The sequence below is a fragment of the Panicum virgatum genome, chromosome 6N (assembly GCF_016808335.1).
Source record: "Panicum virgatum strain AP13 chromosome 6N, P.virgatum_v5, whole genome shotgun sequence".
In the NCBI taxonomy this organism is placed as follows: Eukaryota; Viridiplantae; Streptophyta; class Magnoliopsida; order Poales; family Poaceae; genus Panicum; species Panicum virgatum.
The window spans coordinates 37,785,705-37,855,007 of NC_053150.1; the positions used below are offsets into that span (position 1 = coordinate 37,785,705).

A 69,303-nucleotide genomic window follows, 5' to 3' on the forward strand; every position below is an offset into this window, starting at 1 on the left:
ACCAGTAGTTGGACTACAAACATGACTTGTACATTTGTAAATATTTCTAAACATGATGCCTTAATGTTTGTATATTTATAAATATATTAGTTCATCTAATTAGCTTAATTATATGCTCGCATTTCACTTTTAGTTAGTTTCAAATATTCTCTGAAAACGAATACGAACGACCAATGAACGTATAGTACTGTAGAGCTCGAGTGCGTTTAACAATTATAAAAGAATAAATAGTAATAAATATAACAAAAAAACTGGATTTGAGAAAAAAAGGAAAAGTTCATTGGTACCGGTTGGAAAGGCCAACCGATACCAAAGGGGCTGCCACACTGCACCTTGCGTCAGCGTGGCAGCCCCTTTGGTACCGGTTGGTCTTTCCAACCGGTACCAATGGAAGCCTAAGGCACCGGTTGAAAAACCCGGTGTAATTAAATGCAGCATGTGTTTCTTGCATAGCGCGGAGCTCATTATTAGGCAGAGGTTCTTTAAGCATGAAATCAACATTCTCAAGAAACTCTAGCCTATCATCATGAAAAGAACAAGGCATAGAATTTAAACTTTCATTCCGACTATTAGTTCTAGCATGAGATTTTTAAAGATTATCAACAAAACCAATAAAAGCTTGAGAATTCAATGTAAACCTTAGCCTCGGAGCTTTCTCATACTCATTGGAGTTGTGGTGCTTTGTGCAAGATGTCATCTTGATGCACTCTTCGTGGTCCGTCGTGGTTTGCTTCTCACATCTCCATGTGTTGAATGTTGCGTTCTTGTAATCCATCGTGGTTTGTTTGCAACATCTTCGTTTGTCGAAGGTCGACCGCTTGTGCCTTCATTTACCAATGTCATTGGGGTTCTTCCTCTGCTCCAAGCCTCTAAATTTTATCATGTACGCTTGATGAAAGCATCGCCCAAGCTCACATTCATTGTTGTCATCGTCATCTTCTCTATCTTGTTCTCATCGTGTTGCTCCTGCCTCTTCTTCATGGAATCTCTCCTTTATACTCAACAGAACATATACAAAAATATAGATCTATTGAAATGTTTATGAAGTTACCTTTCCAATGAGTAGTCATTCATCTTAAACGGAGTCCAAACGAGGGAGTTATGCCCGTTTCACTTTTGGCGCTGCGTGCTGTCCAGAAATTTTCAGAGTGCATAACCTTCAATGTTTTGGTCATACCCGCTTGTAGGAATCTCCGATTGACTTGGTTCTTGATTCATTGGAATGGGAACTTCATGGAGCTTTTGAATATCCAAAAATATGCTGCTATTTGCTTCTGAGGTCGAGCTGGACATTGATGAGAATAATATCTTCTTGTGAATTCATCAGAAGATGTCAATGATCTCGATCATGTGGTCTTTGGAACGTAGTGTCATGCGTCCCTAGGCTTCAAGGTCATCACCATTGATTACCAGCAAATATCACGGCTTCAATGATGTGTCTTCTCCATTGTTCTTGCTCTACCCAAGGTGTCGGGATTGGAAGATGCTCATGTGCTTCATGTTGATGATCCAAACGGTTTCCTTCCTTGATAGCATCACTCGATTAGAAGTATATTGAGCATCCCACTGGAGAAGATAGGTGGTGTTGTGGTTCTTCTAATCTTGTTGCCTCCAGTTTTGTTCAACTTCAAATCATCATCTTTTGCGTACACAGCCTTCCAATCATCCTTTGACATCGTCATCACCTTCTTCGTCGGTTGCTACTGCCTCTGTCCTCGTTGAATTCCCCTTCATCCAGTGTAGAACATGTACCAAACTTCTGCTCCATTGCAAGGTGCATCAAATTATCTTTCCAACAAGTGGTTATTCGCCCCAATTGGACTCCGGATAAAGAAGTTATTCTTGTTTTATTACGGCGCTGCAATCTGTCCAGAGGGATTTCAGAACGCGCAGCATTGAAAGATTTTACCATAACTCTTCACACCGATCTCCAAAGTTGACGGTTCTTGATCTGTTGGAAAGAAGACTTGATGGATCTTCAAAATAATCTATTATTTTCTCATGGTACTTCTCTGATCTTGGATGAAAGATTCATCACAACAGTAACACTTCATAGATGATGATGATCGCACGATTTTCTTCGCGGGCATGCTTCATACCTATTGCTTGAACAAACAATTCTTTCCAAAAACATTAGTCTTTAAAATTAATTGACACGGCGGCGTACCTTATTTATCATCTTTTTCTATGGGAAGTGGGGACTCGATAGTGAATGCTGGGCCACTAACAAAAGTTAGCACCTACCACTAAAGAGCGAATCTTGATGTTGTTGCCGTCATGTGGACGTTGTCGATGTTCTATGTCGAGGCTCCTCGATCATCTTGTTGCGATTGTTGAAATTTGTTGAAGTGGATTATGGACTTCTCAAAGTCCAAGTTTGGTGTCTAGCTTTTTCCACCTGCTTTCAAGGACACAAACAAGAAAACAAGGGTATATGCAATAATAAAAATTAGGGTGAGTCCAAAAAACTAGATAGATCGCCCTAGGGTTCGAGTTGCCGATCCCCGGCAATGGCGCCAGAAAAGCTTGTTGACGCTGCTTAACGCCCCAATTTACGTACCGCAAGCGCACGGATCGTGGTAGCTTTTCCCTTAGAGTATTCCCCCAAGGTTTATCAATCTGTGGATAAGGTTTTCCATCTAATCTAACGGATCTATCCTAACATGAAGCATGAATTGCACATATAGAGTAACCTTTAATAGATATGAGTGTTGTGTAAAGGTTGATCTCATCCATGAACATAGGCGTAACCATAGCAAAACCAAAGACATGACTAGGCCTATTGTCATCTAGTTGTAGTTCAAGCTAACGAGCAAATAAATCATGCATCTCAATCAATGACATCGTTAAACCCAAAATCTCCAATCCGATCCTTCGATACCCCATCTATTTAAAGCAACGCCCTGTCACGACGCCCCCCTTTGGACGAAAGCACCCTGAAGCAAGTCGAACCCCCTTTGGTAGTTCCGCCAAGAACCTCTAGCCACCATGACTACAAGATCATGCTAAGCGATCTATCTCGATAATAGATCTAGGATGAAGCAAATCCAAACAAAAGAACGAAATCGAAAGAGAGAACATGGTCGCTAAAAGATTCGGAAGACATGATTATCATTACTCACACAATAGATTCGTTTGGATCGTCACCACCGAGTACATACCATTGACGACTCCAACTAGCTCATGAACTCCACCATGGCACAACCATGCAGGGAGGCCATGGCGGCTAGGGGCGGCCTAAGCCATTTCCTAGACAACTTCGAAGACTTGCGGCGGCCGTCGTCTCCCTCCAGTCTGGGCCCTAGGTTTTCGTTAAGTTCTGGGTGGATGGATGCCCTAAGTTGAATAAGGTGCGAGCTATTTATAAGCCGAGGAAGCCACCGGTCGAAGGGGAGGCCTAACCGCCTCGGAAACGGGCTAGGCCGGCCGGCTCATGGGCCTAGGCCGGCCGGCCTACCCCCTTTCGGGCCCGCCTCGGTCTCATCTTTCGCGTGTAGACTCCTCGCATCTTCTAGAGTTTATGTCCTTCACGATTGCACCCCTTTGGACGTCGTTATCTTGGAGATATCTTCGAGGAAAGGATAGGATAGAGAATCCTTCCTTAAATCTTCATTTGCTTTGCTTAATCCCGAAGTATCTTGATCTCATCTTCATGGGCTTCGTCCTTTGGGCTCTCTTGGAGGATGGATGTGCATGAATGGGCTTCGAATCAACATGAGCTTTGGTCCTTCCTTTGGGTTTTGGCCTTCGTCTTTCTCCGTGTTAGCGCTCGATCACGGGCCTCGTCATTTCATGCTCCAAAATAGGCCAAAAACCTGCAAAAACGAAGTTCCTCCAAAATATATGTGCAAGTGTGAAAATGACCAATAATTAGGCCGGGGTTAGGACGGTTAGTGCTTTTGATATTAAATTCATGTCATTATCAAGGATAAACAAGGGATAAAAGGAGTAATTAAGGAGCGCCAACAGCCATTTAAGTGCTACTTAACAGATGTGACACTGAGGGGATAATTCGTAGATTTGATGGCACTATGGGGAACTCGAAAATTTCTATGGCATTGAGTGAAGACATCAAAATTTTGATGGCACGGAGGGAATTTACTCTAAATATATACTAAATAACCATGATCTAGGGTACCTCTGAACTCTTTAGATTCGGAGCATTATGTCATACCTTGATCTGCCATTTTCCATTAATTTTCTCCTCTTATTTGGAATCATCGTGTCAAGATGATTCCAAATGAAAAAAAATTGGAACTGCAAATTTTATCTCCATTCGAGTTCATATGAATTAGGTATATTTTTTATAATATGCTACAGTAAGTTGCTACAGTATCGCCATTTGAACTGCAGTAAGATGTTGCAGTGCTGTCGGAAATCGCTACAACACTCCTACCTCCGGATGAACCTACGGTAAAGTTGCTACAGTGCACCTACCGCCGGTTCATCTGGCGGTATATTTATTCCGGATCCGAAAAAAATATATTGAGGTATATATTTTTGAAAAAACAAAAATGAATAATATAAAAATTAAAATGTCTGAAAAGGGCAAAGCCTGCAACTGGGCCGTGAACTCCGAGGCTGGCCTGCGCTTTCACGCGGTTTTTTCTTTTTTATATTTAAAAAAAATTAAAATTTCAAAAATATATGTCGGTTTTGGAAAATTTCAAAAATATACCCCGGTCGCCCTATGGGGGGGCGACAGGGCTCAAATGTAATTTTTTTTCTTCAAATTTGCAACGAAGTCCCTGGAGAAAAAAAAAGAGGGGGGCCTGTCGCCCCCCCAACGGGCGACAGGCCCCTGTCGCCCGTTGGGGGGGGCGACAGGGTCCTGTGTTTGCCTAGCTAACAAAGCCTATTGAATTTTATAAAATTCCTCCAGCGTCCGAAGATTTATTGTGATATATTTGCAGAAGGATTTGGAAATCGAGTTCGAATTATCATGAAATTTACGGAAGGTGTCGGATGTCAATTTTGGTGGGCGATGTGGCCTCTAAAGGATGACACTAGATAAACTACTTTTCATGTGATTTCGAACTATAAACTTTTTTGTCAGCGCGGATGTCTGGTAGATGCAGATTTCACAAACCTATAATGATTAGAAACTAAAAACGAGATCTCGAAGCAATTCGGACGATTTCGATTATCATTTATTTGTACTTATTAGTTACTTCTACCAATAGAGCTTAGAAGTTCGAAGTAATAATTTCTTGGTTGATTTTATCCTTAACCATTTCTCTTTTTTTTTGACACGAGGAACTCAACATGAATCCACTAATTGCTGCTGCTTCCGTTATTGCTTAAACCCTGGCCACCATTCGCCGCCATTCCCTTTGTCATTTGAGACTAAAAATTCAGAAAAAAAAGAGAGGGGTGACGAGAAGTAATAATGTGAACCACCAAATTTTACATCATAATACAACGATAATGAAACACACATCACACATGCAGTGGCATGTCAGAACCCGTTGCAAACTACGGTAAACAGATTCCGAACTAACCTAACATGCCTTAGGTAATTTAAAAAAAACAGAATAAACACAATGATGCAGCATGTCACTAGCACTAGGGTAGTCCTAGTAGCCGTACCCCCACGTAGCAAACTGCGTTGAGCCTTCTCTGCAGTATCCACCCATTGCAGGTGGTGCAGGCGGTGGTGCCGGAGGCGCATGGCCCTTCTTCTTGTGACAAGGGCAGTTGCAGTAAGGAATAGTGCATGGTTCATCCTGTGAACCGGCTGCATTGCTGGTATCATCAACTTCGTCGTCTTTGTTACCCTCGCTCACTTCCTCATAATGGTTCACCTTACATTCCAGATCAAAGATCTTTATCTGGAGGTACTCGATGAACTCCTGAACAGAATCAATTGGTGCAGGATCTACCCACCTAGTAAAACCACAGTTTTCTGGAGCATCGGAAGACTGCAAAACAAATTCCAGGTAAGGTGTCTCATTGAAGATAAAGAAATGAAACAACCAAGTATTACCCATGTGTGTGGACATTTAAAGAAACGCCGACCGCCATCCATCCCGTCGGTGCACATCTGCACTAAGCAGTCGTCACCATGTCTGCATTTTGGCCACGGTTCTCTACGGTTATCGTATTGTCGAAGAGGAGTTTCATTGGTAAATTCACTCTTGTGCTGTGGCGGAAACTCAAACACTGGTTCCGGAAAGGAATCAGGTCCAAGAGGCCCCTCCCATATTATGGGGTCTCCCTTTCTTCCCCCTTTTCCTTTCCCAAAACCATAGTAATTCTTCCCGCTAGACCCACCTCCAGACATTGGGTATACAATAAGCTTTGGTGTTTGAGTGGTGCTGGGAGTTCACAAACTGGTGAGTATTTATAGGCGCACAAAGGTCTGATAACCGGAGTGTGGAGTGTAAATGAACATGAAAAGCCTATAGTATTCGCACGCTCCACAGCGCTCACTCGTACCACTTTAAACACGGACACGACCTCTCGTTGCTCTTGATTTGTACCCTCGCACGCTCAACACCACTCACTCCTCCCACTTTAAACAACGACACGACGTCTCACTGCTCATGACTTCAGCACTTGCACGCTCTACAGCGCTCACTCGTGATTATTGCACTGCCCCGACATATCCCATCGCCCGGAACACTGCAGGGCACCGGCCTAATCGTCATAATTTCACTACTCGATGCATCTCTGTGCATGCAGACTCACAGCACTGCATTACTGCCGCTCGGTCGATCGCGCCTAGATGCCGCCTTCCCCACTACACGCCACAGACCTTCGCTGTAGAATGACAGGTCCGTCGTCCTCGCCAGAGAGAATGCTTTGAAGGTGAGCTGGTGTGGTTGCCGTGTTGTCACATCTTTTTGAAATGTTGGAAGAGCACTGCTATTAGGTTGTCGTCTTTTGTCACGTATGTCTAGGCAAACAATGCGACATTTGGGAAACCTGTGATCGCCGTGCTGAGCTTTTTAGCAGCAGACCCTGATGTATTTCTTAGTTCTTAATTCTTATCGTTATATTAATGTGTGTTTTTTATATTCTAGTGACATGAAAAGCTCCGAAAATATTAAGGAAAAGTTCAAAGATTTCATAGACTCCCGGCTACAACTGCAAATTAATGGTAAAGGCTACAACACACAGAGTTAAGCTCTTAACTTAAAACATAAATAACTAATTGCAGTGGCATGTGCACGCGACAAGATAATTTCTTGATGCATCTAAACCTACCATGCCTTATGGAATGTAAAATGCCGGAATTACATGGTACTACTCTACTGAGTGCACCTAGGATATTTGCCATTCCTAATTGCTTCGGGCCCGGCTTCCTTCGCACGGCGTGCCCTCTCTCGCTTTCTCTCCCTGTCAGCTTCACGTTCGGCCGCCGCCTTACGATCCACCTCCTCCATCCTCTTGCGGATCTCTTCTTGCTCTTTGTTGCGCTTCTCCTCTTGCTGCTCCTCGTGCTTCATTCGGCGCCAACGTTCTGCAGCCCATCTTGCTTTTTGTTCCACAATGTCCTTTGCCTGCTGCAACTGCACGGTGTCGAACCACTGCATAAAATCACAAAGAGGCGGAGGAGACTTTGTCCAACACAAGTTAGAATCATAATTCAATGTTAGGTCATATAGAAAAATAGCGTATGTTATCCTGCTACCTTGGCCCGGTCTTTGCCATATCGCTTAGGTGGATCATATTCGTAGTTCTCACACATAAAGAACCTCATGCCGTAGTCATCTCCTAAAACCTCAGATTGCATGAACTTGCATAACGAACCGCAGAAGCACATTGGCACATTAATTCCTTTGGGTACGGTGGCTTTACACTTGCTCCACGGAATGTAGGTTGATCCTGACGAAGACATTGGCGCTATAGTGTGGTGCGCCAAATAACAAACCATAATTTAAGCAATGCACATATCGTATACCAAATCGATGCGTGAAAATATAGGTACTGTTATAATTCTATTGTCTTATACTGCAATATCAATAAGGTACTATCATAATTCTATTCTAATGTATAATTATTTTATTTGAAAAAGTCTGTAATAGTACTCAAATTGTAATACTAAACCAGTATTCTAAAGCACCAAATCTAATTCAGCTAATCTGCTAATTAAATTAAATTGTTATACAATATCAACGAATTTATACGAAAGTTACCGGTAGATCACAAGTGCAGAATTCGGCAGAGCTTCGCCGCTTCCCTTCTTCTCACCCCTCTCTTTTTTCTGGATTTTTTTGGATTTTTTGAGGTCAAATGAGAGGAGGAAATGAGGGGAGGGAATGAGGGGGGCCTTATATAGGGAGGCTGACCCGGTCGCCCGTGGGGGGGGGGGCGACAGGCCCCCCCTGTCGCCCGCAGGAGGGGCGACCGGCCCCCCTGGCGGGCCCACTGGCCTGTCGCCCCTGGGGTGGGCGACAGGGGCCTGTCGCCCGTTGGGGGGGCGACAGGCCCCCCTCTTTTTTTTCTCCAGGGACTTCGTTGCAAATTTGAAGAAAAAAAATTACATTTGAGCCCTGTCGCCCTCCATAGGGCGACCGGAGTATATTTTTGAAATTTTCCAAAACCGACATATATTTTTGAAATTTTAATTTTTTTAAATATAAAAAAGAAAAAACCGCCGCTTTCACGAGATTGTATGGGCCCGTCTGCCCGTGCCTATTGGGCCGTCGTCCGCGCAACCACCAAACAACCGGCGCTTCCCCAGGCCCATCCCACCTGCCCGCACCGCGGCGCACGCCTGAGCCGCCGCCGACCCCGACCACCGGTCCTCCCCTCCCTTCCCCTCTCCTCTCTCTCCCGAGTCCCGACCACCGCGCCCGCCGGATCTCCCTTCCTCCCCCGGCGACGAACCCCCCGCAGGCCGCAATTGGACCAGCTCGCGTCGCGAGGTCGCCCCATCTCTCCCCGGGCAGCTCCCTCGCCGCCGTGCCTCCCGTCCCTCGCGGGTGATCCCCCCTCCGGCGGCTCGCGGTTCCGGATGGGGCTCTCGGCGGCCGCCGCGGGCGACGGCACGCAGCTCTGCGTCTTCGACCTCCGGAGGGGGCAGCAGGAGGGCCAGGAGCTCGACAAGATCCTCTTCTTCCACCCCGCCGACTGCCCCATCCTGCTCCAGCTCTCCGTCATCGGGCTCTGCGAGGGAATCGTCACTTTCACAAGGTCGCCTTCTCCGCCCTCCCTCGCTGACGCTAGCCGTAGCCGGTTAATGCATTAACTCGAGCGAATCGTCCATTTGGCGACCTTCAACTTGTTTCCTTGTTATACATATGCCTCAAAGTTAGTTTAAGAGAATTTGCACTCACCCTTGTGGAGTAGCATAACATTACCAAGACTTGTATCCTGAGCTCAAGATATGATATCTGTAAAACTTCCATGTTGATGCAAAATCGGCATTGTTTCGTTTCAAAACATTGGCGAGTAATAAATTATGTGGCGTGAGATCCAGCTTAAATTTTCAAGCAATAACAAAATTGGGATCTGTTCTGAGCGTAGTAAGAGCTCAAATGTTTGTCTCCTATGAGATAGTAGTGGTCAAAGGGCTGGCATATGCATATTTTTGCATCTTAGCATATGTAGCGACAATTGTACATTTGTTTGTTTTGTTGAGGTTTTACACATTCTAGTAAAGCTCTAGAGAACTGCACATCTTTTGATGATTTCTCAAAATGACATGAGGGATGAGTTCAGAAGATCAGGATTCTTCATAAGCAACATTTATTTCGTGCTTTACATTATGTCTTCTGTTTAGTCTTTTACTATCCATCCCAACAAGTCATTAAAATATACTTGAGTTCTTCACTTGTGCTATTTCTTTTACTGCCTAATTTCACTGGGAATAGTCATCTTATTTCTCCTGTTTTAGTTATGTGCAGAATATTTTCTCCTGAAGAGGATTGTGAAGTTATAGAATCTGAGAAGCGCTCCCATGTTTTTTATCAAGCGGAACCTGATATTTGGATGGTTCTGGTAATGGATCTCAACTCTATGAATACTTTAATAGTTTGCCTCTGGGTTTAGATGAACTTCAGTTCTCAAGTATTTACATGCATTTCATTTCTGTTTGCTAGTTCTTCTGTTTCACTACTGTTCATGCATAAATGTTTTATTTCCGTGATGTCACTGAGTATGCTTCTTGGCAGCATTGTTCTTTTTACCAACATGTGGAAGTTGGTTACTTGCTAGTTCACTTAAAAAACATAATGAATACCTTGTATCATTGTTATTGAATATTACTGGTCACTAAAGCCTCATAATCTTAATTTTAGAGTTAGGAAAGTATTTCTATGCTGGCATCAAAACCTTCCCCGTCTCTTCATGTTGTACAACAATGCCAATGTAGGGTTAACTTGGCTATGTCTATATTTTCACAGAACCATCTTCCAAAATAGCATGAGGCTTATTGTGGAGATGTGATCTTCTTCTGAGGGAACTAGGACTCCATTTCATTACCTGTGTTCTCTCTTGCAAAATTACTTTTGCACCCACTTTACACCAATATGAGTTGAATGATTGTAACATCTTGTGCTCATGTATAGTTAGCATGAAACTTGATTTGTAGGTTGTGGAAAAAACCAAGGACAATGAATCGAACTGGCGTTGTGGTGCACTGCAAGGGATACTTAAAGAGGCCCATTCGCTTTTCACAATGTTCCATGGACCAATCCGAACTTTACTTGACAGACAACCCAGTGCAGAACTTGCCCGTGGTCACCTCCGCACATTTCTCACAGATTATTTGAGTGGTGAGTCTTGTTTTCCATTTGTTTTGCGGCTGTTATAATTATGTTTGTTGCCATGGTGTCTTGCAATTTGCAAGGGTGCAATAAAATTGTTGCCCTTGAAACTATACTATTTGAAAATATTTGGTAATCTAATCCCACATATATCTGCTGTTTTATGCTCTGGAGCAGATTTTCATGTTGGTAAAAAGATACAGTTCCCAACCTACCGTGACAGCCTAAAGGAGAGGGGAACAATCCAAATGCTCACAGTACCAAGAGAAGTAGCACTTGAAGTTCAGGTAAGCTGTATTTCTACTACTATCAGTTTTTTAATAGAAACATCTTTTTTTCTCTTACTCCCCTGATCAGTGTAAAACCTTTCCACAGTTTTTAATTAGCTTTAACTACTTTTATCTGAAAAGTTTGGCTTCCTTATTGAATGCTCTCAATATAAGGGGTAATTTTGATTCACTCAGTATAAACCAGTTCATATCCTGAAACTGGTTGGGATATAAGATCTATCACAGCTCTTATATCTTGTTTCAACATAAAAAAAAGTGTATACTTGGTTCCATTTCATACACCCACTGTCTACAAATGTAAGGGATCCTGAGTTTGTCCTATGTCGAACTATCCTAAGTTTGACCAAATTTATAGAGAAGAATATTAACATCAACAACGTCATTGAAGTAAACTATGAAAACATATTTCATAATATATCTAACGATGCTCATTTGGTATAGTAACTATTATTTTTCTGCTCTATAAACTTTGTCAAACTTAAAATTGTTTTGACTTAGGACAGACTCAGAGTCGCTTATATTTGAGGACAATCTTTATGGGTTTGGTTTGCACAAAGCCTTCTTGGCTGGTCTATTAATACGTTTTCTGGGAAGGCTTACTGTTGACATTCATTTTCTTTGCCTTATATTTATGTTAGATACGATTGCTTTTTATTGTAGGTAATTGCATAGAGAATTGTTCTAGATAAATAGAAGGTGTTTTTCTGGGAAAATCTTTCAGGAATGATCTGATCAACATTACTCTTTTGATCAGCATTTGTCCTTTTGGACTACCCTCCAGCAGTAGTGCACAAATGTCATAGTTGCAGTATCATCTAGAATCATTCTGTTTGCAAATTGCAGTAGTTGTACATGTTTATTTTTTCATTCCAACCATTGATGTATTAGTGTTTCAGTCACTCACCACAGTTCTTGGATCATGTCTTGGAAATGTCACCTGCCAATCACTCATATTGTTTGAAGACCTATTGGTGTCTACAACACTGCCTCCGGTATGGTCACTGCAATCACTACTTCGCTTGGAATTGTATCTGCTTTGGCTGATTTACGAGCATTTGGTTCTTTTGTCAATTGTCATTAAGGGTTTGAACCTTTTGTTCTACAGGATGATACTTTAAACCTGTATACTTATGCTGTCTTGAGGTTAACTCCCCGTGCCTTATCTTCCAATGCAAGCTCTTGGTCCTATTTGCGGAAAGGAACTTCTGTTAGTGCAGGCCCTACTTCAAGTTCATCAAATGGAACAACTGCAGGAGAAAGGTACCATAGTCGATCTCGTGATACTTCTCCCGATGGACAAAATCAGATGCATCATAATTTCAGGCCTCTCCTGCGTGAGAAATTGTCAAAGGGAAAGGATGGTTTTGTTGCTGCTGATTTCGCAGCTACAGAAGTTCGTGGTGCTGTACCCTTGACTCCAATAATCTGGTTCCAGCAGGCAGAGGAGCGCATGTACCTATGCATTTATCAGCACAAGAGTCTCACTATCCTTTTGCTAATTCCTGCTTCCTCACTAATAAATGGAGAAGAGGGCATCGCTCATGTGAAGAAGCAGATGCTTGAAAATGTGAGTGGCCCATGCATGCTTTCCATCCATTGTGGCGTCTCCTGATGCAGTGCTGAGCTAAAATACACTGTTCAATGCAAAAGTACCCATGCTCTTTTTTTCCTTAATAATATGCCCCTGAATGTATGCCTGGTAACTTGATCAATCTTGCAGGCATCACAGAAGATTGTCACTGTTGAACAGAAACTGACACGCGGATGGGGAGGAGAAAATGCTTATCATGTTAGTGGATATCGTTACTTGCTGGTTGATCCGGACAGAAGGGTATCAAGAGCCTCCCCGCCTGGGAAAGTCACCACCCTGGCAAAGGTATACTATTGTGTATTGAGTAAACTACAATGAGTATGATCTCTCTCTTTTTTGTGTCATCCATTCATCTGAGAAACGTATATCCTTACGATTCTTATACTATAAATCGTAAGGATTATATCTTGTTGTGCATTACTAGGTGTAAGATTTTATATTAGGATCAACAACTTTTTTCTAGCTTGTGTTATCCTTTTCACTTGACTTATACCTGTGACGAAATTATGCAGGATTCGCTACTTGCCCTCAATAGGCTAAGACAAGAAGTAGATTTAGAGAAGTCAAGATACAGGAGAAGTGACCCCAGTCATGATAAGGATTTTGAAGTATGCATCAGAACAAAAAACAATGCATGGGTGATTGCTAAAATTACTCGAGGAAGGGAGCTTTACATGGCTTTAGAGAAGGGTGGTGAAACACTTCTTTATGCATCCACAGCTGTAGAGAAGTTTAGCAACAGGTAATTTCTTCTCTCTTTGTATTGTTTAATTCCAATTTCGTATTTAGGATATCCATTCGTCGTGAATTTGAATAGTATATGCACATTACTTGTGGAGAATGCTGATGAAGGATTCTCAAATAATGTCTAATGAAGAATCATACATATCATGGCTGTCTCCTTTGAATGCTGCAATATAGAATTTCATAGACCTGTTGTTATCATTATACATACAAAGACCTGTGTTACCAAGCTGCTAACTTTTTGTTGAAGTGGCACTTTTGGCGTGGCCATGGCTTGGCTTGTTTGCCTAATATGTTTCTTTATGCTTTACATTTAAAGGCCAAAAAACTCGTTCTTTGACAACATTGTTGCCTTCACTGATAGGCAATTCCTAGTTCCCAGGAGTTCTTTTACACAATGCCCAACACTGAACCTGGCCTCACTAACTTCTGCATCCCTCTCGCAGGTACTGCGAGGGAGCGTTCTCTACGGACTGAAGCACCAGCATGAGATGCCCTCTTTTCACACACACACACTAGCTCCTTTATGCAACTCTCAGTTGTCACCTGGATCGGTGGTTTCGTTGTAGTGAACTCAGATCTTTATTTGCAAGGGGAATAAGGGATTCATGTCCTATTAGTTGTACAGCTGCTCTGTTATCATGTGCTGTGTGCCCCCAAAAATATAGCTTAGTCTGGGAATAATGCAGAGCAGGGTGGAGCCTGTTGTTCTCTTACGGCCTCATGTCCTTACGGTCGCGTTGTGGGCGTTTTTTTTTTTGTAAACATTGGCGATGGACCTGGTGAGTGAAAGAGCTTAGCATAGGATTTGATCTGGTGATTAAATATTTTGGTGCTGTTTCATGCTTTGAGTTCTATCTCCGGGGACAGAGGCTGCTGAAAACGACAAGTGGAAAGAGTTACTCGTACAGTCATTTGAGTAGTTATTATTACAAAAGTTAAACCCACACGGTTGGAAGTCAATGAATCGAATGTTTTACATGCACATTATATTCAAATGGTCATACTGTCTGCCTTATGAAAGTACGCTCAGGCGAAATATGATTGGTTTGGAGTAGCACTAGGCAGCTGGTGTGCTATTCTAACGTGCAGTTCCATGGCTTATCAAACGCTGCCTGCTGATGTATTGAATTGGGTGAAGCAAAATCCAGAAACATTAAAGGTTGCAATACTAGTCTCATCTCATTCATCAGGAAAATGCGACGCCTAATAACGGTTCCGTTTAACAAAAGGAAAAGAATAATCAAAGAATCAAAGAAAAAAAAAGAAACGACTAAAAAATTAAGTTTGCGCATCCGGGGAATCGAACCCCGGTCAGTACCGTGGGAGGGTACTATGATACCACTACACCAGATGCGCTTGATGCCATGATGGACCATCTTTTCTTTAAAGACCAATCAATTTTTTAAATCATCTGGGGAATTCATCTTAGCGGTCAGCCAACACGCGACGCCTGTCAGTATCCTTAGCTTCCCGAGTGCTAACAAACGAACTCATGCTCCAGTTATTCAGTCTAAGGCTATCTGTAATGGTACCCCCTAAATTTCACCCTCCAAAGTAATATATTCAGTACCCTGTATATTTTCCATCCTCTATCTGCTATCTCAATTGCAACGTTGGAATGTAAAGTTTTCATCCCGTCGCCCCCGACGCCGCCGCCGCCCGGCCCTCGCCCTGCACCTGTGCTCGCCCACGTCCTTGGCTCGTCGCCGTGCACCTCCGCTCCCCCTGCACTGCAGCACGCGCCGGCTACCCCGCCGAGCCGGCCGTCATCGAAGCGCCGAGCCGCCGCCGCCGCTGCCTCGCCGAGCGCCGGAAGCCGGTCGGCCCCTCCTCTCCCACGCCGGTGGCCACGCCCCCTCCTCTTCCTCGCCGGCGACCGCACCCTCGCTCCTCCCCACATCGGCGGCAGCTCGATCTGGAGGAGGAGGCGGCGGCCCTGTATTCGCAGAAGATCGTTGAGCGCCCAGTACATCGCCAGGTACCACTTCCAGCCTTCCAAGAACTGGACCTCCCAAACTTGTTGTATTGGCTTATCATGATTCATTAAGTTTAAGCTTGGCCTACTGATTGTTTAAACTAATCAGTTGGCTACAATTTTCATCTTGCTCTTTCTAAATGGAGACAATCAGTAGCATAAATCAATTTTTGTACCACTAATTTAAGCTTGGTTTTAGCTGAAGGTTACATGTGCTGGAGCAGATTAATTGATAAGTATTGTGCCTGGTCAAAATTTTAGCTTATATCACTAGGTCAGCTCAAACAATTCATGGCCTGATGACCACGATACCAGTCATCCTGTTGAATTGATCTTAGAAGTGAATCCCCCTCAGATCCAGACCGAAATCATCCATCGGCACCATCCTATTGTATTTCAAAAGGGGCAGCAAGTACTCACTTTGGAGGCGATTGGGTCGATCCAGTGCTCTCCAGAGATGCCGCCGTGGTGGGTGCCGCGTCGCTGTCGGGGACGGGCACGGCGGGTGGTGCCGACGGGCTGTGGATGGAGCGGCACGGCGCGGCGCGGTGCGGTGCTGGGCCGGCGCGGGTGGAGGACTTGGGGGAGGCAGCGACGGCGAGAGGGAATTGGCAAGGAGGGAGAGGCGGCAACCGAGAGGGAGGTGGCGAGGAGGGGGAGGTGGTGACGGCCAGAGGGAGGCGGCGACGAGGGGGAGGCAGCGACAAGGAGGAGGTAGCGGACGAGAAGGCCCCCCCCCCCCCCGAAATTTGGGGGAGGGGACGGCGCCCCTGGATAATCGAGGGTTGGATAGAGGATGCCGCTGCGGATGATTTTTGGGGAGTAAACCGCTACAGTACCGGTTTAGGGTGGTTTAGGGGCCACTGTTTCAAATAGCCTAAAGCTTATTAGGCTCGACTTGACTAACCCGAGGCCTCAGGTACTGTTACTGCGTGGATCCTGCGATGTGGGTGAGTCGACACCATTCGTCAGCTATAGAACGGCTGTGTTAGGGGATGTTTGGTTCAAGGCTATCGATCGCCACGCCAAGCTGTGGCACCGCCACAGTCTGTGGCGGAGAAATCGGCCACCTCAAGTTTGGCGTGTTTTGTGCTTCAAAAAGCTACGATCACCTCAGTTGAATCACCAACCAAACATGCACTGAGATTCTCGTGGCGAGCCACAGATGTGGCGTGACGGCTTGTGGACCCTAACCAAATACCCCATTAGATCCACACAGCGAGGTACTCGAAACGCCGCTTTGCCTATGTGTCATCTAAGGGTGCCTATTAGTGATCCAATGAGGTGCACCTAAGAGTCACTGATTTACACCCCTAGTGTCGTCCTTCACCGCGCACAGAAATCGATTCGCCAGTTCTCCTCGCCTCCAACCCCACAAAGGCACCAAAGCAGCCTCTAGGTCCTTGCTTCCTTGCCCCTTAACGGCTTAACCTAGTTTGACCCGTTGATCTTACTGCTGGCGCCTCCTCCTCCATCTCCAAATCAGATGCAATGATTCCTGCTCCAATAGCACGCGCCGGCGGCGGCAGCGGAGACGTCAGACTGTCTGACGGACACGAACAAGACACAGCAGCGTCTCGAGCAAATGACGGCCTGTTCATGGTCCGGCTTCACCGGTTCCTGGTTAAAAACTAATCCAAGCATGAGAGAGTGCTATGGCGGGTTAGAAACCACTGGGTTCTATGGTTAAATGGTTTAAACCGGTCATTACAGTTGTGATTCGCTGTCAAGCCTGGCGGCGGCGGCACGATCGAGCTATCCTTGGTAGGCGCCTAGGCGAGTACTAGCCATGCATCTTCTTCGATGGGCTCCCGCAGAGGGATCCATCACATGTGCAGATTTCAAATAACAAAAACAAGAAGCGATGCTTGGTAACTTCAAGGTCTATCGTCTCTTCTTCTTGCCGTGTGTCCCATCACTAACTATCCCTGCTCCTCTGCTCCGTCCTCTCCGGCATGGATGGCGGACAACACCAAGCCACGCGTTGTCGTGGCCGCTTGCCACCAGGATGCACTGCCGCACTAGTAGATTCGCCATGATGATTCGCTCGAGTCTTCGTCCTATAGGTCTTGCTCGAGCAACTACTGCCGGCTGCCGCCCATGTCTGCCATGGCCGCCATTGATGTCGCACCTGGATGAGTGGAGGACTAGGAACAGATTCTTCCCTCCAACAATGACTAAAAAAATAAAGTCCCAAAAACTTAGTTTTGGGAGCTGGCTAAAAACTTTTGGAAGTAAAATACGTTCCCTTCTCCAACAGTTCCTAAAATTTAGATCCAAAATGCTGCCACCTCGCCACCCATGGGTCCACGCCTGACTTTTTTTCTCGGCAACAAACTAACTGATAGGCTTGGAGCGAGGACACCGTGACCTAAAATCAGCTAGTTGGTCTCGCAAGAACTGAAGATCAACAAGGGCTTCTCGCAAGAACTGCACGGGGCTGCAGAAACTTGACGAGGCCGCAGCAGAACAGTTGGAGATGTAGGCAGGGCTCGCGGATCTTGCGCCGGCGTCGCCCCACGGACCTTGCGTCGGGGTAGCCCGCCGGGTACTGCGCCCAACGATGCTGCACGGAGCCAAGAGGGAGGACGGCGGAGGGATTGATGACTGGATGCTAGATAAATTAAGAAGCGGAGAGTGGAGAGCCCATGGCGGGATGGCGCGAAAGAGGACTGGCGCGAGGCGGGAGCCGAAAATTTTCACGATTGGGAGCTTGTCCTCGAGGCGCAAATATAGCTCCGGATGGCTCCGGTTTTGGAACTACGGAGTGATTAGGCATTGGGATAGGCCACTGTTGGAGCCATATTTTTCCGTTTATTTCCAAAACAAAAGTTTTTGGGATGTATTTTGGGTTCTTGGAGATGCTCTACGTCGCAGCCCGCGGGTGCATCCGCGCGTGGACGAGGCATGGTCGCTAGAGTTGACGAGGAGTTCGCGGGTCCGTCCGTGCGTCCTGACGACAAACTCGCGAACGGCGGGTTCGCGGTTCAAACCGGAGTCAAACCAACCCGTTCATAGTTTTCGAAAGCGGTTTGACATGGGCTGGTTACACGGTTTGCCCGGGTTGAAACCAGACCATGTAGAGGGCAAGCGATGACGAACCTCGCAGCTGCGGACTTGGTACTCTTTCCGTTCAAGTTGTCTGCATTCGTCATATTTTAAATTTATTTTTAAAATAAATATTTTATTCTAGTCAGCGAGATGATGTAAGTATAATATGTGTGTAGGGTTAGTGTGAGTTTGTATATGCATAGATTCTGCAGCTGTGCCGTGTAAAAAAAAGAGTGAATGTCACTGGCGGTCCCCGGGATTTCAAGTAGGTCCCGATACTCTCAAAATGCACATCTAGGGACTTAGACGTGCATTTTGAGAGTACCGGGACCGGGATGAGACCTCGGGACAAGTTCAGGTACCTAGATGTGCATTTTGAGAGTACCGGAACTTACTTGAAATCTCGGGACAAATTTGGGGACCGCTTGTGAAATTTACTCTAAAAAAACGAGCAGGCCCCGCAGCGACAGGCAGATACGGCCTTTTCTGTCCGGCCGACAAGTAGCCCGGACCGACGGGCGGGCGGCGTGGCAGCGCCTGCGCCCGTGCGCTTTGCGGCCTGCCCCGCCCCGCAGCGGGAGGCTTCCTCGCATGGACCCTTGGTGACGTTACACCGCCATGCGGGTCCCACGCCCACCCCCGTTGAGCGCGCCCTGCTGCCGCCTCGCGGCGCGCGAAACCCCAACCCATCTCCACTCGCCACCAGCCGCGGCGCCGTCGCGCTCCCCCTCCTCCTCCCTTCTCCGAAACCTAACGGCCGGCGGCCGCGCCGCCCCCTCGCCTCCCCGTCCTCTCGCCGCCTCCTTCTGTCTTCTCTGTTGCTCCCGTCCGAGGATCCCAGCAAGGCGAGGCGACGAGCTCCAATCGCCTGCGAATGCGGCGGACCAGGAGCCAGTCCGCGAGCGGGGCGCGAGCGGAACCCTCGCCCTCTGCCGGTCCGTCACCCCCCGCCTCCGGAGTCCCTCTCTCCGTTCTTCGGTTGCTGCGTGTCTAACCCATTCGAGATGAGTGCTCTGTTGCGCTGCAGGGCCAAGCGCGGAGGCCGCGACCGGCGGGGCGGGTCGCCGGAGGGCTTCGCCGGCAGCGAAAGGGGAATCGCCTGCCGTGGTGAGATTTTTCTTTTGCACACCCATGCGTCTGCGTGCTAGTATTTAGCCCGCATGTCGGTGCTGGTAGAATCCATGGGAAGTTAATTGGGCATTGGGTCCGGGATTCCAGAGGATTAGGAGACCGTGTTCATAGGGATATTATCAAGCTGCTATAATGTGGATTGGGGTTTGTTTCTCTGCTGCTTGAATTGATTGTTTAGGGAGGGGCGCACATTCAGTCCCTTCAGGACAAAATGAAGCATCATACTTTCACTTGTTCAAGTGTGCCGTTTTGTTGTGCTACTAGGTAATACATTGTGGTCCAGACTTCAACTGAATTATCCTAAAGCAAACTATTGTGCTATAGAGCTATTATCGATATCATGTAGATATTAACAAACCTCTGCTACTTTTGTTCGGAATAAATATTCCATGATGGGATTTAGTACTGACATCGCTCTCTTTAGGTGGAAGCGGGATCACCACTTGGCAACACACGTAAAAAGGGCAGAGCCAAGGCAGAGCCACAGGATAATTCCAGCGTTGAGAGGCGTGGTGCAGGGAGCCTCGAAAAGAACAATTTGGAGGAGCAGGCAGAGGCTGTTTTTGACAATGATGCGGCTGGCATGGACTGGGAAGAGGGACATGTGGAACGCAATGAGTATTTCTGTGAGCCCGGAGAGACTGTCACTGTTGAGTTCAATGATGATGTGCCTTCTTCCACTAGCAAGAAGACTGTTCGGAGGGCTACTGCTGAAGAGAAGGTAATTTCTTCATGACTGTTAGAAATTGGTAGTCAAGGTATTCAGAATGGATACACGCATGGACATGTCCTCTAATCTTGAACTAAAACTTTACAGCAATCAAACGCTTATTGTCAACCTGGCCTTATGATATGCATTAAGGATTGCCAGCCACCAGCTTGTGTGATGAGCAAAATTTAATTATATGCAAGCTTGCTGCAGGCAAGCCTTTATCTAGGCATCATTATTTCCCACAGTACCACTGTTTGCAAAGTTAGGCATTCGCACTAGTAATGGCATCTTCTATCACATTGTCTTTAGACATATCGATAGAAAGCCTCTGTAGTGAAAAAGAAGTGGAGATAAAAAAAATTAAAATAATCTATCTATTATTTTCTAGCGGGCTCCCATTTCTTTTCCTAGCAAGCATATATTTGATGTGGCACAGTTAATAGCCTGTTACCTTTATTTTCTGATTTACCCAGGAGTTAGCTGAACTTGTGCACAAGGTCCATTTGCTTTGCCTAATAGCAAGGGGTAGAGTAGTTGACAAGGCTTGCAATGATCCTCTTATTCAGGTGTGTTACAGTGGTATTATCATCTCCATCTCTTTGTAATCTATTTATCATATATCCTCCATTCCATGTTCCAAAGTCCAAACAATGAAACTAAATGTAAATTTAAGGAAGTACATGATCTGTGGCTATCTTTGAAGCTAATAATAGCTGTGTTGTTTCTAACATTATTTGCAGGCCTCGATTCTTTCTCTTGTACCGAACCATTTACTTTGGAGTGTTGCTGATGTTCGAAATCTGAAAGCTATTAACCTACGGAATCTTTTGAGCTGGGTAAGCCACTTCTCTACTTGATTTTTGTTCACCTATACATTTGAAGTTCATGACAAGATTTTTCTTAAAAATGTTAGTATTTTAAGTTGCATGTATTGTACTTGCAGTTCCATCGTACTTTTTGTGTAACCGCACAATCCACTGACAGGGGTTCTTTTGTATCAAATTTGGGTTTCACTATTCAAGATCGTGTAGGCACTGCAGAAGAGGTATTGAATATGATCCGTGTACTTAAGAAATCAAGCTCCCTATCTTATCCATCTTTTTTTTCATATTGTCTCTGAAGCTGCAATAGCCTCTTTCTGTGAAGCTGTCACATAAATGGTCTTGTATGCAGGTTTGTGCACTTTCAGTGGCATTGTTCAGGGCACTTAACTTAACAGCAAGTTATGTATTTTGCTGATTAGATGTGCTTGAGTTTAAGAATATCTTAACTGTTTGCATATGATAGCAGTACATCATTTTGCTTCCTTATAGTTCTTATCTAACGCTGCTTGTTTTGGTGTTCCATTCCATACAGATGCATAATGAAATTAAATGCTATCTGTGGTATTTGGAATTAGTTTTGTTTTTTACAGTAAAAACTGGATTTGCTAATCTATTTGGGGAAAAGGAAAAGGTGGGGCAAGAGTAAATGGATTTAGGTGGCAATCACACAAAGTAGGGTCAACAGTCACCTAAGACATATATGTTTTAATTTCTCTTTGACCCTCATCAAAATAACCATGCAGATCAAGCAATCATCACTTGCCATGCCATTTGTCTTATGACGTAAACTTGGCTATGTCCCTTGGAAAATGGGTTTTTGCTACAGACCTACAGTGTGCTATGTTTCTGTTTGAAGTCATTGAACCATCCCTAAACATGCATTCCCTTGCAGGTTTGTTGCAAATCTGGATGTTGCTGGACTCAAACCTGATACTAAAGTGATGGGAACACTCAATCAAGATGCATCTAGGCTTTGTACAAGGTCACTACCGCATAGTTCTCCAGCTGCTGGTGGTAATGTGGTTAGTTCCCCTGCTCTACTGAAAGATAATGCTCAAGATAGTGTCAGCATGAATCAACAAAGAGGCAGTCTTGGAAAACCGAAACAGACCTCTGCTTGCAAGAGAAGTTTATCTAAAACTTTGTCAAGCATAAAAGCAGGTACTGAAAGTAGTTGCATATCAGCCAGCAGCCAACTTCTATCCACTTCTGGTAATACTGAAGTACCAAAACGGAAAGGGGATGTCGAATTCGAGTTGCAACTGGAAATGGCTCTTTCAGCTACAGCTGCTGAAAACCAAAATAATAATCAAGCTAATCATATGACACAATCGATTGGTAGCTTACAAGATTCTACTCCAATGAAGAAATTGTGTCAAAATACAGAAGTTACATCAAGTTCAAGTGCAGTTTGGTCAAGAAGTGCTGGAGCTCCATTATATTGGGCCGAGGTATACTGCAGTGGGCAGGCATCAACAGGAAGATGGGTGCATGTTGATGTTGTGAATGATCTCCTTGATGCTGAACGCAAAGTAGAAGTTTCTTCAGCTGTTTGCAAGAAGCCTTTAAGATATGTTGTTGCTTTTGCTGGAAATGGAGCCAAGGATGTAACAAGAAGGTTTGCCTTTTGCATGATACCTATGTTTGTGCCATGTGCTTGTGACAGTGACACACTAATGTTACACTATCTTGCGCTGCTTATCAGCCAAATAATGCTGTCATGACTACTGAGTATTTTTTTCTCTAATGCACACTAATTCCAAGTACCAAGTATCATTATTTATAAATTGAATGACCATGACCACTGCATTATTTTATAGAACTTTAAAAGTACCAGGTATCAGTAATTTTATGTTTTACTAAGCGGAATTTATATTTAAGTATCACTATAAAAGTAGGAGGCTTCTCTCTTGATTTGAAACTTCTTGAAAAACTGGTTTCTCTATTGTCTTTCACATGTTTCCAGGTATTGCTTGCAATGGCACAGAATTGCACAGGGGAGAGTGAATCCAGAGTGGTGGGAGAATGTTTTGGCACCACTAAAGCAGATGGAGCTGACAGCAACAAACAATTCTGAAGACATGGAACTTCAAACCAGAGCCCTAACAGAACCTCTTCCTACCAGTCAACAGGTACATCTGTGCAGGATTTAGGATAAATTAGTCTAATTTCTTGTTGTCCCCTTACCCCTTTTGCTTCTGTTAAAATTTCTTGTTGGTTGGCTTTAATGATTTATGCAATTATTCAGGCCTACAAAGACCATCATCTATATGCTCTTGAGAAGTGGCTTCACAAGAACCAAATTCTTCACCCCAAAGGTCCAGTTCTTGGCTTCTGCAAAGGGCATCCTGTTTATCCAAGATCATGTGTTCAAACTCTGCAATCAAGACATGGATGGTTGAGGGAGGGCCTGCAAATCCAAGAAAACGAGTTGCCTGCAAAGGTTCATAGTAGAAGCACTGATTTGTAGTTTTCTTAGTTTTGAACTTTCAATACTGATGTAATGCCTCCATTAGGTTGTCACACGTCCAAAGAGGACTTTCAATGCTCAGTCAGTTCAATCAAGTGCTAATGAGGATGCTCTTAAGCCAACCTTGGAACTATATGGTGAATGGCAACTGGAACCGCTGCAACTTCCTCATGCTGTAGATGGCATTGTGCCAAAGGTATTATTAACTTATTTTTTTGTATGGCTCACCATTCAGAACCTTCGGTTCTTATTTTCTTGTGTTCGATGCTAAAATGTCACCAAGAATGAACGAGGCCAAGTTGATGTGTGGTCGGAGAAGTGCCTTCCACCTGGTACAGTACACTTGAGGTTACCAAGATTATTCCAGGTTGCAAAGAGACTTGGTATCGATTATGCTCCTGCCATGGTTGGATTTGATTATCGAAGTGGCCGGTGCCTTCCAGTTTTCGATGGAATTGTTGTCTGTACTGAATTTAAGGATGCTATCCTGGAGGTATGTTGTGGCATGACGAATATTTTTTTGAATGTTTGAACGTCTAATCCTTTTTTATCATGATTTACCTGATCTATCAAATGATTTAGCGATGCTATCTTGTTAGAAGGTGAAGTAATTTCAGTTAATGACTCTGATAAGTTACTATATGTCTATACATATGAAGCATGGTAATTTAGGAGATCCTTGTGATACTGAGATGCACATTTCTGAAAACAGCCTGTATAAACACATGTACTTTTTTGTCCAAAGCAAACTAAAAGTCTTATCTTTTTCAGCACCATCATATCATACACTGTTAGCTCTAAAATTGATGTGATACTTATGCATTCATACCTCCTCTACTAGGCATATGCAGAAGGAGAGGAGCAGAGACGAGCTGAGGAGAGGAAGCAGGAGGAAGCTCAAGCACTCTCCAGATGGTATCAGTTGCTCTGCTCCATTGTAACAAGGCAGAGGTTGAAGGACTCGTATAAAACACCTTCACACGGGCTTGGCCACGAGGAGCCGCTCGGGAATGATATTATCCAGAAAAACACTCGCAGCAGTCAACGCTCAGAAAGGGTGCCTAGTTCAAGCAAACCGCAGACAGATCATGACCATGAACATGTGCACGAGTACCTGGAGGAAGACCAGACCTTTGACGAGGAGACCTTTGTGCGGACGAAACGTTGCCCATGTGGGTTTTCAATCCAAGTAGAGGAGTTGTAGCATGAGTACCAGGAATGGACCAGGTTTTTGACTGTTTGTAACATATGCCAATTTTCTCTTCAGGAAGATGGAACCCAAAACATCCAGCTAGGTTAACACTTGACAGGAGTTATTCTTGTGTCATTTTGACTTTATTATTGCATTTACCAAGGAAATAAGCAATGCTTAGCCAAATAGAGGAAAAGAATGTCACAAGAAACATTTTGTGCATGAGCTTCTGCCACAGCAGAATCCGCAGCCCAAAAACATGGAACATGAACAAATCAAACTCTGAGCAAAGACGGCTTCGCTAGAAATAGAATGGAAGGAAGTAGCTGGGGACGCAAGGCCGATCACGCCGCCACGCTCCGGCTGCCGTCCGTGCTGCTGAAGTCGTCTTTCCGGCTGGCGTCCTCGACGATGCGCTCGATCGTCGCCTCCACCTGGGCCATGGATGGCCGCCTGTCGGGGTGGTGCTCGGTGCAGTCCATGCCGAGCTGCAGCAGCCGCAGCATCTCCCCCTCGACGCGCGGCTCGTTGGCGATGGCGGCGTCGAACACCTCGGACGTCCACTCCTCCTGCACCACCGACCGCACCCACCGCGGCAGGTCCACGCCGTCGGCGAGCGCGCGCCGGGGGGCGCGCCCGCTCAGCAGCTCCAGCACCACCACGCCGAAGCTGTACACGTCGGCACTCTGCGGCACGGCGCGCGCGTCGGTCACCTCCGGGGCGTGGTACCCGGCGTCCCGCCTCGGCAGCTCGGCGGCGCCGGCGAGCTGCGCGACGCCGTAGTCGGAGACGTAGGCGCCGTCGCGCGTGGCGGTGACGACGATGTTGGACGACTTGATGCTGCCGTGCGACGACCTGGCTCCGCCGCGGTGGATGAACGCCACGCCGCGCGCCGCCGCCAGCGCGATGCGCGCCCGCGCCGTGAAGTCCAGCCGCGCACGGCCCTCCGCGCCACCGTCTGCTAGGCAGGAAAACAATCTGAGCATTCCTGTATATGAAGGGCATGGTGATGAGGAGAACGAAGACGCGAGGTTGACGGGGACGAACCGTGGAGGAGGGCGGCGAGGCTGCCGGCGCCGACGAAGTCGTAGACGAGGAGCTTCTCCTCCTTGCTGTAGAAGAAGGCGCGGAGGCGGGGAAGGTTGTCGTGGTGGAGGGCGCCGAGCGCGGCCGCCCTGTCCTGGAACTCGCGCTCGGACAGGTGCACCTCGCGGAGCCGCTTGACGGCGAGCACGGGCTCGCCGCCGTCGAGCGTGGCGCGGTACGTCGTGCCGAGGGTGCCCCTGGCGAGCACCTCGGCCGATGCCCGCAGCAGCGTCTCCAGGTCGTACGGCCTCTCCGGCGCGCTCCCCAGGAACACCAGCTTCTTGCCGTCGCTGATCATCGCCGGCGCGATCGGCGGGGCGTGCGACTGCTTCACGGCGTCCCTGTCCGTCCTCGCCACGGTCACCGTTATGGGCGCGGTACCCGCTTGCACGTTGGCCGCCGCGCCGGCGGCCCTCCCGGCTGGCGCCGCCCGGCGTCGGCGGAGGCAGGCGACGAGCCCCATGATGAGCAGGAGGATGAGCGCGGCGCCGACGACGATGCCGACGATTGCCCAGCGGGATAGCTTCCTCTTTTTCTCACCCGCAGACGGAGTCGGCGGAGGCGCCGGCGGCGTGGAGTTGGTGCACGTGGCGAGCGGGGCGTCGCAGAGTGCCGTGCCGAGGAACGCGCTCGCCGGCATCCTGGCGAGCGACGCCGGCACGGGGCCGGTGAGCTGCGCGTTGAACGACACGTTGAACCGCGAGAGGCTGGGAAGGTAGAGGCCCGCCGGGAGCTCGCCGGCGAAGCCGTTGCTCTCGAGGAAGAGCGTGTCGAGCTGCTTGAGCCGGTTGAACTCCTGCGACACGCCGCCGGCGAGGCGGTTCAGGGCGAGGTCGACGTGCCTGAGCACCGCCAGCGAGAAGAGAGCCCCCGGCACTGCGCCGGTGAGCCGGTTGTTCCTGAAGGACAGCACCCGCAGCTCGCCGCAGTTGCCGACGTCGGCCGGGATCTCCCCCGCGATGGCGTTGTGCCGGAACGACAGCTTCCGCAGCGCGGTGAGGTTCCCGATCGTGCCCGGCGGTATCGTCCCCGACAGCTGCTTCCCCGGCAGCCGCAGCTCCACGACGCGGGGGCCGGCCTGGGACTGCGCGCACGCGACGCCGCGCCACCCGCATGGCGTCGCCGCTGCGAGGTCCCACGGGAGGATGTTCCCGCGGTCCAGCGCGCCACGCAGCGCCAGCAGCGCCGCGCGGTCCCCCGCCAGGTCCTGCGCCGCGCCCCCGGGCAGCGCGGCGGCGAGCAGCAGCGCCGCCGCCGCCGCCACGAGCGCGACCGCCACGCGGGCGCCGCCGCCCGTCGGCCGCGCCATCGCCGGCGCCGCGAGCCGCTGCACAGAACCACCGCCTCCGAGCTACACGGACCTCGAGCTAAGAACGAGCAGCGACGCTAATGGCAACTAATAAACAACCAATTAAGCAGCCGGCCGCGGCGCAAGAGCACGTCGCCGTGCGCTTGTCAGTGTCAGCAGGGGAAGGCGGAGGTTCGGAGGCAGCCTCGCGTTCACCAGCGGCGGCGGCGGCCGGCGGAGGAATCGGTGGCGCGGACGCGGTCGGACCGGAGGTGTAAACATGGCGGGAAATGACAGGAGCCTTTTATACTCTATCCTGGTCCGAATCGTGTTGTGAGCGCGTCCAGCTGCACCGATGCAAATCCGCGGCACAGCTCTGATGAACAATTCTAGTTAACAACTCGATTAGTTTAATCGCGAACAGGGCCACGGTGAGTCTGCTTCTAGGTCGCCATGGACGGCAGGTTGGAGTGTGCTCTGCTGTGGTGGTCTGGATGTAGTGACACTCCGGCTAGTCGGACAAGCTGGTTAGTTGGGGGCTAGCTAACCGGGCATCGGGCTGAACGAGAGGGAGATAGCCGGTCGAGAGAGACACAGGATGGTGACGACGGTAAGAGATGAAAGAACTGAGGCGTGGCGCTTGGATTTGACGAACGCGCCGCCGGGGATGCCTTGCGTTCTCCTCCTAGTCCTAGATTTTTGCTGGTGTTGTGAATGCTGCCATCTCTATTTCACAGCATGGAAAAAACGTTCGAATTCCTGCAGTGGATGGGTCTCACGTATCGAGCTTTTATGGTACCCTCTCCGATTTTAAATAAAAGATTTTAGCCTTGTCATTATTCTCAACAACTTTTCTCTAAACCCTTAAAAACAACTTTTCTCTAAATGCAGGTCATCCCATATCTCATAACTCGTATAATACTTTCTTTCTTCCATGCTTTTTCTTAAGTGTTACTATTCTGAAGATAACTGAATCATCTCCCCAAGGTGGATAGTGGTGTTGTTCTCCTTATGGGCTGGCACAGAGTGCTTACTGGGATTAAAAGCAAAAAAAAAAAGTAATATGCAGCAGCAATCCACTGATTTGATTGCCAGCAAAAACTTTCCCTTGATTTCCTCCTTGCTACCCGTACATAACAAATACTTGCACATTTACACACAGCTCGGCTCAGGGACTGTTCAGCTAGAGCAAGCACACGAATGAAACTGACATCTACTAGGACTCAGGTTCACAACCCCTTCATATAAAACTATGGCCAGTGTGGTTTCTTGCCATTTCATCTGAGACCTGGGCGCATGAGCAGCTCGTCGAAGGACACACCATTGTTCTCCAAGTCCAGGTTGTTGTTGTTCACCGACGAGGAATCGCCCATGGACCTGTTGCTGCTGGACACGAGCAGCTGCTGTTGGATTGTGGTGGAGCGCTGCATCTCCTGGGGTCCCCGCTCAATGGCGATGGCGTCCTGGATCTCCTTGAGCACCTCTGAGATAGGAGGCCTCTGTGCACCCTTGGGCTTAACACACATTATGGCCACCTCCGCGATCTTCCACACTGACTGCAGGTCGTAGCCTCTGTCCAAAGATTGATCGATGATGGCATGGATGTTACCGCCCTCGATGTGCGATCGAGCCTGCCAAGTTCATTCATTTTTTTTGGGTCCATTTATCAATTGGTAGTAATTCACCAATATCACTAATGGAGCAGGAAACAAAATTAACGCACAAAACTTAAAGTTATGGTTCTCTTCTTACCCACGCAACAATGTTACGGCAGTTGAGCCCAAAGTTGTCATTCGAGATTGGCTCGTGGCCTGAGATGAGCTCCAGTAAAATCACGCCAAAGCTGTAGATGTCACTCTTCTCTGTCAGCTGCTGTGAGATATAGTACCTATCCACAACAAAACATAAATAAAATGTTTTCAGACACAATGCTACAGAAGCATACAAAATGCTGTTCTCAGCCAGATTGCTTGGACTTACTCTGGGTCCAGGTATCCCACTGTTCCTCGAACAATACTCGATACATGAGACCCATCGACTGCAGGTTTTGATAGCCCAAAGTCTGCAACTTTTGCTCTCATGTTCTTGTCAAGGAGAATGTTGCTGCTCTTGAGGTCTCTATGAATGATTGTTGGGGAGCATCCTGTGTGGAGATACTCTATACCTGTTCTTTTGCCATTTCACATTCAGAAACGTGGCAGCTAATTGTCCATATTCGATGTACAAGTAGGGATTTGCTAAACTAGCAGAGCACAGACCTTTTGCAGCATCTTCAGCAATCTCAAGACGCTTCAGCCAGCTAGTTATTTTTTCCTCAGAAGCTCCTGAGAAACACCACCAATAGTTTAAACTGATTTGTATATGTTTTCACTATGTGGTGCAGTCATCTAACCCTTTATGTTGCTGCCGGGGCTGGTTACTCAATAATATTAGCTATTAAGAGCAAAAGTAGAGACATTTGAGCATTTGACATACAACAAAAACATGTATATCATTATGGAGAATCTGTTCTAACATGTTCGAGCTCGGTTAATTAAGCATGCAGGAATGCTCTGCGAGTCCTAAAGATGTAAAATCAACAGCACTGGGAATCCACCTACTGACAGTTTCCAATTGATCCTACAATGTAGATTTACTATCAGTTGGAAGTGGACCTACCACGAAGGTGCTCTTTTAGTGTCCCATTATGCATGAACTCATACACTAGTATGTTCTTGCCATCTTGCTGACTGTAACCAAGGAATGTAACCAGGTGTCTATGATGTATTCTCGAAAGCAATGTGACCTGAAACGAGATGTTAGTCAAATAAGAGTAAAATATATGGGCAGTCCTCGAACTTGTCTCGAGGTGCCATCTAGGTCCCTCAACTTGTCCGGATGTGTTATTTGAGTCCCTAAACTTTCAAGATGCATCTTCAGGTCCCCAAACTTGTCTCAATGTGTCATTTCGGCCCATAAACTCTAAAGGTGAATTTTTATATCCCTGAAAATTGCCATTAATTAATGGTATTCAAAATAGAATGTTTATTAAACTATTTTTTCAGCCGATTCATTTAGAAATCTTACCACTAAGACCATTTTGATTCTGCATTAGCTACTTATTAATCATACATATATCATGGGTTAATTTAGACCATTTGATATCAACGGTGGATATTATAGTTTACTTGTTTAACATGGAGATATCAATGCTAATCCTAAATATACCCTACTAACTATTTATATTTTGCATGCGCTTTTGATAAATTGATTAAGATAATTTGTTCCCATTCTCAATAAAAATCAAAATAGCAATCGTATTAAAATTAAAGTAGCAAAAAAATTGTTCATTAACTTAAAGTAGCAAAATAACATTTATATTAATTTGAAAAATCTAAATTACTCCCCTCCTATAGCCAAAGTGCGGATAACCCCCTAAACTATCGTTTGGTTCATTTTACCACCCCCCCCCCAAAAAAAAAAACTATACTTTAACTAATACAATTTGTCATTTTCATTTCTTTATGCATAGGTGGAGTTTTAAGTTGAAACTTTACAATGTGATAGTACACATGTTAGAAAAAATATATCATATTTTTTTATCATTATTTTGATAGATTAAGAACTTAAGATACTTAATAATATATTAATCATTGGAGTTCGAAATTATATGAAAAATTATAACTAACTTTTTAAATATGCATTGTGATGTCCATACTACCCTGCAAAATTTGAAATTAAAATTCAACTTGTGTATGGAAAAACAAAAAAGACAAATTATATTATGGGGTAAAATGAACTAAATGGCATAGTTTAGGGGGTAAATCGAACCAATTTATAGTTAGGGGGTTATTCAACTTTGGCTATACTTGAAGGGAGTAAATTGAACTTTTTCCAGCTAAAAATAGCATCTTGAGAGTTTAGGGACCTGCATGACACCGCGGGACAAGTTTATGGACCTAAAAATGCATTTTAAGAGATTAGGGACCTATGTGACACCTTGGAACAAGTTCGGGGATCTCAAAATGCATTTTAAGAGTTTAGGGACCTAGATGACACACCAGAATAAGTTTAGGGACCACTAATCAATTCATCACAGAAACCATGCAGAAGAAAAATCAAGCTTGAAAAGAAAATGGTGCATGCAATACTGTCATTATACAATTATTTAGTTGATTGGCACGGGACAAAGAAAGGGGCGCATAAAAGATATATATGCAACAACACTTCAAATTCCGGGTTTCAGGCTGCCAGTAATTCACTGTGTTCGCTTGGCTTGTCAGCCAACCAACCAGTAGTACTGTTCTCTCATACTAAATCAGCACCAGCCACCAGCTACCAGCAAGTCAGCAGTATTGTTCTCTCATAACAAATCAGCACCAGCCACTAGCCACAGCCAAGCGAACACAGCGATTGTGAATTGCATAAAAATATACAGAAATGTTACCTTCGACTAATTTTAGTACAGACTGAGGCTATACGTTATGTAACTGTTTTTCCACTTAGTGGGTGATTAACATCATAAAGAAACAGGGATAATCACATGACATCAGACTCTAGCATCTCAGACTTCGTTTTCCCAAACGTTCATAGGAGACGATAAGGTTAGTAGAGAAACAGACCTCATTCAAGAATTCTCGGATGCCCTGATAGGAGTCATTTGTGAGAAGTTTTACTGCAATCTCTCTCCCATCAGCCAACTTTCCGTAGTATACTATGCCAAATCCTCCAGAGCCAATTCTTCTCTCAAATTTGGCAGTAGCATCTTCAATTTCAGATAAAGAAAATCTGTGTGCTGATTCTGTAGCTACTTCACTAAAATATGATCCAAGTTTTTTTGCTGGTGCTGCAATAACAACCGTGTCTGGAGATGGCAAAAGAATCATTGCATGCCCTAGCATAATATCAGATGTGTCAAGTGAGCTGAAGAGTGTGTACCTTCATGAGATTTCTTCTTTCTCCTACATGTAAAGAAATAACATCCAAAAGCAGCACCCAGTAACACAATGGCCCCGATCACCACACATATAATTAATATGGTGTGGCTAATGCCTTTGTTTACAATGTGAAGGTCACTGTTGCCTGAGAAGCTGCAGGCATGTAACAAATTAGAACAGATGGGAGTCATGAGACCATCCTGAGAACAACATAGGTAGATCTACATATGTAAGCATTTTGGTGCCACTGAAGAGTGAAGGTTCTCAAGCCTTAGTAGTGCTCAAAAGCATGATCTGAAATAAATAATCTGCTTGAAGGAAAGTGAAACTAACTTCAAAATAATGCTTCTCTTGAAAAGTGATTTTGGAACCTGTCCAGACAGCTTGTTGTTTTGGACATACCTGCAAAAGATTTAATTCATAAGAGTGGCCCTTTCCATAAGACCCTTGAACATATGCGATCGTATGAAAAGAAAAAAGACTAAATCACCGCCATCAAAGGTTGTTCAAAACAGAAATGAAAACAAACAACGAATTAAAGATAAAATACAAAGAAAAAGAAATTGATAAATACTGGACTATGATATCCAAAGTATGGAACAGATTAAGAAAATGTGCACGCAAGAATTAAGCTTACAGCTCTTTCAAGTTAGGCAGGTCTCCCAAAGAAGGTGGCAATTCACCAGTCAACTGATTGTTCTCAAGGTGACTGGAATGAAGAAAAGCACCATGTATTAGCAGAATCATTTCAGAATAACATATTATCAAAATAACTGGAAACTCACATATACTGCAAATTATGGCATGCGCTGAAATCAGGAATTTGGCCAGAAAATGAATTACCATCAAGCCTTCTGCATTTACAGAAATAAGTAGATCAGTCAATAGCAGCCATATACTTGGACAAGACAAAGATAAAGTTTTCAGTTCTTACAGCTCAACCAGCGCTGATAACTTTGTCAGTTCCACTGGGATACTTCCTGTAATGTTCTTCCCAGACAATGTGCTGCACGAAAACAAATTATCAGGTGTAAGTGTAAGATACTGTTTTACTAAGGAAGACAAAAATTGAAGGTAGAATGATATCCTAGCTATCATACATTGAGAACACCCTTGGAGCATCTTCTGAACTGCATTGCACCCAGGACCATGATGCTGGTAAGCAAGGATCGCCACCCTCTTGGGCCCAACCTGCTTGTGAATATCGTGATACCATGCTGGCCATGATACTTGCTGACAATGTTACATACATCAATTTAGTCCAAAACTGGAATCGTTGTTTGTTGTACAATGCTGAAACATAAGGGATTCATGTAGCCAGGCAAAAGAAAAGGTAACCGAAACACAGACAGTTGCTCACCATCTTGGGATCCCATAGTAATCTGGACATATTTGTAAATCTCCAAGGCATTCAAAATAGGCCCCTCTGAAGAATCATTTGTCTTCCTGAACCCGAAGGAGAAAACAAACGGAAGTGATAAGTTCGTGTAGCCTGGTTCATACAAACGGTATTTCCCCTGAGCATTCTCCTCAACGTCAACAGTCGGTTTACTGAGTGCCGGCATGCCAGGGACCTCTAACTTAAATTTCCTCGTTTCATTTGGTGCTAAATCTTCAATTTCTGCAAAATACGAGACGCCCCATGCATTTGCTGGGAAACCTTCCAAATCAAGACGGTAGTTCAAGTACCCATCCTGGCCGACTACTGCTGTTTGCATGACCTTTTCCGGTGGTTCCTCGTTGATACTGACAAATATGGGCTTTGTAGTTGATATTCTTGCAGTCCCTGGAGCAACATCAACAAGGTAATTTGCTCTCCTCACAGAATCAGATTCCCAGATTCTATCAAATGGGTCATCAGGGTATCTGTGGAACAAGAAAAGGTTGCTCTTGAATCATCCGTTTTCATTACAACTTAGTTATGACAGTAAAGGGAAGCATGATCAGAACTTTGACATGTGGCAGCACAGCAGTCATAAACCTTTGAGCTCATCAGGACAGAGAACCATAAAAACAATCACATACAGCCATACAGGATATTAATTTTGTAGTTGGGCATAGATCTCTAGTTAAGAACTCTGGTGTGAAGCCATGTATAATGTAAAGTTATAAGCATGGTGTTGTTATTAGTACCTGATTGAATCATTGCTTTCTGCTCCAAAATTTATCCTTGCAGACAGTGCAAGAAAGAAGCGTGTCTCATCAGTGGTGTAGTAGAGTGAGCCATTAAACTGGCGGAGCTCGAGAGTAGAGATGAAGGGCTGTCCTGTGCTGGCATTGGAGAGGCAGACGCTGAGCGTTGGAGCAGCAGCCAATATAATTGCTTCCTCAACGACAGGGGTGGTAGCGTCGTCCACAACAATGGTGGACCAGGGAGACGCTCCTAGGGAGATGTCGAACTTTGGATAGACGTTGCTGTTGTCGAAGTTGCCATAGAGGAAGGTGGCTCTGACGAGGTAGCGCGTCCTGTTCCTGACGTTCATGGTGTAGCAGTACTTCCTGTTGTCCGCGGGGAAGTAGCGCACGGTGGCGAACTGCTGGCTCTGCAGGCCGTTCTGGACCAGCAATTGCGCAGTCTGGCCACCGGAGACGAAGGTGGCGTCGGAGGTCCACTGGATCCCGATGGCATCTGTGTGATCACGAGCTCCCCCGCAGTCCAAGCTGATGAAACCTGCAGCGCGTCATGGGAAGGGGAAAGGTGGTGAGGGTTAATTAGATGCAGAACTAACACAGTCCAAGCTACTACACTAGCTGCTTAGTTATCTTAGATTTAGGTGTCGAACGCAAGCTGTGGGGGCAAATCCAAATCAAGCAGGAAATCACTGTGGCCGTGCCGCTGCCTGCAATTCCGTAAATCTCCCCACTCATGAGCATGACCAAGAAGTGTGAATCCGTAAAAGGGGCGGCGCCGCCGTAAACAAAAACCGAATCTTTGGAGACGAGAAGCAGAGAATGGGGATGGGTGGCGGCTCACCAGGCTGCGCGGCGGACGGTGGAAGGAGGACGAGGATGAGGAGGAGCTGGAAGTGGAGGAGGAAAGCCGCGGCGGTGAAGGCGGAAGCCATGGAACTTGCGAGGTGCTCCTCTGTCTTGGCCACAGCGAGGGGAGGGGAGGGCCTCCTTTTCCTCCCCAACCCGAAGCGCGGCAGCCTACCGGGCTGCCCGAGGCACGACGCGGCCGGCACGGCCAGCTCCCCGCCGCTGGCTCCTGCGAGCCGCCGCCGCCGGAGCAGCAGCAGAAGAAACACTGGACACGACGAGCAGCAAGGAGATGAAATCCAGCTTTTCTACTTCGCCATCTCCATGGTAAGCTCGTCGTTAACTAGTGATAAAGTGGTCGGTTAGTATATAACTACGCAATTAAAAAAATCCTGTGACAGACAGAGGACGGGCATTGGGGACTGGAGAGAGCGAATGTCCGAGAGGAGAAGGTCCCTTCCATGTGCACCTGCACACACACGGGCCATGTTTGCCTTCACAGCTATGGTATTGTAGTAGTTACTCTAACTAATGAGGCCTTTGATCGTACGATTAGTGAATAATTGAGCACGGTCACTGTAGCATCACTGCAGCCAATCATGATGAAACTTGAGTTATTAGATTCGTCTCGAAAAGTTATACTCATCCCTGAAAAAATTTTGCAAATAGATTTCATTTAGTACTCCATGCGGACATTCGTTTTTTTTGAAATTGTGATGTACTCTTTAACCAAACATGGCCAAGAAAAGGTTTGGTTGGGCTGGGCGGGTGCGATTCCGTGCGAGATGGAGGATTCCTCGGTCAGCTCCGGCTGATGGAAGATGAGATCGAATCTGATCAAGTTTTGGTGCCAACATTTATCAAGTTGAGAAAGGAGTCGTCGGCTGACACAGTAACATTTAGCATGGTCAATGTACAGGGCATGTTCCTCTCAGATGCAATGGACGGATCATTGGATCTACCTCTCAGCTTTGCCTTTGGAGTTGGATATCATTGTCGCTTCGCTGGTCGAGTTTCAGACGCACACTTCTCTCTCTCTCTCTCTCTCTCTCTCTCTCTCTCTCTCTCTCTCTCGATTATTCTCGCAACTTTTTTACTTTGATGGCCAGGCCAGCCTCCTGGGCATCATCACAAGTATCAAAAGGCAGCATTCGTGCACGGTTTCAGACACCACTCCATGATGCATCAAGCATTGTAGGCTGTAGCTGCATGCAGCAAGCGAGTGCCTCTGCCTTTCTCTCTCACGATCCGATAGTGTGTTGTACCCATCAGTATAAGAATGGCGCCATTGGCATCCAATCAGATGGCATGCACAGATGGAGACTTTCTGCATGCTGGTCATTATTGACTAGTGTTCCTTCTTTCGAGCTAAGCTAAGACTAGTACGCACTGTCGGCTTTGGCTTTGGCTTTGCTATAAAGATATAGGAAAAGATAGAGGGTGCCACTCATCCACCCTCTCCAAATGCATGTCCTCATCATGCTTCTCCGGTTCCGGGCTAGTGTTTGTTGACGACAAAGAACCTACTCGTCATATATGTGCGCGTGCATTGCACACATTAAATCATAAGACTATATCACATGTATGATGAATAACATTTTTAGCAGCCTATAAGAAGTATATATAAACTCTGTTTTTTTTTAAAAAAAGGCTTTTGAATTTACACCGCGGAACTAATGCTGTAAAATATCTTGAATTTCAACCTTCAAAGTCACCTTCGCGTAACTAATGGTGTAAAATTAGCCCTGGGTGTTCGGGTAATTCGGGTAATGAAAAATTCAGGTATCTAAAAATGCTACCCGAAAAAAGCAATACCCGAAATTTCAGGTACCCGAAATATCGGGTTCGAATTTTTCCGAAATACCCGATCAAAGCCAAATCTTTATCTCTCCCATTAGGCAACAAGTAAAAAAAGGGTTGAAATACAAAAGTAAAATCAACATATCGTGCTATTATTGCACAAATCAAACAAACAAGCAATCAATAAATAAAAATATAAATTTCTTATTGGGTTGTTAGGGTTAAGTGAGTGGATTAGGCTATAATCTATTGTGTTTCCAAAAAAGTTCAGGTAATTCGGTATCGGGAGTCAAAACCGAATTACCCGAATTAAATTTATGTTTCTCAACTTCCTGCTCGAAATAGTGATCGGGTATATTGGGTTCAGGTAATTCGGGATCGGGTTCGAAGTTCGGGTTCAGAAAATTGTGCCCATCTTATGTAAAATATCTTGAATTTACACCGTGGAACTAATGCTGTAAAATATCTTGAATTTCAACCGTCAAACACGTTGTTGTCATCCGATAAGATCAGAACAGAACAGTGGTGTGGTAGCGGGCTGACCCGAGGGTCGTTATCTAAACGAGCCGAGCCCGCTCGTAAGTAACTGGAGCCCATGTTTTCAAGTTGGGCTGGGCCTGTAACTCCCTGTTACAGCCAAGAGTAACGGAAAAGATGATGCCGGGCCTTTTCCGGGGTCACTGATGAGCTCCTTCCTGTTCACTAACAATGGGGATCACATTCTTGAAGGCACTGTCACAAACTTCCTTCTTCTCTGCCAAAAAGCAAGTCCTGTGCATTCTCCATCATCAATGAAAGCTTGTGATCTTTACTAAGTATAAGTTGTTGCTTCGCCGCTTCATTCGCCGTCCGTCTAGCGGCGCCCACGGCTGGTGGGGTGGTCTTATCCTATTTATCCAGCATTTTTTATTGTGAAAGGGACCGAATTTCATAAAGATAGAACCTTTTTTTTACAAATGAGATCTTAATATAAAATAAAATTACGTTGAAGCACCACACTAGATCCCTATCCTTTATCTTCCTTGCATACGGCGAAATCCACTGCTTCAGAAAACTCCATCGCTATGGAACTTCACCAGATCCAGCCACGAGAATCGCAATTTCTACTAACAGAAGACTCCACAGTCCTGGAGATCATAAAAGAGGCGACATAATGCTCAACCACTATAGGGAGTAAAGGGCGTCGAAAGCACATCGAGCATATTTCTGAAGGTTGAATCGACCATAACATCCGACACCGCCGTTAGCCATCACCAGTGGCGGCCGCAAGGATAAATCCACCATCACCGGTAATATCATGAGCGGCCAGAAAGACGATTCTGCCAAAGAGGAAATAGATCCAATCCCTCCTCAAAGAGGACAAGACCAACATACATACATAGATCCCTCTACGAAGAACACGCTACCATAAGAGAAAACAGCGCATCACATGGAGAAAATCAAGTACAAAACAGAAAGCCAGATTGAAAACATCAAAACAACAATCAAGATCGTAACCTTATTATTCTGGAGAAAATAAAATAATTAAAAAAATCTAACAAAATAGTAGATCTACTAGAGAAGACGGACCCGCTCCTCCTTGACACCGGCTACGAGGTTGGAGGCGAGAAGAAGCGGGGGCGGTAGCGGGGGGCTTAGGCTGTCTGCACTCATGATCCTCTATTTTCTTTCCTTGAAAAAAATATTATATTATGGTCATTGAGATTATCTTCTCTATACCACTTTCTTCCGCACCCAACCATTCTCTATATCTCTACTTTATACTAATTAACTGTTGACGCCGTTTTTTGACACGTGTCAAGATAAACGTTGAAAAGGAAGGATTGCCGATTTGGAAGGCGGTGGCGTATATGGCAAGGAAATCGGCTGGTGGTTCGTTGCCGATGGGGATTCTGTTGCCCAGCGGGGGATTGGATTTGACCGGATCCCAACGGAGTCTTGATTTAGTTTAGGTTGTTTTATTTCGAAAGTTTTTTTCCTTTTACGTCAAGTTGTGTATTTGCCGTGATCGGCTAGGACTCGGTTAGTATAGGATATAAATATTGGCTGACCTAGAAAAGAATGATACACATCTAATACAACAAACTTTTACAATTTTTCTCCAATTTACTTTCTAGACAGTGACTTCGCTATTTTCTTTTTTATGATTTCTTTCGAGTCGATCAAGGACGCCTCACATTCGAGCGACTTGGTTTGCTGGTGAGTACTCGTTTTACCGATTAAATCTAAGCGTTAGTTCAACCGGCGTATCGCTGTTGCTTCGTTTAGATTTATTCACAATTTATCGATATTTATTAAATCTATAGGTTTTTTCTATCGTTTTAGCCTTTATCAAATCTATCCAGCTCAAAATACGCTCGATCGGCTGTAAAATTTATTGTTTCTGTTTAAATTTTCACAAAGCCGATTAGATCTGCTTTGAGTGTAGTTTTCTGGTAGCTTTGCTTAATCTACACTTTTGTAGCTTTTGCATCGCTCTACGTACGTATTGGTTAGATCCAACCGATTTATTGTCTTCTGCATCGGCAGTGTTTGCCATAGCATTTATAATAGTTTATCTCAATCGCTTTGTCGTTTCCTGTATCGGCGATAGCTGCCGATACGCTGTGTGAGGGATATTCAGAAATCCAGCCGATACGCTCTCGAATTTAACGTTTGCCGATTCCTTGTCATTTTTAGGTCAAATTGATTGGCACGCTTGGTTTCGAAAGATTTGTAGTATGAGTTTGGCGAATGGTGCTCTTAGGCTTCGGTGTGTCGATCTTTCGCGTCAACACTACTAACCAACCGGATCCACATCACAGATTTTCTTTTTTATTTTTCCAACCTCTCCCCCCTCTCTCTCTCCCCCTCCACCTCTTTCCCATCGCCGGTGCCGCTCGCCCTGCATCCCTCCTCCACCACCTCCATGCTCGCCTCCACACTCGGCCGTCGCGCTCGCCATGGCTCTGCTCTGCCGGTGGTGCTCGCCCTGCGCCCCCTACTCCACCGCCTCCATGCTCGCCTCCACGCTCCGCCACCGCACGCGCTCGCCATGGCTCTACTCCGCCACTGCGTTCCCCATGGCTCTACTCCGCCGGCGCCGCTCGCCCTGCGCCCCTCCTCCACCTCCTCCATGCTCCGCCACCACGCTTTGTCGTTACGCTCACCATGGCTCTACTCTGTCGCGCTCACTCGACATGGCCAGCCGTGGCCATGCGTGGCGACGCAAATGGCGGTGTGGTGTTCCCTGCCTGCAAGCAGCCGGCCGAATGACAGGGCTTGCCCTCAGCCAGGGTACCTCGGCGGATTCGCCGCGCGCGGCGGCGCAGCGGACACAGCAACGTTCCGGTGGCGGCACCAGAACGGGAGGGGAAAGAGGCTGGGAGGAAGAGGAGAACGCAAGCAAGCTTACCATAGGCTCCAATCGAGCGGAGGTAGACCGGAAGGAGGGGCTCGACATGCGTGGCGGAGCTTCGAGCAAAGCAGGAATGGCGGCCGGCGTTGGAGGAGCCGATTCCGGCTATAAACGGCCGCAATCGCTCGGGTGAGCGGCAACGAAGGTGGGGAGGGGCTGACGTAGCTTCCTGTTTGAGGAATCGATGAATGGTGACCCGAGGAGGCTAGAATCGACAAACCACGGCGGCTCTGCTCGGCTTCTGCTCATCTCGATTCGAGGTCCGACGGCGGTCCGGTGGGCTTGGTGGCGGCGGTTGGGCCGATGAGCACCAGGAGCTAAGAGCTTGTGGTTTGGGGGTTTGGTTCGTGTGACACTCTAGCTGTTTGAAAGTCAATAACAGACAGATTAGAACACTGAGTTGAATTAATGTGAAGTCAAACTTTTAGTTAAATCCATAGAGTGGTAATTCAAAATCAATTTCAAATAATGGTTTCACTTGTGAGGACAAATAAGAGAAGTTCCAACTATATTTCTGTTATCGCCGTAAATTAACAGGATTAATTTATGGGCCAAAAGCAAGATGGGCTTAAAGCAGAAGATTGAAGAAGGCTTGTAAATCGGCTCCTGCGTGAGCATCTGGGCCACATGGGCCATGTATCTTAGATTCAGTTCAAGATTAGAGATAGAGTCCGATCGGGACAAGATTAGTTTAGATTGTTTCCCAAGTCTCCGGACTATAAATATATACCTTATGTTATTCATGAAAGGAAGAACATCATCACGTCTCGCAATCAACAATCTCGGCGCATCGCCACCCCCTAATCTTAGGGTTTCATCCAAGTAAGCGCCATGCTACCCTGATCGCTTCTCGCGATCAGGGCAGCATTGTTCTTGCTTTTACCTTGGTATTACTCGTACTGAAGCATTTTTTTATGGCGAGTAATGCTAGTTATCCTGATGTTCGTAGCATGGCTTTTAGTAGATCTGTTGTGCTTCGTTGCTTATCATCTACGAATATCATGTTGTCTCTGTGCAGTCACGTTTCGATCTTATGCTAGTTCTTGTCGCATAGAATTAGTTGCACAGAGACAACACCCTGCTTCTTTTATGTCTAGTAGATCTAATTTGTTATGGTTTGCTCTTATTTTTAAGAGTTGGCGTAATATCTATTAGGTTAGGCCTTGCAAACGGGTTGGATGATCCGGTGGCGTCTTAGATTCTTTATCTTATTCTTAATAGGGATTGTTCCGGGAATCGGCTCTTGCTAGTTCTTAGGCCTCTGTTTTGGGTTTTGGTTTAGTTATCTGTTACGATCATTAGGCCCAATCACGTGTAGGATGTTCCGATCTAATAGTGAAGCTCTTACCGTCGTGGATTAGATTAAATAGATTTAATTGAAGCAGTTTTACAGTTATTTGCTTTATTCATCGATATCTGGATGCAAACAGATCCAATCTGACATCGGGACTCGATCGGCTCTTTAAAGCCGATGCAAGAGTCGTCCCGGGGAGCCGGCCACGGCTCAGACTTATGTTTCCACGTGTTTGTGTATGCAGGCAAATCATTGCAAGCATGTCCGCACCTTCCTGATCGGGTATAGGCCAGGTGGCACGCCCTGCGTCTTCACAAGCCGCGGCGTGTGCTGGAATTGCGGGCCGTCGACGAGGGAGCAGTGCCTGCCAGCGCCCCGGCAACCTCCCGGCTCTTCGTGTTGCCTGTCGCTGCTCGCCGGTGGGTTTCGACTGACAACACATTCTGGCACGCCCGGTGGGACCTTCATCAACAACAACGCCCACCGCAGAGATGGCAGGAGCTCAAGATCTAGAACCTGCTCCCAAGCCCATCACGTACGAAGAATTGACTCCAGAACACAAGCTAAAGTATGATGAGATAAAAGCTCAGTTCGAAGCCGATCTCATCGGCTCTTTTGAGAGGACCCGCAACCATGGCATCAGGTGGAAGGGGTTCTCACCAGAAGGCGCTCTCGACAATGTTGATCTATCCGTGCCTTCAGAGGAACGCACCAGGGCCCTATGCCAGGAGATGAAATACATGGTGGCTCACACGCTCCATCGGCACTCAGAAAGCCTGGTGAACGAGCTTGAGCGCGTGGCACATCGTGTTGTCCAGGAGGTAATAAAGAACCAGTACTCCCCATCGGGACCAACTCTGGGGAGTCACAGGGGGGAAGCTGCATTGCAAACCAAGCCGCCAGTGTCCTACTTGCTCGCGGCAGCAATACAGCAGAATTCGCCGATCTACATTGTCCACAAGATCGGCGGTGATCCTGGAGAAGGCCAGTTTCTCACTGAGCCACCCAAGGAGATCCCGCACGGCTACACGTGCGCATACATCCCTGACAGCATCAATCCGACATGCTCGGTGCAGTTGGTAAACCCAGGAGCTTCTGGAGCAGATGCGGAGAAACAAGCATGGCTGGCAAAGTACGCTACCGGGCCGAGTGCTGAGCAATCGGCCCCAGGAGTTCTTAGTGTGGAGTAGGTCAGTGCAATACTGAGAGACCAGTTCGGCATCCTGCCCAAAAGAAAAGCGATCGACTATTCCAAGCCGTATCCAAGTGACTACGACTTGATCCCATTGCCACCCAAGTATCGGCTCCCTGAGTTCACCAAGTTCAACGGGTCAGAAGGAGCCAGCTCCATCGAGCATGTGAGCCGATACTTAACGCAGCTTGGGATGATCTCAGTATCGGATCCTCTGAGGGTCCGGTTCTTCGGCCAATCTCTTACGGGCCCAGCTTTTGGATGGTACGCGTCATTGGCTCCAGATTCGATTCGAACTTGGAGGCAGCTGGAAGACCAGTTCCATACCCAGTATCACTCAGAGGCTACTGAAGCTGGGATTGCCGACCTCGCCCAAGTCAGGCAGAAGCGAGGAGAGACTGTGTCGGAATACATACAACGCTTCAGAGAGGTCAAGAACCGATGCTACTCATCACACATCACAGAGAAGGAGGCAATCGATCTGGCTGTTCTGGGACTCGCTAAGCCGATCAAGGATCTGGCTTTTCAATTGGAATTCACCTCTCTGGCAAACATGGTGCAGAAGCTTACAGCATATGAGCTTTACCATCCTGAGCTGTACCAGGACAAGTTCAAGCGCCATGTAAATATGGCCCAGGCGGATGAATCTGATGACGCTGGAGAGGAGCAAGAAGTGGCCGTGGTAGAGTGGACTGGGGCAAACCCTATCCCGTGCAAATGGATCAAGCAGCAGGGGCTTGTGAAGGGCTTTGACTTCGACATAACCAAAGAAGAGCAAATATTTGATCTGCTGCTCAAAGAAAAACAGCTGAAGCTCCCAGAGAATCGCAAGCTGCCAACCGCACAAGAGCTGCAGGGGAGGCTATACTGTAAATGGCACCACTCGTTCACTCATACCACGGGTGAATGTAAGGAGCTCCGTCGTCAGATTCAATCGGCTATCGAGCAAGGCCGATTAATTTTGGCTCAACACACGATGAAGGTTGACACGAAGCCCTTCCCGCAAGCCAACGTGGTGGAGCTGTCAGACTTCACTCCTACGGGCCAGAATTTTTCATTCCAAATCAACATGGCGGGGCCCGTACGCCGTCGTGACAAGCAAAGGAGAGAGGCTGTTTCTGGCAAACGGCCCCAGGATCAAAATGAGCCAGGGCGACAGCATATTACTGAAGAGCAAGTGTGTCACATCCGTAATCAGCTTCCTGCTTCCGATCGGCTTCTGGAAAAGTATGAATATCAGCACAAGCTGCGTCGCCGATATCAATCGGAAGAAGAGGAGTACGAGTACCGCACAGGGAGGACGCTGGGAAGGCGCCAGGCTGTACGCGACCACTGGCATTGCCCATTCTTCAGGTACTGCTGGAATTCTGACATGAGCCGATTGCCCACTATAGATGATTGTCTGGAATGCAGGCCTCGGACATGCCAGTCAGATGATACTTCGGTGTTTCGACGCTTGGGGCCCAAAGTGCGTCACAATGAACATGTTGAGCGGTCGACCAGGGGTGATTCTGAGCCAGAAGAAGAAGACAGGTACCATCGCCCACGGTGGTGTCCTGACAGGCTTAATCGCTCGCAGAAGCGCAGAGTGCAGCGCTTGCGCAATCTAGAAGAAGCAGAAGCAAATTACCTTGACGTGCTGAGGAAGGTGTGTCTGGATCTCGCGGAACAAGTCAAGCACCTGCGAAGGGTGGAAAGGCGCCCTCCAAGAAAAGAGTGGCGCCCCAAGCAGGCAAAAGCCGATGAGAAGCCATCGGCTGATGTGAACATGGTGTTCGTGCTCCCATCAGAGTTCCGGGCACCCCAACCGGAGGATTTACCTGTTGCACAGTTGGATCTTGGCCCCCAGCCGATCATCTTTGAGAAGCCAAAGGAAAAAAGCTACAAACATCTGAAGGGGCTGTATCTCAAAGGCTTCATCAACGGTAAACCCGTCAACAGGATGCTGGTTGACACCGGTGCTGCAGTCAACCTGATGCCATATTCAATGCTACGCCGGTTGGGGCGTTCTTCTGCCGACCTAATTAAGACCAATGTGATGCTCAATGACTTCAACGGACAACCATCAGAGGCAATGGGGGTTCTTAATGTGGAGCTGACAGTGGGTCGCAAGACGATCCCGACTTCGTTCTTCATCGTCAACAGCAAGAGTACATACACGGTACTGCTTGGGAGGGATTGGATTCACGCCAACTGTTGTATCCCTTCCACAATGCATCAGTATCTAGTCCAATGGGATGGCGATGAAGTTGAAGTCATCCCTGCGGATGATTCCAGCAAAGTCTCGCTTGCAGATATGAAAGCTTGGGACGCAGAAGGACAAGAGCCGATCTGAGGGATCGCCTTGGAAGATTGTGATCGGATCGAAGCGACAAAAAACGGACTGAGGCTGGTCTTATCCACTGGCCTCACAGAGTAGACACATCCTGGCATGCTACGGGGTGTAATAGGGTAGGAGAGGCCGGTCCCAGCGACCGGCCCCAAAAAATAGAAAAATCATATTTGGGGTCGGAATTGTCACATCATGTATGTACGATGGCCTGCTCTGGCAGTTGGCCACTCATCGACTATTTGGTTTCGAATGATGATGAAAGTATAGAAGCGGCCAGCCCGTGCGGTTGGCCAAATAATTTTTCTTGTCATCTCCCTGTGTTTGCCGCTGATCTTGTGGATAATGAGGACTCGCCTGCGTTCGCAGCTGGTTTTTCAGATGATGGCAAGCTGGGATACGGGTTCACGTCAGCTGATGATTTGGAAGAGGTTGACATCGGTCTTGGGGATAAGCCACGGCCGACATTTATCAACAAAAAGTTGGATCCGGTCTTACGTGAGGAGATGATCTCACTGCTGAAAGAGTACCGGGATTGTTTCGCGTGGGATTACACTGAGATGCCCGGTCTAGACAGAAGCATCGTCGAGCATCGGCTCCCGCTCAAGAAAGGGTTTCGGCCGTTTCAGCAACGAGCACGTCAGATGAAGGCCGAAGTCCTAGAAGAAGTCAAGAAAGAGGTGGAGAAGATGTTGGATGCTGGGTTCATCAGGCCGTGCTGGTATGCAGAATGGATCTCCAGCGTGGTACCGGTACAAAAGAAGGATGGCCAATGGCGTGTCTGCGTCGATTTTAGAAATCTCAACAGAGCAACACCAAAAGACGAATACCCGATGCCTGTTGCGGAGACATTGATCAACGCAGCTGTCGGCCACAAAATGATGAGTTTTATGGACGGTAATGCCGGATACAACTAGATCTTCATGGCCCCAGAAGACGTGAACAAGACCGCGTTCAGAGTACCAGGCACGGTCGGCTTGTTCGAGTACTTGGTTATGACCTTTGGACTGAAAAATGCCGGTGCAACGTACCAACGTGCCATGAATTACATTTTTCATGATCTCATCGGCAAGCTGGTAGAAATTTATATTGACGATGTTGTGGTCAAGTCCAAATCAGCTGGGGGCATCTAGAAGATCTGCGTCAATTTTTGGAGCGGACTTGAAGGTTTGGGCTCAAAATGAACCCAAAGAAGTGTGCCTTTGGCGTGTCGGCCGGTCAATTTCTGGGATTCCTGGTGCATGAACGAGGAATCGAGATCGGCCTGAAGAGTCAAGAAGGTGTGAGGACGATGAAGCCACCAACTACAAAGAAAGAGTTGCAAAAGCTCATCGGTAAAATTAACTTTGTCAGACGATTTATTTCTAATCTGTCTGGGCGCATCGAACCGTTCATGGGTTTAGTGAAGATCAAATCCGATGATAAGTTTCGCTGGGGGGCAGAACAGCAGCAAGCTTTCGATGAAATTAAAGAATATTTATCAAAGCCTCCAGTGTTGGTTCCTCCTCAGCAAGATAGGCCGTTCTACGTGTAGCTATCTGTGGGTGACACTTCCATTGCTTCAGTGTTGATCTAGAAGCACGACGGCCAGGAGAGGGTGGTTTTCTACCTCAGCAGGCGCATGTTAGACGCCGAGACCATGTACCCTGAAATCGAGAAGCTTTGCCTTTGCTTATTCTTTACGTGTACAAAGCTTCGTCATATTTTGCTCTCGGCGGAAACAATTGTCATATGCAAATCGGATGTCATAAAGCATATGTTGTCGGCTCCTGTCCTGAAAGGCCGGCTTGGAAAATGGATGTTTGCAATGTCATAGTTCGATATTCGGTACCAGCCTGCAAAAGCAGTCAAAGGACAGGCACTGGCGAATCTTGTCGCAGACAGGGTCAGCACTGATATTGCTGCACTGTTTATTCGTGCTTGGGCTATGTTTTTCGACGAATCGGCTTGTGATGATGGATGCGGTGTGGGAATTCTATTGGTGTCACCTCAAGGGACGACTTACTCTTTTTCCATCAGGATGACTGCCCCATGCACCAATAATTTGGTGGAATATGAAGCCGTTCGCAAAGGGATGGAACTACTCCTCGAAGCTGGTGCAGAAGCGGTGGAAATATTCGGAGATTCCAAGCTGGTGATTTCTCAGCTCACGGAAGAATATAGATGTGAGAGCGAGGCTCTTTTTCCGATATGGATGCAGTGCCGTGAGTTGATGTCACGATTCAGGTACATGAATTTCCACTGGATACGAAGAACTCTGAACAATGAAGCTAATGATTTAGCACAGATGGCTTCTGGGTACAAAGAAACAGCCGATGAAGTCGATGTAGAGGTTCAGTTTCTAGAACCCGGAGACTGGAGAGCCGATATCTTCAATTACTTGAAGGATTCGGCTCGGGGGGCACCCAGAAGGATAAGACTCAAGGCCATGAAGTATGTTATGATAGGAGATGATATGTTCTACAGGACATTGGAAGGACTACTGCTTAAATGTCTGGGACCTCCAGAGTCAAATCGGCTCTTGCATGAGATTCATGAAGGTGCCTGCGGTACTCATCAATCGGCTCATAAGATGAAGTGGCTGATTAGGCGATCGGGTTATTACTGGCCCACTATGCTTGAAGATTGCTTCAAATATTACAAAGGATGTCAGGCATGTCAGAGGTTTGGCAAGATTCAGATCGTGCCGGCATCAGTAATGAATCCTATAATCAAACCGTGGCCATTCAGAGGTTGGGCCATGGATATGATTGGTCAGATCAACTCGTCGTCTAGCAAGGGTCACCAATGGGTCTTAGCTGCTACAGATTATTTCACAAAGTGGGTAGAGGCAGTGCCCATGAGGACAGTAGCGTCAAGAGATGTGATTAGCTTTGTCAAAGAGCACATCATTCACAGATTTGGGATCCCTCAGACCATTACGACCGATGGAGGATCGGTCTTTATATCGGAAGAATTCAGGAAGTTTGCCGATGACATGGGGATTAAGCTGATCAGATCATCTCCATATTATGCCCAGGCTAATGGACAAGCTGAAGCATCCAACCAGAGCCTCATCAAGCTCATAAAGAGAAAGATCGATGAATATCCTAGACGCTGGCATGAGGTGTTGTCAGAAGCTTTGTGGGCATATCGTATTTCATGTCACGGGTCCACAAAAACATCGCCGTACCATTTAGTCTACGGCCAAGACGTTGTGTTACCTTGGGAAATCACGGCCGGGTCAAGGCGTGTCGAGTTTCAGAATGATCTATCTGCTGAACAGTATGCGGCCCTGAGGAACGATAATGTGGAGGATCTGACAGAGCTAAGGATTTGGTCGCTGGAGAAGATCAAGGAAAATAAGGCTAAAGTTGCTCGCGCGTACAACAAGAAGGTCAAGCCAAAGAATTTTCAGGTTGAAGACTTGGTCTGGGAGGCAATATTGCCATTGGGGACTAAAGATAAAAAGTATGGCAAGTGGTCTCCAACTTGGCAGGGGCCGTACAAGGTTGATCAGGTTTTGCCTGGGAATGCATACATGCTCGAGGAATTGGACGGCGTCAAGTTTCCCATTGCTGTCAATGGTCAACACCTCAAGAAGTATTTCCCGAGCATGTGGGAAAGCGAGTAACAAGAGCCGATGAGATCCATTCGGCTGTACTGAGATAGGCCAACACGTTGAGTTGGCTAAGAAGAAATTTTTTTTTGAAGGGCCAACACTTTGAGTTGGCCAGTAAAAAAAGGAAAGAAAGAAAGGCCAACACGTTGAGTTGGCCGACAAAAAAAAATCGAATGAGGGGCCAACACGTTGAGTTGGCTAGTAAAAAATATATATGAGAAGTGAGAATAGCCGATGTGTAACCATCGACTTAAGATGTTTTTAAAACAGTTACAAGTTTCAGGTTAACAGGCAGTAATAATTGTTTCTTGAGCCTATCTACTGGTTCAGGAATTCTTCTATGGCGTGGATGGCTTCTGTGCGGACGGCGTCTGCTCGTGTTATGATTGCTTCGTCATCCTTTTCATCGCCTGTAACTATCTGCCGGCTCAAGGTGCTTATCTCTGCAAACTCTGCTTGTATCTGCTCGGCTATTTCCTGGGTTTCTTGTTCAGAGTTTGCGATGGAAGATTCCTCGGCTTGGATGAGTTTCTTGGTGGTACGAACCTTTTCTTCGAGTTTTGCCAGATCTTTCTTCAGGAGGTCGAGTCGTTTCTTGTTGGCAGACACGTCAGCTTTGGTATCTAGAGTTGCCTTCTTTTGGTTGAGGGCCTTGTACTTTTGAGCAATGTCAGCTTTCAGAGAAGCTTGAGAGCGACGTGCTTCTATTCTTTGTTGTGCTTTGTTCACTTCTACCCGGAAGAATGGAAGATTGCTAGCTGGCCAAAGCTTGATTTGCAGTGGCTCCGAGAGTTGGGATTCTATTTGCTCGAAGATGTTCTTTATTTCACTGGAATCGCCAACTAGAGCAGTGAGTGGAGCAGATAGTAGATCCTTGATGAGATGAAGCTGATGTGCCAAATTAGCCGATTGCTGCAAAGATGGTGTTTTTGCTCCAGGGGCAGTCAGACCCATTGATACCGGGTCAAAGAAAAGCAAACTTGAAATGTCAAAGCCCTGTGGACATATCTGAAGTTAATAGCAAGATGCATTTATGGAGCTATCGGCTGGTTTAGAATTGGTTCTTGTAATATTACCTGTTCTGAACAGGAAGTGATGATCGGCTCTGGTGTAGCTGATCCAGATGGAATGGAGGTGACAACAGAGGCTTTGACTGTGTTAGCCTGTTCGTCATGTACATCCGTCAGAGCATTTGAAGTGTCAGTTTCAAGGATGTCTTCAGTTGCGTCCTGAAAATAGAATTACAGTCAACCATAGTACATGTGTGTGCAATGAAGAAGAAGTTTTAGAAGATGAGTTACCTGGTTGGTGTTGGACTCTGATCGACTCGGGGTAGCTGGTGCTAGTTTCTTGATGACTCGTCTAGTGATCATCTTTCTTTTCTTGGTCAAGACTCGGGGGGCAACGCTTGCAGAAGTTTGTCTTTGTTTGAAAGCCGGCTGAAGTAAGTCTGGCTGAATAGTCATTATCACTTTCTTCATTGATGGTGATCCTTCGCAGAAAAGTACATCAGGAGCAGTTGGAAGAAAGTGGAGTGGCTCCCCGTTGCTGGTCATAGGTTCTGGACCATCTTGTTGCTGCCAACAGGGTGAGCAAGGATTAGTCAAGTAAAGGAATGGATGATCTAGAAAGAGCAAAATGCATAAAATCAGTACCTCTTCCTCGGAGATTACATATTCAGGGTCAATTTGCTGCAGTCGAGGACCTAGAGCTTTTCTGAAAACATGGGTTTTCCACATTCCCCACCATGTGCTAAAATCGATCGATGAAGGATCAAAGGATAGATTGGCTGGTATTGGAATGTGGAGGTCATCGAACATGCTGTAGCATCTTGAGCTGGTGAGACCATCAGGCAGATCGGCTCTGCTCTCCACCAAGTGGTGAATATGGAAGTGGGGAGGGACCTGTCCTAGGCCAGATTGCCGAGCTGCTATGGCTGGTTGGTAAGATTCATAACCTGGCTTGATAATTCTATTAGAGGTGCTGATGCCAACAGGAAGGAAGCCGGGTCGAATCATCAGGGAATATAGATGCCGAGTGCTGTCGTCATCGGCAAAATTATCTAGTCTGAAGGCAGTTGGGTTCTCGAAAGATTCAGATTCAGTAAATGGAAAGTAAAGGGGATTCTCTAGGCCTTTATAGAAGACTCTGAACCAGTTTGCTGCATCTGTTGAATTCAATTTATTGCCAGGAAGGCTAAATAAAGCTTGGCCGTAGCTAGTACATCTAATTGGTTTGCCTCTCTCATCAGGAAAAGAGTTCTTGGTCAGGCCTTGGAAGTTGGGGATATGATGCTGAAAGTACAGTTGTGCCCACAACTGAATAAACCACCAAGGGCCTTCAGTTCTTAGTTTCTTTTGGTTAAGCAAGTTAGATGTCATCAAATGGAGATATCTGTAGGTTTCTCCAAGAAAGAGTTTGCCTAGGCCGATGTGATTGCCATGGACCAGGTGATAGGCCAAGGGAAGATAGTTCTTAGTTGGAGCTAAAGAGGGACCACAGAAGATGAAGTGTTCTAGCCAAAGATTTAAGAAGGCTGTGTGTTCCTTCTCAGTCACTGGACCTTTTGTTTTCATGTGCTGATTCATGTAAGTGCCCCAGTTTGTGCAGTTAACTTTGGATGAAAGTTTAAAGGGGACTTCTGCCATTTTATGGGCAGCTGGATTAGGAGATCCAATATATAGGCCAGTGATCATGGTGACATCTAGCAGAGTGGGAGTCATGGGTCCATGACAAAGAGGAAACAGTTCAGGGCATTAGACCAAAAATAGCCGATGGTTTTCAGAAGGTTTTCATCTTTGTCAAGGGGTGATAGCGATAAACTAAGTGCATCGGCTATGTTCAAATCTTGCCACAAGGGCATATAAGCTTTTGCTACTCTACTGTACCATGTAATCCAGCTCTCAGGAGGGTTGGGCCAGGCTCTTAAGCAGTCGGCCCAAAGGTTCAAATCAATGCTTTGCCTCACGAAAGGGATCCTATTTGCTTCGCTAGAGATTAAATCTATGGGGTTTTCATGAGTTCGTGGGCCAAGACAAAAAGATTTTGGGTTGGAAGGATGCGGCAAAAGGATGTCTGACACCTGAAGTTCAGAAATTCAGAAGTATGCATACGGTGTCAGGTTTCAGGATTTAAAGTTTCAGAGGATTGCTAAGCTCAAGAAAACTAAAAGGATTAGGCCAAATATTACCTTCAGGCCGCAGATTGCCGCATCGTCAATTGCAGAGTTTGTCGTCTGAGCTGTAGAATCTGCCATGGTTCAGATCCGTTGACTCGGGGTTTCGTTGCTGTGGGTTCTGACTCGAATTCCGGGTGCTTGGAGAGTTCTTGCTCGAATTTATAGAGCTGGGTTTTCGAATTATGCTCGGATTCAAGAGTTCGGTTCAAGGTGGAAGTGTTACTCTACTCTTATGCGGGTTGCTTCTAGTTTGAATTCTGTCGGCTCTTGGATATTTATAGAGGCCTGATGCGTTGCCATCGGCTTTTTGGAAAGTAGTCGGACACACATAATTAAAAGAAATTGATTTCATTAGAGGAAAGTTCATTACAAGGAAAGCCGATTGTTACAAAGGAATTAATCCTTCGGCTTTGTGATCCTACCCCTACGATGCTACTACTACTGCTTGTAGGTACCTAGTACCTACGGCGCTTGGGGCTTCGGGCCGGCGCGTGCCTGCTGCCGTCGTCGTCATTGTCGTCATCGTCGCTGCTGAAGGCGCTGCTGCCGCCTTCAGACCCGAAGTCGCTCCAGCCGTCGCCGCCGTCGCTCTTCTCTTCCTCGCTGTCCTCCTCGGAGGACCCGAGGAACCGAAATGGCTTTCCACCCATCGGCTCGTCGTCGTCAGAGGAGGAGTCGATCTCCTCTTCCGAGGAGGAATCGACTCCGTCCGAAGAAGGGTCTTCCTCTTCGCTGCTCTCCGACTCCTCCTAGAACAGGAGCCAGAGGTCTTCTCCTTCAATTGTGGGCTCGTCTTCCTCGGAGACGACCCCGAAGTCGAACTCCTCTGCATCCCAGTGCAGAGGAGCCAGCGCTTCATACGCTACAGTTGGGTCCCACTCCGGCGTTGGCTCTCGACTCTCCGGAATAGAGTCGATGGAAGAAGCAGGGAGGGGGGAAGAAGAAGGAGAAGAGGAGGAGGAAGAGTCTCCAAAGGAGTTGGAGTCGGAGGAGGAAGAGATCGCCATGACTACTGGCGCTGGAGGAGTGGGGTTTTCTGCGCTACTGGTTTTGGGAGGAAGAAGGAGCTCGCTGTGAAGAAGAGCCGATTTGGGGTGAGATTAAATAGTGAAAAGATGGAAGACGGATCGGCAGTTTCACGTTCTACGAGGAGCCAGTTGCAGAAACGTTGCATCTTTCTTGGTGGTTGTAGTGTGTTTAATGAGCATTAACGGGAAGATGAAGCGACGGATTGGTTTTGGAACAATCATTGCCAAAACCAGGGGGCATGTGTTATCGCCGTAAATTAACAGGATTAATTTATGGGCCGAAAGCAAGATGGGCTTAAAGCAGAAGATTGAAGAGGACTTGTAAAACGGCTCCTGCGTGAGCATCTGGGCCACATGGGCCATGTATCTTAGATTCAGTTCAAGATTAGAGATAGAGTCCGATCGGGACAAGATTAGTTTAGATTGTTTCCCAAGTCTCCGGACTATAAATATATACCTTATGTTATTCATGAAAGGAAGAACATCATCACGTCTCGCAATCAACAATCTCGGCGCATCGCCACCCCTAATCTTAGGGTTTCATCCAAGTAAGCGCCATGCTACCCTGATCGCTTCTCGCGATCAGGGCAGCATTGTTCTTGCTTTTACCTTGGTATTACTCGTACTGAAGCGTTTTTTATGGCGAGTAATGGTAGTTATCCTGATGTTCGTAGCATGGCTTTTAGTAGATCTGTTGTGCTTCGTTGCTTATCATCTACGAATATCATGTTGTCTCTGTGCAGTCACGTTTCGATCTTATGCTAGTTCTTGTCGCATAGAATTAGTTGCACAGAGACAACACCCTGCTTCTTTTATATCTAGTAGATCTAATTTGTTATGGTTTGCTCTTATTTTTAAGAGTTGGCATAATATCTATTAGGTTAGGCCTTGCAAACGGGTTGGATGATCCGGTGGCGTCTTAGATTCTTTATCTTAGCCTTAATAGGGATTGTTCCGGGAATCGGCTCTTGCTAATTCTTAGGCCTCTGTTTTGGGTTTTGGTTTAGTTATCTGTTACAATCATTAGGCCCAGTCACGTGTAGGATGTTCCGATCTAACAGTGAAGCTCTTATCGTCCTGGATTAGATTAATTAGATTTAATTGAAGCAGCTTTACAGTTATTTACTTTATTCATCGATATCCGGATGCAAACAGATCCAATCTGACACCGGGACTCGATCGGCTCTTTAAAGCCGATGCAAGAGTCGTCCCGGGGAGCCAACCACGGCTCGGACTTATGTTTCCACGTGTTTGTGTATGCAGGCAAATCATTGCAAGCACGTCCGCACCTTCCTGATCGGGTATAGGTCAAGTGGCACGCCCTGCGTCTTCACAAGCCGCGGCGTGTGCTGGAATTGCGGGCCGTCGACGAGGGAGGAGTGCCTACCAGCGCCCCGGCAACCTCCCGGCTCTTCGTGTTGCCTGTCGCTGCTCGCCAGTGGGTTTCGACCGACAACAATTTCATATACAAATCAACTCGCCAAAATAATTTACACAAAAATATGGTACAATTAGTGATATATGCTCAATTGGAAGTGGGCTCAATTTTCCACCCATATAAACAAATTAAATGAATCCTCTTATGGAGTTTTGTAAACTTTTTAAAATAACTCACAAACTATTACTCAAATGAAAAAGTGCTTGTAACAAAAGTTGTAGATCTCGAAAAACTGAACAAAAATGGTATTTAAAAATTTTTTGTTTGAGGCCAGGAAGAGGAAGAAAAATTGAGTTTTCAAAACTGAATCTTGAACTTTGAATTAATTACGAAAATGCCATTGACCTCTCCTCTCAACGCCGTCCGTACGCCGCCAGGAGGGGGGACGACAAACCCCTCCGGTTTGGGCCGTTTCCACCCCTGTTTCGCTCTAGCTATTCTAGCTGGCCTCGCGGACGAGCGCCACGCACCCTGGGCCAGCTGGCCGCTCGCCACGACACCCCCGGCGCCCTACAGAGTCGCCGCCGTCGCCTGACGCCGCCGGTCGACGCCGTTCGTCGCCTAAACGCCAAACCGGTCTCCCACAGACGACGCGCTGCGCCCCCAGACCACCCTCCTGCATCGCCTATAAAAGGTGTAGACCCCCCTGCGCGCGCCACACACACCGCCACCCACCCCATTGCCGCCGGCGAGCTGTGCTCACCGCGGACCGCCGCCCTCCGTCCTGCATTTGCCAAACCCGCAGCACCACCACCTTCCCAGGCCTCCACTGAAACTCCAGAGCCCGGCCGCCCCTCCCAAACCCCACCGGAGCATCGCCGTCGGCGAGCAGAACCGCCGCCGGCCGCCTCTCTCCGTGGAGTCGCCGCCTCGGACAACCATTCCGCGCTCCAAGCCCACCCGAAGGTAGTACGTGACCTCCTCTCTCTTTTCCCCTGCGGGGCCCCTACCGCCGGCGACTCTCCTCGCCGGAAACACGGCCGCCGCCGCTACTCTGTTCCAGGTCCGCCCAGGGACCTCCACTTAAAGGAAACCAAAGTTTCAGGGGTCTAAGCGAAAAATGTTCATGAACCAAAAACAGCAAACTTTGAAAATGCGTAGAAATTCGTAGGAAAATCAGAAAAATGCAAATCCAAATGTTATGGAATCCTTAGAACAATAACTACAACTTTTGTTACACTTGCATGTTCATATTTTGCTTCTATATTAATCCATGAATAAAGTTAATTTAATAGCTCATATTTGTTCTAGGAGTTGTGCTCCTCAACTATAGGTGATTTTTGCTAGGGTGTGTCTCATACTGTTTCTATCTAGTGTCTGGTAAAAATTTGAACCCTAATGGACATCATTTACTTGCTCAAAGATCCAAGATTCCTAAATCTACTAGTTTTGTTCATGTATTAATGCTGGTAGGAATATGAGTGATCTATGTATAAAACTTTTTTTGTGCATGCATGTCACTAAATCATTATTGTTGTGCAAGTCTGAGAAATTTTAGATCTGATTTACTATATATTGGATTTTATGCTTGTTAAATAGGCTTATTTCATGATAAATAGTTCCTATGCTTAGAACATTTTGTGATTATTTGAGGAACTCTACTTTGGTCATATATGCATGTCTGTAAAATTTGAGCTTCAGTTGATGAGTAGAACTGTAGATGTAAATCATGCATGTTATACCATGTCTAGTTTTGTTATTTTTGTTCTGGATAAAATATAGCATGTATGATCATGATTTTTGGATCCATGTCTATTATGTATGACTAGATGTTGTATAAAAAATTTGACATACTATACTGGTCGTTTTATTTTTTTGAATCTTTATACAAGCTCATGCATAGGTTTATTCATAAGTAAATGTATTGCTGGATTTAATGCTTTATATTTTTACTGAATCATGTTTAGATAGAAACTAAGCTCTAATACCAGCTGTGGCGGAACCACCCAATTCAAGTGGATCCGAGTGCGATAACCATTGTTGCTAGGCAACGCTGATCCAACTCGCACTCTAACCGTTGTTTTCTCAAGTAAAGTCCCGATTAAAGCCACACTAACCGGATACTAATAAACAAGCAACTCACACGAAGGCAAGCCCAGAGAGTACAACACAGAACATTTCATACAACTTAGAGATATGCAGTGGAATTTAAATTTATTACAAACCAGTGCGGCAAAGTAAAGTACTACAGAAGTCTTAACTAATACAGTTCATGAGAGTTCATTATTCAGCGGAAGAGTAAAAGTACGACGACTAGCGATATGTATCAAAAACTACAATGAAGCCCGTATGTGACATCACTCGGCAAGAGGGGTATCAGCACGTGCTGAGGGTCCGTCCCACCATCTGAAATATATGAGTTCGAGCATTAGCAATATGATTCATATAGCTTTCAAGATGCAATGAATAAATATGCAACACAATGGAACTCAACAAATATTGTGTACATAGTTTGTGCAGCGTCAGTGGTTACAGAAAAATTCGTAACTTTTGTTCTATCCGGCGAAACTCTTTGAAATTTTGACAGGAACTAGATAATTTCACGTGCTACAACTTTGGCATTCAACTCGAAGTCTGATTCAGTGGTTAAGATGGTCGAAAAATTCAGTTTCCACCTCTCTGGAATTCCAGTTTTACAGAAAACAGAGCGGCGGTATCTTGACCATAACTTTGGCTACACAAGTCGGGTAAGTCTAAAATTTTACAGCAGATAGATCATATCATTTGGAACAACTTTGGTATTCATCACATGGCCCAGAATTACAGGTAAACATAGATAAAAATTCGAGCAAGCTCCTGCAACCATTCAGTTCACTGCTGAGATATATTTGAGACGACAGTTGGAGAGCGTGAGGCATGATTGGCCTCCTTGAGGAGCAGATTGGAGCTCTCACCTTGCAGCTCAACAATGCTCATGAGCAGCTCCACTTTCAGCAGGCTCAACAGGACGCCCTTCACGCCCCACCAGACGTGATGGACGTGGACAGTGAGGAAGAGCCTGAGGAGATAGAGGGAGTCTCAGACTTGGACTTCGAGGCTGCAGCACCTCAGCCGGCACAGATGGGAGCTCACTCCCCGGTTGCTAGCGAGGCGTCCGTCAACAACCTCGACGACTTCTAGATGTGACGGCAGTTAGACTTTTGACTATACTCCTCTTAGTGTAGCCTAGAATTTTGGAATGTTGACGTAGGCTAACTTAGAGTTGAGATCCCCTTGATGTTAGAATAACTTGGTAGCAAGGAGAATTAGTTAAGTAGACTAGTGTTGGAACCTTGATGGTTGTAAATATATCTCGGCAGTGAACTGAATGGTTGCAGGAACTTGCTCGAATTTTTATCTATGTTTACCTCCAATTATGGGCCATGTGATGAATACCAAAGTTGTTCCAAATGATATGATCTATCTACTCGTAAAATTTCAGACTTATCCGACTTGTGTTGCTAAAGTTATGGTAAAGATACCGCCGCTCTGTTTTCTGAAAAACTGGAATTCCATAGAGGTGGAAACTGAATTTTTCGACCATCTTAACCACCGAATCAGACTTCGAGTTGAATACCAAAGTTGTAGTACGTGAAATTATCTAGTTTCTGTCAAAATTTCAAATAGTTTCGCTGGATAGAACAAAAGTTACGAATTTTTTCGTAACCGCTGTTGCTGCACAAACTGTGTACACAACATTTGTTGAGTTCTATTGTGTTGCATATTTGTTAATTGCATCTTGGAAGCTATATGAATCATATTGCTAATGCTCGAACTCATATATTTCAGATGGTGGGACGGTCCCTCAGCGCGTGCTGATACCCCTCCTGCCAAGTGATGTCACATACGGGCTTCATTGTGGCATTTTATACATATCGCTAGTCGTCGTACTTTTACTCTTCCGCTGTAATGAACTCTGATGAACTGTATTAGTTAAGACTTCTATAGTACTTTATTTTGTTGCACTGGTTTGTAATAAATTTAAATTCCGCTGCATATCTCTGAGTTATATGAAATGTTCTGTATTGTACTCTCTGGGCTCGCCTTCGTGTGAGTTGCTTGTTTGTTACGATCCGGTTAGTGTGGCTTTAATTGGGACTTTACCCGAGGAATCACGGTTAGAGTGCGAGTTGGATCAGCGTTGCCTAGCAACAATGGTTATCGCACTCGGACCCACTTGAATTGGGTGTTTCCGCCACAGTTCGGGCGGAGGGTGGCCGGAGAAGGGGGCGCGGTGTGTAGGGCCAGTCGGCGGCCATGGCGGGTGGCGGCGGCGACTGTGCTCGTGGCCGCTGCTGGGTACGAGGAGGCGCGGAGCACGCGACAGGAGGTAGGCCCACCACGTCGGCGGATAGCGAACGCCCGCTACGTCCGCTCGGAGTAGCGGACCGGCGGCCACCTGCTTCCTTATAGGAAGCCATAGCGTGCCCCGGTGCAGTGGTTTGTTTCGCTATACCGTCCTGCAGGGAGGGATAACAGACGCCAAACAGTCTTATCCATTCAACATTAGTTGAGAGGTTGGAGGCTAACCCATGCATCCACACCCCTATTTTTTCTTTTCTTTTCTTTTCTTTTTTAACCAAGGTGCATTGTCAAAGCTGGAAGCCACCAAATTCAGCTGATGCTAACTACCCTTGTGTCATGGGTAACAATAAAAGCTAATGTTGCTCTGCTGCATCTATCCATGCGCTTGTAACTGTCGCAGGGGTGGTTAACAAGCTGTTGGGAATGCATTTATGGTAGATGCTGGTTTTGAGCTACAAAATCTGGTATCAGGTACATGAGCAAACAAGAAACGGTCTAGGAAGGGAAGAGAAGAACTGTGCATTGTTATACGTAGTCTTTACCTCGCAAAAAAAATGTACTAGTCGTTAAATTTGCTCACAATTTGATCGATGCTTCAAAAATCAATTCATCTCCAAAATGCCTTCAAGACTTTTTAAGGTTGGTCTCAAACAAAGAAAAGCCCCCCCCCCCCCCCCCCCAAGGTTCGTAGTCCATTGTGTTTCAGTGTTTTTTTCTAAAAAAAATTGCCGTCTAAACTAGTCCTGCCGTCGAGTAACTAGAAGATGGACACTGGGTTTCTCCAGAAAACGAAAAGGCTTTGCAGAAGCCGTTATGTTTCTGTGAAAGCAACAATGTGAAACGTGGCTCACCAACACTTGGCCGTTTCTTCTACGCACCCGGCGAAACAGACCAGGGAACCGCCAGCGTTGCCCGTTGCCTTTCGTGCAGAGCGACGCAAGCCAAATACGCTCTGACCAGGATGGTGTCCCAAGCAGCACGCGCCCTAGTGATTTTCTACAGAAACTGTTTAACAGGAAGTCAGGAACACACACAGCAGAACTAGATGCAAACTTTTCATCAAGAAATTTAAAGAGAGGTAAAAAAAAATACCGTCCGAGTTTGATGTTTTCTGCACCATTTAAGTTACATCGCTTACTGGGTATTTTACATTCCTGCTTCATCTGGTCTTAACTTCAGCTTTATCAATACAATAGTGGTCTGTTTCAACAGTGGTAGTTTCCTTGCACGATTATGTGCTCTACACGAGATCGTTAAAGGTCACTTAATTACTCTCTTTTTCTAGTCGCAGGCCACATCCCATCCCAAACCATGAGCTGATCATCTCCTAACCCCTAACAATATTTTTCTTAAAGATGCTGACACTAGAAGAACAATAAAATGAATGGATGCAGTTGGACGCAACGTTCTCTCCCAACAGTTGAAAAGTGCCTCTCGCACAACCATTTCTCATTTCTCACCCACCAACTAATCCCTGCAAAGAATTATATCCCCCAGAAAGACCCTCTCTACCTCTCACCTTCTCTCTCTATCCCATTCTTTATCTCTCTAGCGCTGCTTATATATATACACTTGATGCTGTAACCCCAGGTCTTGGAACTTGGAACCAGCAGAAGCCAAAGCTCCGAGAGCATTAGAGCAAGATGTTCGAGAGGGAGCGGCGGATGCCGGAGGAAGGCGGTAGGGGTGCGTTGAAGGTGGAGCAAGATGAGCAGCCAGTCCACAGCCAGGTGAGGAGGATCAAGCAGGACGAGGAGGCCAGGGAGCTGCTCCTGAGGCTCCAGCTGCTGGAGATTAGGCCGGCCAGCGGCTTCCGTGAGCCGGCGGCGGGGCGGCAGGCCTCGCCGTCGCCCCTCCGCCGTGCCGGCAGGCAGGCTATCTCGGTGGGGGACTGATCAGTGATCGAGCCTCTCTCCATTTCCTGGGCCTGCTTCAGCTCGAGCAGAGCGCTGTGATTTGTAAATAGGTAGGGAGGTGTAGTAGGCTAGTAGCTGTATGTAGTAGAATACTCGGGCTGCTTGTAAATAAAGATATGATTGCCGTTTCAGTTGGCTTCTTGACTGGTTTTTTTGGTTTTGCCCGTCAGATGTTCTTGCTGGTTTGATGAGTCACCATTAGTCCACGAAACTAAATAAGAAAGAAAAAATGAGACCACGTGATGATGGCGGCACGGCAGGTTTATGAAAGATGCATTAGGCTAACCTCGACGACGCATTAACAAGAGTGCGTCAACATCAGAGCAGACACAACGCTGAGCAACTGCACCATGAATAGCAGGATTAACACACACCGACGTGAATGAAAGAACATCCCAGGGCGGGATCGGGTATAGCATGGCGATCCTTCTAGGCAGTTTGTCAACACATCTCTAGATTGACATTGCAGCATTCATGATAATCTCCAAAGCAACCGGTAAGCAAAATAAACACATTAGGTTGCGAGTTTCAAGGCAAATCATTAGATACTAGACACTAGGGTGGTTTTTCATTCGAGATCACTACGGGCAAGGGGAATAGTTTCCTCAAACCAAAGGAGACAGATGCAATATGCTCCCAGAAAATAATACGGCACAAACGGCTACACCACGATCTTGCAGCCGAGACATGAAAGGGAGCACCATCCTTGCAATCAATCGGTTTTCATGGCCTCGGCGTGGTAGCTTTCCAGGTCTTTATCCAGCTCATCTGCAGTCTTCTCAGGCTTCCTCCCTCTGCCACGGCCCTGGAATTGGCCGCGGCCCCTGCCCCGGCTCTGGAACTGGGCACGGCCCCTGCCACGGGCCTGGAACTGGGCACGGCCTCGACCAGCTTGGAAACCACCACGGTTGTTAAACCTGTTGCTCGGATTACTGCAGAATACCAAAATGTAAGGTCAGAGATTGGCAAAAGATCATATAACAACTTTTTCCTCCTTTTTCGAAAGATGTTTTTCTGAGTTCATTCAGCCATAGAAACACGTGAACAACTTAAGCACCCTTCTTTCTTCTGTGTTTCATATACCCACGTCCACAAGTCAACATGCAAAAATTGTCCTAAGGCCAAAAAATGGTGCTTCATTTTTCAAATTTTAATAGAATCCAAGTGTCACCAATACATCCGAACTGGGCAAAATGTGTATTCTTTCCATAAGAAACAAGAGAATTGATCGCTGCTGTTAGCGACTTGCAACCAGCAGATTGAAAATTGGTTTGTAGATAGTACATAGTTAAGTGTAAATTTTCCAAATTTAAGTGCCCAAAAACTAAAACTCAACCATCCAATTGCTACAGTGCATATAATGGCATAATGAGCTAATGAACAGCAAGAGATTAACTGCCAAGAAAAATAAAGAGGCAACATTTTCTATACTTGCTACCTAAAGTTAAATATGACAAATTGCATAATTAAAAGGCATTCCTGGAAGAAGCTTTACCTTAAAGGTCTACTGCTTGAACCTCTGCCACGTTGACTAAACTCAGGCCTGAAGTACAAAATAAACCAGTTAAGTGTACAACTCTACAAAACATATGATTGAATTCAAGTTCGTGTTGATCATGCATTCAAAATGAGATGTTAAACTGCTAATGAGAAACATGAGCACATCAGAAATTCACATTCCACAACAACATAAGTACAGGAACTAATAACTAGAACACAATCATAAAGAGCTTATTGTCACAGTTACCTACATGTCATACTGTAAAGGGGAATACTGACAAGGCAGAATGCACTGATCAAATAACAATTTAGTTCAATGATCTGATATCTGAGACAAACTTATTATAGAAGTTCCAGGTCAAACAGGGCCGAATGAAGAATATCTCACAGTAAAGGAGTGCTGTCAACCAGATCTCGTAACCAATAGTTAAACTAGTTTCAAATTAATAATCTAGATGGGGTTTGCTTGGCTTTGATAAAGACAAGGATTCAGAACAGTTGTCAGACAGGCAAGGATGTTGTTAGACAAGTAAAATATCCAAAGCTCAAAAAAAAAAGAGATTGTTTAGTACAGAAACACCAGACTACAGATAAAATGAAAAACATGCATGATAATTGATAAGTGAAACATTAAAAGTATTTCTTACGTCATAACAACTGTTCTTGTAGCTCTGCCATTAGATGCCCCAACAACATTTATACGAGGTGTCATAGGCAAGCCTAAGTCACTTCCAATGACTTCTATCTTCATAGCTTTACCATCAAGTAGAACATTATTATAACGTTTTAGTGCAGCGATTGCATCACTCCGCCGTGTAAACACCACCTCTGCAGTGCCCTTTAGAAATTAAAAAAAAATACATATTAATAATTCATTCAAAAAATAAACATAGCGATAAAAATGTCCTAGTCACCAGAGAAGGTAAACTTGAAATATAACATGGCCATGCAGTGTTTCATCAAAAGAGCGTAAAACACCACAATATAATCAACAATAACCACGTAAATTTCTTTGGCTCTTTCTTATTCTGATTTAGATTTAGATATTATTAGGTTGGAAGGCCAAAATAACAGTTAAACTAAGTTTATATTATTGGCTATTGCAGATAGCCTTCTAGAGTTTACACTTCACACCGTCCACTTGAATGCTTTATTGGATGGCAAGGTCCAGATTTGACTACATGTGTTAGCGATATATTTCTAAATCAATTGTTCTCTCGTACCACTCTTTTTTAATCATCATGATCACAATTCACAAATGCCAGATACAATTGTTTGTGTAGCTCTTATCTTGATTTTTTTAAAAAAAATGACAATTAACATGTGAATACATTCATCTACAGCTATAAGAGAAGCAAAGTTACTGATGATACATACAGAAACTATTTCACTGACCTTATAAGCAAGCCAATATAAAAATGATGTGTTTCTTTTCGATAAAAGTACATTAAATGACCTAATCTGATAGAGCACAAATTAAAGAAACGACAAAATCATAGGGTTTACATATAACATCCAGCTGGATGGTGCCCACAAAACGACAAGTATCTTAAAGGCTCTGTTAAATATTACATTAAGTAAAGATGGAACAGGAGAAGTACGAACATTAGGGTGGCCATAACCATCGTAGTGAACAGCAAAGCGTTTCAAATGACCAACTTCTGAAAACAGCTCCTGCAAGACAATTTAAAATAAAATTTTAGTATAACAGTTGTGTGTCAGATGACAAAATGTAAAGATAAAAATCCAGACCACCTAATTGTTTGAACATACCTTTATATCCTCATTAGAAACCCTATAATCCAAGTTTGAAATGTACAATTTTGTACCAGTTTCTATTCCACTAGCCGCCATACTATCACTAAATAGATCAGGTCTCCAAGTCATGTCTTTGGTTCTGCTAAATGACTGAAAAATGCCAAACATCCAGCATGTGAGGGAACAAGTCATTATAAAAGAATATCTCCTCAAACTGTTTCATCATGCCAACTATCAGGAACCACATTGTTTATCATCGATCTTTCAAGGAGAGTGGCAATAATTAACTGAGAAATAGCAAAACTATGTAGTACTGCATTAACAGCTGAGAGGGAAAGAGAGCCACCAATATCAAAGCCCAGGAGACAAATTGCTAGAGCATTTGCTCTGGAGGCAGACTAGAAGAACTTCAGTGGGAGTACGGAACACAATCCAAAGTTGCCAGATAAAAGCCACACTGAATTTCCATATATAGAAAGAGGATGGATGGAGTCCGCCCTTCAGCGCTTCATGGTTTATACACATTGAACCGAAAGAAATCCACAAGCTTTCCTTTCCTTTTCTTTTATTTCTTTCAACATGTTTGAAGAAAAAGGAGGTGTTCCAACAATATTTCCATTAGAGATGACCGCTGGTTACTTCTGCCCCTCCATAAACGCAAGCTTATGCTCTACCCGCATGATTTCTTGTTAGACAAATACCAAAGTTATGTCTGCCCCTCCAGGCCTCCAAATAATGAAGTGATGCTCTAACCAATGGAGGTCACATTAGTGACAGCATCACAGTTACTCCTGCCCCCTCCATATAACGAAAGCATACAGATGCTCTCCTCATTCAGTTTTCTACTTTATTCAGGAACCGGACCATGAACAAATAACATAGTGACAGTTTTGGCCTTGCCTTAGCAATAGTGCGTGCAGATGGTCGGGAGATAACACCAAGAGGACCTCGAGGAGGCAGTCCTGATCTTCCACGCAGGGCATAGCCACCTCGCCCACCACTTCCTTGGATACGGCCACTACCCCTATCTCCACCCCTTCTTGCATAATATGACATATTTAAATTGTTCAATGAACAACCAAGTGGCAAACTCCAATAGTGCAATTGCAACCTGCAGTGAAGATGATAACTTTTAGAGATTGTAGAGGGGAGATGAAGATAGCTCCAAGATCTGAACACGCAAGAAATGAAACAGACATGTAAGTTGGACTTGAAGATCCCAAGTCTAGTGAAACCAAATCATTAGCACGAACCTAGTCGACTCCAGAGCACAATGATATTGGTATAAATATAAGATAGAACAAAACTAGATTGACAGCAATAATAAAAAGGTAAGGGTATTATAATAAATATCTAACTGGCATAGATTCAGAAGAAACAAGTTACGAATTCTGCATAAGGGTTGACGAATTGAGAGAAACAGACTTGAGGACTATTATTGAAGTCCTAAAGCACTCTCAGTTCCTCAGCGAAGGGGTGGAGATACATTTTTTCAGAACAAATATATCCCTTGCCCAATTTCCACCCCTCAAAATAAACAAGAGCAGGTTCCCCACACCCGGTCAATCCAACAAAGGAACTAGCCTATCGCCTCACCAACCCTTATCACTCCCGTCCGCATCGAATACCAACACTAGAAATTCCTCAATCTACATCCGAAACCCTCAACGGAAGGAGGCAGCGCGGGGGCGCGCAGCCCACACAAGGCGCCGAAGAAGAAACCAAAATAGGCCGCGAGCCTCTACAACCCTAAATCCGCACTCAGCCCAACATCTGCGATCTATCCAGCCGGAACCAACCACCGCCGGACCGACCGGATCGCCGGGGAAGAGATCAACACGAAGGGACCGCGGGCCAAGGGGTCGGAACTTACTCTTGCGGCGCGCGGGGGGGGTCGGCGATTGGGTGGAGGGTACGCCGCTTCAGGCTCTCCCGACCTTGGTGTCTCCCCGAGACTTCGCCCGCCGATGCCGCCGGATGCGTTTGGGAGGGAGGGAGGGAGGAGGGGGGAGGCGCCGCGCGGCCGGAATCAAAACCCTAGCTCTCGTTCCGTCCTCTGCTGGATTTCTTCTGCTCGGGAAGATGGGAGGGGAGCGAATAAACCGGGTTGAGGGGTAGCCGGCTCAGGGGGGAGGAGAGGTCGTCGCTCGCGTTCGTGCTCGGGGTGGTGTGGTCTCGGTGTAGGGTGGGGTGGGGGGAGCGATCCTGGCCGTGGGAATATGCTCCGCGCGCGGTTGTTTTCGGGGGTGGGGTCCGGAATCGACGGTCTGGATTGGTTTGATGCGCGGAGAGGTTTATGGCTGGAGCGTTTTTTTCTTTCCTTTCCGTCTTTCCCCAAACGGCCGGGCCGAATCAACGGCAGAAGCAATGTGTAGGCGTGTAGCACGTATGAGGATCTCGTTTTCTATTTCAGTTTGTGGCAAATCGAACCCCTTGAAAACTAATCAGCCAAATCAAAGAGTTTCTTTTTCTTTGCAAAACAAATCTCGTTTTCTATTTCAGTTTGTGGCAAATCCAACCTCTTGAAAACTAATAAGCCAAATCAAAGAGTTTCTTTTTCTTTGCAAGACAAATCAAAGAGTTGATCTATGCCATAACAAACCTCCGGCATAAAAATACTATCCGATTGTGGATCGTGTAAGATAAATAGCATAAACGCTTTATCATTGTGTTAGGTTAATTAGCAATAGCATTGTCACTTCTTTTAGCATAATAAAATGTGTTGGATGCTAACAAAAGGGCATCGAACTATGCGGTTTGTATCCACTGGAATATTGTACCTTTAATCATCTTCATTCCACTAATTGTTCTAATCACATACGGACTATATATATATCATTATCAACTTCTATAGTAGGCAGGAGGAAATTCGCCTCGCATATTTCAATCTCGAAAATGAACTCTTTAACTCTCAAACATAGTCCATTAGTAGCCAACATCATGGTCGGGGGTCTAAAGTTAGGTATTACAAGTTAGGTATTACAAGTTAGCCAACATCATTAGTGCTCCCAGTCCTAGCACGATGAGCCAGCCGGTCGTCCGGGTCCGGGCACTCCGCTCCAGATCTCGCACGTTTCCAGATGGCGCGAACTCGACGGCGGATGCAATGCATCACATGCCGCAATTCCGCTGCTCGCTTTAGGGCCTGTTTGTCTTCGCTCACGAGGAACCCGCGACTGGGCCTCGCGGCGATGCAGAGAATCGAGATTGTGGCTGCGATTTCCGATTCTTGATTTTCAGTACAAACTCTGCCCGCCAACTGAAGCCGCGACGTAGATAATCGACCGTATCGCAAGGCGTTTGGCGGGATTTTTTCGCTTCTCGCGTTCTCTCGCCGGAAAAGCAGCTTATAATCGTATCCAAACAGGCCCTTAGCCCGGCCGCGGCCGACCGGGTCGCTGGCGGCCGGCCTAGCGGCGGTGCTGCGCCGTCCACATCGACCTTACCTTATCGGCCGATGGTGCTGTCAGCTTTTATGAAAACCATATAATCTGATAACAAAACTAGGGGCGCGCATTTGAGATAAGGAGGATGCCATCGTTTTAGTTGAACACCATATAGGTGATTAGATGTGTCCATAACAAAATCCTATGGCTAAGTTTAATTCTGATATGATCTTGAGACTAAAGCCCCATTTGTTGAGAAGAATTGTTCGGGAGAGAAGAATTATTCGAGACAGATGGTCATATATCTTTTTTAAGGGGGAGAAAAGGAGCCTCCCCATCTAGGGTCATCCAGTCAAGTAGACCTGATCACATGCTGCCCCGACTCGATTCGACTTAGAAAATATGTTGGCCGGGCTTGGGTGGTCAGGCTAAGATTTGCAGTATGCTATAAAAATCAAGGGGGCCAAGGGTCGATTTATTAATCGAAATTTAGAAAAAAAATCTGACTCAATTCAAAAAATGTACACAAAATGAACTTTAACCTAACCCGGCCCTGAATACATGTCGGGTCGTGTTCATACTTCGGATCAAAGAAAAAATCTTGGTATTTTTTGACTCAATCCGATAAATGATCACGTGTATCCTCAAGTAGTCGCAGAGCTAAGAATTCAGCCTAGAGGGCGAGACAAGCAATGAACAATCTCAGAACCAGAATTGCATCATGGTAATATTAATTTTTCTTTTAGCTCATTTTTTCTCGAAGAACATGAGTAGCTTATTTTTTTTCAAACACTCATCCTTGGTACAAAGTAAAAGACAATGACTTCTCAATTATTTTGATTTTTCAGGAGGAACAAAAATTTATTTTCCTTCTTTGAGCTATCTTACCTCCGGCTGATGTAATATATTAAATTCTGTTGGATGTGAGTCGGAAACATTTTATTTAGTATATGGCTATAAACTCTATTGGGATTAGATACTCTTAAGACTTGAGTATAAATGTAACCTTGCATCAAAAAACAATAATTACTAATTTACTATTAGTTTATATGATGATATGTGCGACCAACTCAAAAAACAAATTGTAGTAGTAGCACCTGAATGTTTGTATAATCCATAGGGCCATGGCCCCTACTAGCCCCTTCCCCCCACCATTGTCCTTAAGCTCCTTTTGTATTTTCTGTTGGAAAAAATATGAGATGGAACCATGGAATTTTGAGGGAAGAAGAAATTGAATGAGAGGGGGTAGGAGGTGAAAGAAGACGCACAGTGTGGTTCGCAAGAAGAGTGAGAGAGCAACCAAATCACTACACCACATCTTCCAAATGAAGATGGACAGACCGTCGGTGTAGAAAGGTATATGGCTCGAACGATTGGTTTCTAGAGCTACAGATAGGATCCAACCCAATGTAAAAAGGTGGCATGTGCTCATGGTTAAATATGGGACAAATTTAGAGGTGCCAAGAGGGGCTTAAGCCCCCCCACCCCAATCAAATGTAAGCCCATGTGAGGCCCTCTTAAACCCTTCTTACTTTTTACGTAAATAATATAAGATGGACCAATTAATTTTTTACAGGCTGAAGAAGGAAGTTGGGTCCTCATCCCCATTTCAACTTCTATTTTGTGTCTATGGAGAGGAAGTTGTATCAACAGCCATAGCATCATCTCCACTAATACACCATGTGTAGTTTAAATAGTCCTTTGTGGACGAGTAGATATGATTGAGAGGTATAGTAAATGCATAGTTAAATATTGGAGAGTTTGAAAGAGGGCGGGTGATGAATATGTTATGAGCTAAATCCATAATTGCTTCTAATCATAGTGTAAAATTTACAGAAATATAGAAAAAAGTGAAATTCACAGACGGTTTTCAAAACTTCCACAACATCCTACAAATGTATCTTTAAACATTATAGATGCGCGCGCACACACACACTAACCTCAAGTTTCAAAAACATTAAAGAAGACGGATTTCAAATGCATCTTTGTCCATATCTTTTTTGGTGTAAGTGAATTTAGACTTGAGGTATTGCATGTGCATGGAAAATAGATGCATCTACACTTATTCAGCGTTTCTTTTTTTTTCTTCCAAACATTTGGTATGTGTTGAACGAAATTCCGCTCTTTTTCTTATCATGTCATTTTCACAAAAGAGATGCCCATGAAGCATCCGTTACATAGTAACATAACACATGCGCTACTGTGCCTTAGATTGTTCTTTGCCCCCTCCCCACC

General features: G+C 45.8%; 5 protein-coding genes and 1 non-coding gene across 11 annotated transcripts; 2 read left to right on the top strand and 4 right to left on the bottom strand.

The window, feature by feature from the left end:
- The first annotated feature begins 8,723 nt into the window (after nt 1-8,723).
- Nucleotides 8,724-14,330, top strand: LOC120678600 (vacuolar fusion protein CCZ1 homolog). 3 transcript variants are annotated; one of them, XM_039959853.1, is made up of 10 exons: nt 8,726-9,141; nt 9,855-9,948; nt 10,541-10,724; nt 10,893-11,002; nt 11,902-11,997; nt 12,111-12,265; nt 12,329-12,572; nt 12,726-12,881; nt 13,109-13,338; nt 13,787-14,330. In XM_039959853.1, the coding sequence occupies exons 1-10, from the start codon at nt 8,963-8,965 to the stop codon at nt 13,815-13,817; spliced, it is 1,479 nt and encodes a 492-aa protein (XP_039815787.1). In that variant the 5' UTR covers nt 8,726-8,962; the 3' UTR covers nt 13,818-14,330. The 3 variants fall into 3 exon arrangements, with proteins under 3 accessions (XP_039815786.1, XP_039815787.1, XP_039815788.1); XM_039959852.1 differs by having other exon boundaries at nt 8,724-9,141; nt 12,111-12,572; XM_039959854.1 differs by having other exon boundaries at nt 9,123-9,141; nt 10,353-10,724; nt 12,111-12,572; nt 13,787-14,303.
- A 298-nt stretch (nt 14,331-14,628) lies between these two features.
- TRNAG-CCC lies at nt 14,629-14,699 on the bottom strand. The gene has a single exon. It is a non-coding gene; the product is annotated as a tRNA-Gly (tRNA).
- Nucleotides 14,700-18,987: 4,288 nt separating this feature from the next.
- Nucleotides 18,988-24,894, top strand: LOC120678866 (DNA repair protein RAD4-like). Of its 2 annotated transcripts, XM_039960283.1 has the most exons (13): nt 18,992-19,304; nt 19,397-19,476; nt 19,925-20,221; nt 20,686-20,778; nt 20,953-21,048; nt 21,156-21,257; nt 21,386-21,435; nt 21,929-22,654; nt 23,003-23,168; nt 23,285-23,479; nt 23,553-23,702; nt 23,790-23,999; nt 24,348-24,894. In XM_039960283.1, exons 1-13 carry the CDS (start codon nt 19,244-19,246, stop codon nt 24,708-24,710), a joined length of 2,589 nt encoding a protein of 862 aa, XP_039816217.1. In that variant the 5' UTR covers nt 18,992-19,243; the 3' UTR covers nt 24,711-24,894. The 2 variants fall into 2 exon arrangements, with proteins under 2 accessions (XP_039816218.1, XP_039816217.1); XM_039960284.1 differs by lacking the exon at nt 20,686-20,778 and having other exon boundaries at nt 18,988-19,304.
- Nucleotides 24,895-25,030: 136 nt separating this feature from the next.
- On the bottom strand, nt 25,031-27,093 carry LOC120678135 (probable inactive receptor kinase RLK902). Its single transcript, XM_039959290.1, has 2 exons — nt 25,746-27,093; nt 25,031-25,656 (listed from the first exon to the last, which is right to left on the bottom strand). The coding sequence occupies exons 1-2, from the start codon at nt 27,091-27,093 to the stop codon at nt 25,043-25,045; spliced, it is 1,962 nt and encodes a 653-aa protein (XP_039815224.1). The 3' UTR covers nt 25,031-25,042.
- A 1,041-nt stretch (nt 27,094-28,134) lies between these two features.
- On the bottom strand, nt 28,135-35,375 carry LOC120677480 (probable LRR receptor-like serine/threonine-protein kinase At1g67720). Its single transcript, XM_039958634.1, has 15 exons — nt 34,963-35,375; nt 34,122-34,659; nt 33,349-33,854; nt 33,089-33,221; nt 32,923-32,994; nt 32,774-32,842; nt 32,626-32,697; nt 32,322-32,390; nt 31,990-32,141; nt 31,674-31,915; nt 29,731-29,857; nt 29,331-29,396; nt 29,053-29,236; nt 28,825-28,960; nt 28,135-28,703 (listed from the first exon to the last, which is right to left on the bottom strand). The coding sequence occupies exons 1-15, from the start codon at nt 35,051-35,053 to the stop codon at nt 28,350-28,352; spliced, it is 2,811 nt and encodes a 936-aa protein (XP_039814568.1). The 5' UTR covers nt 35,054-35,375; the 3' UTR covers nt 28,135-28,349.
- A 25,486-nt stretch (nt 35,376-60,861) lies between these two features.
- LOC120678412 (THO complex subunit 4D-like) lies at nt 60,862-65,826 on the bottom strand. Of its 3 annotated transcripts, XM_039959596.1 has the most exons (7): nt 65,556-65,812; nt 64,583-64,793; nt 63,698-63,832; nt 63,530-63,598; nt 62,572-62,762; nt 61,920-61,967; nt 60,862-61,356 (listed from the first exon to the last, which is right to left on the bottom strand). In XM_039959596.1, the coding sequence occupies exons 2-7, from the start codon at nt 64,736-64,738 to the stop codon at nt 61,137-61,139; spliced, it is 819 nt and encodes a 272-aa protein (XP_039815530.1). In that variant the 5' UTR covers nt 64,739-64,793; nt 65,556-65,812; the 3' UTR covers nt 60,862-61,136. The 3 variants fall into 3 exon arrangements, with proteins under 3 accessions (XP_039815530.1, XP_039815532.1, XP_039815531.1); XM_039959598.1 differs by having other exon boundaries at nt 63,698-64,793; nt 65,556-65,826; XM_039959597.1 differs by lacking the exon at nt 65,556-65,812 and having other exon boundaries at nt 64,029-64,793.
- Between the last annotated feature and the right edge of the window lie 3,477 nt (nt 65,827-69,303).

Coding starts and splice junctions, on each gene's coding strand:
- LOC120678600 (XM_039959852.1), top strand. CDS start 8,963: ATGGGGCTCTCGGCGGCCGCCGCGGGCGACGGCACGCAGCTCTGCGTC. Junction 11,998..12,110: donor TGTCTACAACACTGCCTCCG/GTATGGTCACTG, acceptor TTTGTTCTACAG/GATGATACTTTAAACCTGTA. Junction 12,573..12,725: donor AGAAGCAGATGCTTGAAAAT/GTGAGTGGCCCA, acceptor TCAATCTTGCAG/GCATCACAGAAGATTGTCAC.
- LOC120678866 (XM_039960283.1), top strand. CDS start 19,244: ATGCGGCGGACCAGGAGCCAGTCCGCGAGCGGGGCGCGAGCGGAACCC. Junction 19,305..19,396: donor GGAACCCTCGCCCTCTGCCG/GTCCGTCACCCC, acceptor GTTGCGCTGCAG/GGCCAAGCGCGGAGGCCGCG. Junction 21,436..21,928: donor GCACTTAACTTAACAGCAAG/TTATGTATTTTG, acceptor ATTCCCTTGCAG/GTTTGTTGCAAATCTGGATG.
- LOC120678135 (XM_039959290.1), bottom strand. CDS start 27,093: ATGGCGCGGCCGACGGGCGGCGGCGCCCGCGTGGCGGTCGCGCTCGTG. Junction 25,657..25,745: donor CCTCGCCGCCCTCCTCCACG/GTTCGTCCCCGT, acceptor CCTGCCTAGCAG/ACGGTGGCGCGGAGGGCCGT.
- LOC120677480 (XM_039958634.1), bottom strand. CDS start 35,053: ATGGCTTCCGCCTTCACCGCCGCGGCTTTCCTCCTCCACTTCCAGCTC. Junction 29,237..29,330: donor TGCTGAAGATGCTGCAAAAG/GTCTGTGCTCTG, acceptor GCAAAAGAACAG/GTATAGAGTATCTCCACACA. Junction 28,704..28,824: donor GCCGTAACATTGTTGCGTGG/GTAAGAAGAGAA, acceptor TGAACTTGGCAG/GCTCGATCGCACATCGAGGG.
- LOC120678412 (XM_039959596.1), bottom strand. CDS start 64,738: ATGTCATATTATGCAAGAAGGGGTGGAGATAGGGGTAGTGGCCGTATC. Junction 63,599..63,697: donor TTTCTAATGAGGATATAAAG/GTATGTTCAAAC, acceptor ATTGTCTTGCAG/GAGCTGTTTTCAGAAGTTGG. Junction 61,968..62,571: donor ACAAGAACAGTTGTTATGAC/GTAAGAAATACT, acceptor TTTGTACTTCAG/GCCTGAGTTTAGTCAACGTG.